This window comes from Aptenodytes patagonicus, chromosome 10 (assembly GCF_965638725.1).
Source record: "Aptenodytes patagonicus chromosome 10, bAptPat1.pri.cur, whole genome shotgun sequence".
Lineage (NCBI taxonomy): Eukaryota > Metazoa > Chordata > Aves > Sphenisciformes > Spheniscidae > Aptenodytes > Aptenodytes patagonicus.
This window is the reverse complement of record NC_134958.1, coordinates 6,638,123-6,706,893: the sequence shown is the minus strand read 5'-3', so window position 1 is coordinate 6,706,893 and position 68,771 is coordinate 6,638,123. Positions and strand designations below refer to the sequence as shown.

The 68,771-nt window shown below is 54.4% G+C and overlaps 3 protein-coding genes across 5 annotated transcripts in view; 2 read left to right on the top strand and 1 right to left on the bottom strand.

Moving 5' to 3' along the window:
• Positions 1–1,259, top strand: part of MRPS11 (mitochondrial ribosomal protein S11) — a 3,769-nt gene extending 2,510 nt beyond the window's left edge. Inside the window, exons 5-6 of the mRNA XM_076347945.1 lie at positions 536–601; positions 1,046–1,259. Of these exons, the coding sequence (XP_076204060.1) occupies positions 536–601; positions 1,046–1,153 (174 nt within the window). The 3' untranslated portion in view covers positions 1,154–1,259. The remainder of the gene's footprint in view (positions 1–535; positions 602–1,045) is intronic.
• Positions 1,260–10,532: 9,273 nt separating this feature from the next.
• On the bottom strand, positions 10,533–24,274 carry DET1 (DET1 partner of COP1 E3 ubiquitin ligase). Of its 3 annotated transcripts, none has more exons than XM_076347943.1 (5): positions 24,205–24,274; positions 22,298–23,439; positions 19,076–19,266; positions 17,222–17,413; positions 10,533–13,471 (listed from the first exon to the last, which is right to left on the bottom strand). In XM_076347943.1, exons 2-5 carry the CDS (start codon positions 23,378–23,380, stop codon positions 13,282–13,284), a joined length of 1,656 nt encoding a protein of 551 aa, XP_076204058.1. In that variant the 5' UTR covers positions 23,381–23,439; positions 24,205–24,274; the 3' UTR covers positions 10,533–13,281. The 3 variants fall into 3 exon arrangements, with proteins under 3 accessions (XP_076204058.1, XP_076204057.1, XP_076204059.1); XM_076347942.1 differs by having other exon boundaries at positions 22,298–23,406; XM_076347944.1 differs by having other exon boundaries at positions 10,533–10,953; positions 22,298–23,406.
• A 21,561-nt stretch (positions 24,275–45,835) lies between these two features.
• AEN (apoptosis enhancing nuclease) lies at positions 45,836–48,735 on the top strand. The gene is made up of 4 exons (XM_076348702.1): positions 45,836–45,874; positions 46,332–47,011; positions 47,302–47,502; positions 47,878–48,735. The coding sequence occupies exons 2-4, from the start codon at positions 46,337–46,339 to the stop codon at positions 48,079–48,081; spliced, it is 1,080 nt and encodes a 359-aa protein (XP_076204817.1). The 5' UTR covers positions 45,836–45,874; positions 46,332–46,336; the 3' UTR covers positions 48,082–48,735.
• The last annotated feature ends 20,036 nt before the right edge of the window (positions 48,736–68,771 follow it).

Here is a 68,771-nt window from a genome sequence, read left to right as displayed (position 1 = left end):
GCTATGCTTTACAGCAGGTGTTTTTCATTGTCAATTTGCAAGCCCCTAGAATTTTTGCACTGAAGGTGTGGACTCCTGCACAGCAAATATAAAGCTTGCCTGCTTTTCTCATTTACCCTCTAGAAGGAATCCACTGATCACAGGAGAGAAGTCGCTGCATTAGAGAAGGGAAAACAGCTTTGAGTTAGTCCTTGTTAGTCCCTTGCCAGTTCAGTCACGTATCCCTGGATATGTCATTTTCTGCCCTGGCTTTAGGTCACAGGTACTTTGATCTTAGAGCTTTCTCTGTACACAGAGCTGACAGCCTAGCACAGAAGTTCTCCTGAAACTGCCATGGCTGTATCCAGGCCTCCTTTTCTCCTAGTGTCTTTGTGCAATAATCCCCATATTTGTCTTTTGTACCCGTTACTGCCTACTCTTTATTTTTACTTAAAGAATACTATGATAGTGGGTCAAAAGGGAATGAAAGACTCCAGGGGAGCCAGAGCAGCAGTAGTTATAGCAAAGAGAACACTAACCAGTTTTCCTTTCGCAGAAAGCACGTGGGAAGGGCGTATTGCACGTACGAGTCATGGTGAAAGGACTGGGACCAGGACGCAAAGTAGGTGTCAGAGCTTCTTTTCATATTTTTCTTTCCAGGCATCATCCAGGTTTTTCAAGTTCAGGCTGGTCTCATGACTATACCTATTAACTTGGGTTTTCTGAAGGTGATGTAAAGAATTCATCACTCAAGTGCCTAGTAATGAAATTCTAGAATCATTAGAATTTTAGAGTAATATCACTTTGGAGGCAGAATAAAAGCTGTATTTGGGACTTCTTCCAACTAAAGTAGGAAAATTGATGGGAATGCTGGTGAAAGGACTGGAGCAGATGGGTTTTCTGGGTTTTCTGATACGAATTACTTATTAAGATAATTACAAAGTACAACCATTGGAACAAGTTGATTTTCGGATAGGGGACCAAACTATTTTCCCCTAAGCTTTTTCCCTTCTCTGCTGTTCAGTGTGTTGATAACAGCGTGTCATTTACTGTCTTGTTCTTCCAGGCTGCCATCAAGGGTTTGACTATGGGAGGTTTGGAGGTCATCTCCATCACCGACAACACCCCGGTTCCACACAACGGCTGCCGCCCACGGAAAGCCAGGCGAATGTGAGAGGGGAGTGGAAGAGACACGCAGCTTTCAACATCAGTTCATGCAACAGGGACTGGGTTGAATGTTGCTCCTGTGACAGATTCTGGAAAGCCACCCTCCCTGGAAATACTTGCTGAGGAAAGCTTGAAGAAGTGAGACCATCCTGGGCCTTAAAAGCCCAGGTTGTAGACGCTGGTGGTAAAAGCAGGAATACGTATACTCCCTTAGTGGGAAGCCTCTTGTGTACAAAGTTTGTTGATTAAAATGTTGGTCTTTTGACAGCCGTTCCTGCTGTGTTCCCAGAAGTATTTTGGATTATTATTACTGCCTCTCAGCTGCTCTCTTCCTCTTACCGCCGTACGTGGCTCTTGTCTAGCCCTCCGTGCTATTATTGCCCTTGTTACGTGGAAGGGGAGCTTGAGGTCTAGATCTCCTTCTCATCATCTGTAGTAAACAACTGCATGGGTTCACATCATCTTCCTTCCCTCTTTCTCTCACTGCACACATTTGGAAGCAAGGCATGGGGTAACTCTTCCCCTTCCCCCTGGCTTGCAGAGCTCAGTGGGCCGTGCGAGAGGCAACTCTCCCTGTTCACCCAGCATGGAGAGCACTGTAGTCTGGATCCATTATTGGTAAAGATCTGTCGCGGTCCTTTGTTTCGCCCAAGCTGTAGCTGGCCTGCCCGTGCTATTGGCAAATGGAAGATGCCAGCCCTTCTAAAGGGGCTGGGATCTTGCCAGTTTTGATGCTTGCGGTCTCTTTGGTCCTGCCTTGTGTGCCATGAACTGGATTTTCTGGGATCCTGGGGAAAGCAAGCAGGGGGTTAGCAGGCCTGAGGAACAATGAAATGCTGCCAGGGAGATTTAAAACACTTGAGTCTTGAACTGTACCTCTGTATATCCACAGGCAGCATGAGCTTGTCATGGGTCTGTGATGTATTATTGCTGCCCCAGCTCCATCCAGAGAAAATTTCTGCCAAGAAAATACGTCTGAGGCTCTCTGGAGCATTAACCAGGGAAGGTAACAGCAGTAACTGACTACAGGGTTGATTTCCTGGATGGCAGAGGCACGCCGCCTAGCAAAGGGCACCTCCTTGAAATCCACGCTGCCAGAGAAGCCCTGGCTGCATACAGCATGCACTGGGCAAATATTTCACCTGTAAACAGAGTGTATTTTGGTGCAGCCAGCAGTTCTGCCACAAACCCAGAATCTTCCTTTCTGTTATTTCTCTTTCTGTCGTTCCTCTTTAGTTTCTTAAATTGCATAATTAACTATTCCCTTCCTCTTTAGAGAAAGGGTACCATGGCAACAAGGCAGTGAACCTCCTTCATGGGGCTGAATGGCATACGGCAGGTTTTGAAAGAAAGCAGTCTGCTTAGAAGAGCCTCTTGAGTTGCATTTGACAGAAGAAAACAAGATTCAGATGAATCCCCTCCCTTACTCCCAACTGTCTGAATTTGACGAGAGGGTAGGTTTTCTTAAAGGGAAGTTCCCTGAGCTATCACAGATTCGACAGCGAGGAAGAGAGGTTCTTCCATAGATGTTTGACACACTAGAAGAGCTTCCCCCTCGCTCCAGAAATATGGCTGAGCTTCTAGTGACTTCATATTCCCCTTTTTAAGGAGAAGATACCAGATCAGCTCTCAACTGCAAAGATTCACTCTCCCAGTATCCGGGCAGCTAGCTGGGGAAGGCCTGCATGAACACTGATGTGCCTTACAGCAAGGCTGGACCGGTTTCTGCGCCGAGCACAGTGACCAGCCCTGAGAAAGGAGGAGCACCAGTCCGCGCTGGCAGGCTTGTCTAACACACTGAGAAAGCCAAACGCTACCGCTCTCTACCACAAGCTGCTCGTTGCACCAATGCAGAAGTGCCCACGTCAGATAAAGATGATAGAACAAATTGAAAAATAAGATTGGGAAGAGATCAGCAGTCCTTCCGAAATTCAGGGAAGAGTGGGTGGATGACTCGAGAGTCAGAAAGCAACGAGAATAAATCTTTGTCTTAGCCAGACTTAGAATCAAGGCTGTGCCCTTTGTAAAGGCCGCTCCTTAACACTCCTGGTTTCTGAGCATTTGTGAACATTTTATGAACTCTACGAATACACCACCACTGCTTAGAGACAGTTGGAAGTTTTATCTCGCTGTCCGCCCTGCCTAGTTCTGTGTACCTACCCTTATTTCTTCCTCCAGCTGACATTTATATAGAACTCTCCAACCTGGACAGAAGAGGCTGACGCTATTTTCCATGGTTCAGTGGCTGGATCTGTACAGTATCGTCCAATATTTGTTTGTCTTCCAAACCCCCAGCTCTGCATACCCTCCCTGAGCTCCCCGGCACAGTGCTTCAGTTGCGCAGAAGTCACACTTTCCACCCACCTTCCCTCCTGCCCTGATGGAGCACCCCCAAAGCCACGTCCTAACTAAATGCTCGGTCTGAGCTGTTCGTTCTGCAGCGCATCCCAGGCCTCTGGGGCAGCCGTCAGTGATGTGGGAGAGCACAGCTACATAAAGCAAGCTCTCCCACCTCGTGCAAGGGCTCAGTCGCTCCTTCCTGCACACGCTGTACGGTGAAAGAAGTCTTAAAACTCTATTGTTGTTCGTCTTGCAGGGAATTAATAGACACCAATAGCACTTAATGATTTCCTTACTCTTCAGATGAAACTATTAATTAAGAGCCTGGTTTTAGTCAGCCACTGGTGTTTATCAGTTCTAATTGCTTTTCTTGGCGCCTGGGTGGCATACTGTTTTCTACTGGCTCACATTCCTCCTGAGCAGTAATTACTTCACTTGTCAGTAGCACAGCCACAGCATTAGCGCCTTCATTAGGGTCACATCCACTCCCTTTGGGCTTCCCCATTGCTTTGGGACATTTTTCTCTCCGCTCCCTCCTAACTTTCGATTCCCTACGCTCAAAGAAGCCCTTTTCTGTGAAACAAGCTCAGAAGCTGCTACTGACCACAAAGCTTCATCCTGGTTAAACCCCGGTCGTTCTCGGGTTTTGCCCTCCATTTTAAAATACCACCTGGACCTTTCTCCATCGCATAGGGGGTGAAACACGAAACAGACTCGCAGATAAAATGCTACCTCAGGCCTGTTTACCCCTTAATGAGTGCCATACGACCTTGGGGAGTTAGTCTAACTCAGTTATCCTTCCCTTGGACAGGGATGGCACCTGGCGGCTTGGAAAAATGTCCCCAAGCCTTCTCCCTAATAGTATATTATTCTGCAAAGAGGAATTATTTCCCTAACCCCAGCAACAAGGACTTTCTACCTAGAGCTGCAGCTTTATCTGCTGAATTGGTGATTTACTATTTCTTATGTGAGCATCTCGGTGACAAGTCAGGCAGCCAATTTCGATCCCTTTGCAAGATTCAATTAAACCATTAATAAAGTGATGTCAGTGTCCTTTAACAGCTGACTGTACACACAAGCAAGCAAGGAGAGGGGGACAGACCCTGCAGTGCTAATAAACTGTAGCAGCAGGGGTGGTTTACCACAGCCCAGCTGCAGCTGTTAGGGACATCTGCGCAGGTTTTGCTGGCTTTCCCTCTGGTGCGGGAATACCTGGCCTTGGGACGTGCACAAAGCGGGCTGGTGAGTAGGTGTTTGTAACCCTAAAGCACCCCTCGGGAGCCTTTAAGAAGTAGCAGTTCAAGTCAGGTTATGCTTTTGCACTCAGATTCGGCAGATAATCACGGTGCTGCTTTCATGCCTGGCGTCCCTGCCCGGCCCCTTTTCTCCTCCCAGCTGCCCCTCCAACCTCAGCCCATGACCTCTCAGACCAAAAAGAGATCAAGGACCCTCAGATTGTTTTTGTGCTTTTCCAATGTTCTCCTCTCCCCTCAAGAGGCATTAATGGGTACTCAATGGCAGTGGAAACTGCTCAGAGGTTTTACTAATGAACTGCCTAATAGCATCCGAGTTCCCGTGCTGATGGTGAAGCGGGGCTGCGGGGTCCTCTTGGGGAGGTGCATAACAGAGCCAAGCCTCGATGCTATTCCCTTTTTTTGAAACCACTCACGCCTCCTCTGCTGTGCTCTCCAAGCTCCCCCTGCGCTAGTGCCACTCGGCAGGGTCCTTTCCCTTCTCTGGAGTTCGTAACTCCCTTCCTGCACCTACATCTACTGAGAGTCAGAGGCTGTGCACAGATCTGGGACCTGGACCCAAACCTCTCGGCAGCTACAGAGCCCTAGCAGCCGTTACTTGGGATAGCTGCTCCCAGGACCAGCTTCACAGCTTGTTTTTCTAGAGAAAGGAGGAGGAAGGGAGAAGGGATTGGGTGCGAGGGGCTGAATGCTCAGCGAAGATGTGGGCAATGAAAAGGTGGGTCGGGAAAGAGAGAGAACATGGAGGCAAAAATGCAGGAAAATACAACATTAAAAAATACATTAAAAAAACCCCTTTTCTAAGGCTAAAAATCTCCCAGCTGGTGGTCCAAGAGTCAGCACAGATTAGGAGAAGGATGCAGGGAAGGGCTCTCCTGCAGCAGGTATGCTTCAGGATTGGGCTAGATGCACTCCCCTTTGCTGTTCTCCCAGCCAGACCTCCATGTCAGAAGCACAGGGTGGCCTTGCTTGGGAGCCCTCCCTGCCAGCATGACCAGCTCTTTGGGGCTTTCACTTCACCATTTTAAAGAAGGTACGAAAAGCTGTATTTAGAAACTGCTCCAAAGCGTCTCCAAGCGGCAATGAAGTCCTCAAATCCTTCCTTCCCCTTCCAAGCTGGCTCCAAAATCCCTCCTCTGTGCTTCACCACTTAACGATTCATTTTGCAAAGCCAAACTCTAAGCCGGAGCGGCTGGGATTGACATGCACCGTACCTCCCGGCCACATCACTAAAGACTCCAGCTTTTGGCCCCTTCTCCCTCTGCCCACTCCTCCATGCAGGAGCAGGCCAGGCTTCCCACCGCACGCAAGACTCCAGGTAACAAATAAAACTTGGGGCCCTGGGCAGGAGAAAGACACGTATTTCATCCCCCAGCCACTCATCTCCAGCCCCTTCAGCAGGTCCTGAGATGAGGTGGTAAAATAGGACTCTCATCTCTTCACGCACCAGCCTGCAGGCAAACAACTTGCTCTCCTAATTGCCAGCCGTGGCTCTCATGCAGCCCCTTCCCAAGACCTGGATGCTGCCTTTCATTTTGCTCCTGCCGAATCCACAGAAGTAATTTATCAATTTCCTGAGCTGCCAGGGTCAAACCAACAAAGGAATGCAAACGACTGAGACGGGCCAGCCCTCTGGGCTTCTCTGTAACGCCAACAGCCTGCTCCAGCGCTGGGAGATGCTCTGAAACGATCTGCCCTTGGACATGGTTGTAAAAACAGCCCTGTTTACCGAAATACTTGCAAGAGAAGCAGTGCAACCGGCTGGGGAGATCCCCTTCCTAGCGATCCTGCAGCCAAGAGCAGTACCGCTGTCACCAAAGGGCCAGTGTAAAACTGGGACAATGCCCTGCTGGGTCTCAAGCACCCGTGCGGCAGAGCTGCTCTCCCCGGCCCTTATCTGAGCCAGCGGGTTGGCACCGACATCTCCTTCAAATCTGAGCCCTCTCTGGGGAAGAAGCAGGCGTGGGCAGAACCACTGTCTGGGGAGGATAAGGGGTAGGAGGCAGGACGAGGAGAGATTAACTAGGACTTTGCTGCCCGAAGCCAGACGGGCTGCACTGCACGGTCACACTGTCGACACATTTGTCTGCCCTATGTTACAGGAGACCTTGTTTGGCGGCCAGCTGCCCCTTCTCCCTTACAAAGGGGGATTTTACTAGCATTAAGGACTCACCGGTCAGGGCTGAACCAGTGACCTACCTACGCTGCCGCAGGTATCAGCACAGCTAATCTGGACCTTACCCTGACCTCGGGACGAGCCCCAAAAAAATAGGGCAGCAGCAATGAAAACCATCCTTCACGGCCAGAGACGTGAGAGCGCGCACTGGCTCTGCGACGGGGGCGATGCCGGTGTTTCAGGAGGGGTGTCCCACCATGGGGACGGTGCCGATGCTGCAAGATCCCGCAGGATGTGGGTTCAGCCCAGTGGAGTGGGCCAGGGCTCCCTGCTGGTTGCCGCAGGGGTGTCGGTGCCCCTCACCTCTCCAAACTCACCATTTAAACCATTTTCCCCCGAATCGGTTGCTGGGCGCAGCAAGGCCGTTTCCATGTGGATGGCTGTTTCTCCCCGTTGCCATGGCAACGGCGCTGGGCGCCAGCAGGCCGGAGGCGGGAGGGTGAGGACCGTATCTCCCCAGCGCTCGCCAAGGGCAGCAGGTACATCTAATCCAGCATCGCTCCATTTTACGCCTTTGAGGAGCACCGAGGAGCTATCAAATGACCAGCTTGGTGGCGGCGAGCAGGCGCTCGGAGGGATGCAGCGCTGCCCGCTGCTTTTATTAACGCCCTAAAATCATGTCAAACAGCAGCTGGCCAGCTCTGCAAGGGCTTCCCTGCCACCTGCCTGGCTCTCACCCCCCCAGGCCTACGCATCCCCTGGCTCCAGCACCCCCGGGGCTGGGCTGTCCTCTGGCAGGGCTCAGGCCCGGGGTTGGATGCCGACACCGCCAGCGCATCCTCACCAGCCCCATCCCATGCAACCAGAAGCGTCCGCCCAGTTCATCAGGCACCGGGATGGAGGCAGGGTGCTGGGGCACCCAACTCCCTCTTGTACCGCTCTGCCTCCCTACCTGAGGCGGTCACAACACACCTGGATGGAGGAAGGACACTGGCAGATGAGAGGAGGGACCTGTGCAAGAGCAGCTTTCAGAGGGGGATGGTGCACTGCCAAGAGCAGGGGCTCAGGGAGTCCTCCAGGCAAAGCCAGGGCTGCTCCGGCCCACGCTTGGCATGTTGCGAAGCTACTGGGGAGAAAGAGGAGAACAGCTACAGAGCATAAAAGTAGCATGTTCCTGGCTTTAAAAAGGCTGAATTCAAACTAGTTATGTCACCCACAGAAAATAAACTCCTCCAAAGGCTTCAGTTCATACCTGGACAAAGCAGAACGCAGAAAATGCTGGGGGATTTGTAGTGTTACCCACGACTTTCCGTTGCCTTGTTGTAGTTCCTATAGGATTTTCTTCCACAGTGGCCAAGTGCTGTGCTGCTCCTCCTCTAGCAAAGCTCCCCTGGAAGGCATCTCTCCCTGCAGTCCTCCTCCCTCTGGCCTGCCAAGGGCCCTGGGCACTCACCGAGCATCTCCCTGCCACGCTCCTCTAAAACCATCCTCAAATTTTCAGGTGCACTTGGCATCCTCGCAAAACCGACGACAGCAATCACCCCGCTAGCAAACTGCAGCAGCTAGAAGGTGCCCTAGGAAAGGATTTGACTTCTGGGAGGAAAGAAACAAGAGACAGTAAAAAATTACCTCTGCACAAATGCAGCAAAGCCTGTGGGCTCATACAATGTCCTCCACTCCTTGTTAACCAAGCGAGGGCCAACACGTTACCCAGATGCTGCGGCACAGGCCTAAGTGGCTGGGACTAGGGGCACTGTGCCCCTTCCTTGTTCTTCTCGCATGCAGGACCACGGTAGTCGCCCACGAATTACTGGTTTCCAGATTGCTAGTCTAAAACCGGTGCGGTATTTTTATGTCAAAACATCAGGAAAAGAATGTGCAATTCAGGGTTTTTCCCACGTCGGTATTTTTCTGAGAACTCATTTCCTTACGCAGTAAGTACAGCTCTTCTCCGAGAGAAACAAAGGCAAATCAGACCTCAGCCAGCAAACAGTTCTAGCAGGGGATGCTGCTGCCTGATGAGCAGTCAGCCTGGTGGGCAGGTAGTGCCAGGCTGTTACTGCTACAATGACTGACTTTGCACAGCTCAGCCCACATCCCCCGCAGCCCTGGCACAAGGAAAAAAGATAAAAAATAAAAGCCTCTTCACCATTCCCTCTTCCTGAGGAGTATTTGGCCAGAAAAGCTTTTACAACCATATAACAAGACAGGGAAGCATAAGGATTCAGGCACATCAGCAACCTGGGCTCTGAAACTCAGAAAGCAAGGCAAAAGCAAACCCACAAAATCCTGTCCCGTTGCTTGCCCACAGGACCATCTATTTGCTCTGCAGCGTGCACCTATCTGATAAAGGTTCACACCAGGAACGACGAAAGCTGTCAGAGGGCCACATGTCCCGTTGCCATCCAGCCTTTACCATCTCTCTGCCCGCAGCCCTGAGGGATCCTGCAGGAAAAGCTGGCAGAAAAGCAGCAAAACAGAGGGGACAAACAAGACAGACAAAGAGACTTCCTAAAGCATCAGAAATCTGATTCTTCTAGCTGGGTCAAAAGGACCAAGGGAAGCATAATAGACACCAGGACCTGAGCAAGAGGAAGGTCCTATAAGTACACCGAGAACATCAGGCTGCTAAATCAGAGCCAGCCACTCAGTGCTGGAAGGTTAATTGAAAGGAGTCTTTAGTAGGGACACACCGTTAATGTATACAGAGCTTTGATTCTAATGGGATTTCTGTGGCTCACTGTCTAATGCAGTTTATATAAGAAATATTGCAAGTGTCCTGCTTCTGCTACTTTTTTTTTTCTTTAAAAGCAAAGGCAGCACAAGAAGTAATAAACGATGGGATTCTGCTGCCAAACATGATTTCCAAGTCAAGCATCCCCTTGTCACTTAGTGCCTATCTGAAAAGCCACGGGCTCAAGAGCTTTCTGACACACTCGAGGTCTCCAAAGGAAAGCATCAGAGGTCTGCACACACAAAAATGGAGGAAGCGTTCAAAGGAAAGTGGCTTTCATGCCCGAGATGTGGATGCTTAGAGGAACTAACACAAACAGGGATGCTGCTAGATTGTTACAGAGCAGCAGCAGATTACAAGGGGATCCCAGACTTTGGGAAGGTCCCGTCCGCATGTTGTCAGCCACAACGTTCTGCAAAGCTGCATGGCGGCTGGGAGCAGCAGGCAGCCAAAAATCCGAGTGCCCTAGCCCAAGCTAAAAGCAGTGGGTAGGTGATGGCTCTTCTGCTAAGCAAGGTGTGTCATTTGACTTTCATCTCTCGATCATGGATCACCAGCAGAAAATGGCCACAAGGTTAGACAAAAGCTATAAATGGAATAAAGGAAGAGTCTCTGAGTACAAGTTGGGCTAGTAATAATATACAAATTATATTGTGTGTATATATATACGTAAACATATATAGAAAATGTAATTGAAGGCCAAGAATCCCTCCCCCAGCATTAGCTCACATAGACAAGAATTTGAGAAACCTGCAGTAATTACGGAAATGCCTCAGGTAGGAACATCCTTAAGCACACTGGTACTCCAAGTGCCAGGAAGAGGCAGCAAACTCACATGCGATGTGCCTGTGTAGTCCAAGGCATACCCCTGCCGTCTCTCCTGAGCAAAGGGATTCCCATCTGCACCATTAAGATTTTTGGAAGAAAAAGACAATAAATCAGGTTCTTAAAGCAAATTCCGTTTATTCCACTTTTGTCTTGTGTTGCTAACAAATCTTCATCCTAGCCTAGGAAAAATATCAGGTAAAAAATATCTCCCCTTTCCTCCCACCCTCCCCACCGCACACACACTTTTTGTCTCTTAAATAACAGAATCAAAATTTCAAGCATGAGAGACTTTTCTTTCAATACATTTCTGTAATAAAATTAACTCTGTTGTAGATATAAAATGCAGCAGCCAAGACCAGAGGATCTGCTATGCTACTCCAAGGCATTTAGTACCCAGAATGATCAATCAGTTTGTCTGCAAACATAATAAGAAAATACTTAGCACTTACCCAGCACTTTTTATCGATGAATCTCAAAGTGTTTTATAAAAGCTGAAAATATGTTTTTGGCCTCATTTACGGAGAAGAAAACACCAGCTGGAACAGGAAGAGATTTGCCCCCAGTCACAGAACAATTTAATAGCAGAGCTAGGAACAGATCTCTGCTCTCTCAGCCCCAAGTCCAACAATCCGTGCCACGCTCTCTGTTTCACACAGGACGGCCTGAATCTGGCAAAAGCCCTGACTGCAGAAATACTGAAATGGTTTATATTTTTGCCACCAGAAAAAAAAAAAAATCTAAATGGAGATCTGACAGCTATTTTAGTAAGCACTGACCTCCCAGGCTGTGACGCCAAGGAGTAAACCCAGTTTGGAAGGAGCTGCTGAGAGCTTTGGAAAAGGAAAAAAAAAAAAAGTCTCATACTGGAAGTGTGAACAAATGTGAGACTGGTGCAGAAGGAGGTAAATCCATAATCTACAATGTGCAAATGATTCTCCACTTGGAGCTATAATTGAATGTTTGAAGAACGGATCGCAGGATAAAAACCTAAAACCTTGACAAATAGTGTTATTAGATGGAGAGGAACCTGGAGCTAAAGCACACGTTGCCTGACACCTCCTCTATTAGCAGTCTTCTGACCTGAAGTCGCTCCTGACAGACCTGAGAAACCAACAGTGCAAACACCGGGAAAAGAGCGGTGAAATACAATGTCTTACCCTAGAAACATTTTTAGCAAGGCCAGGAAAGGAGAGAAGTACCATGAGACAGAGAGTAAAGGCTGATTCAAGGACCCCAGGGCACCCTCCATTATGAGGTCCACTATTCATGCTATAAGCAGGCACCGACAACCCACACAGTTATTTTCATACGCATTACCATGCAAAATAAGTGCATGACTTCAGTACTGCTCTTCACAGGCACGTGGCCACAAGACATCACCCACAGCTCGTTTTGGTCCAAACAAGACACCCACAGGGTCCTTTAAAGTAGAGGGTCTCCCGTGTATAATCACCCATTTTCTAATGCCCCCTCTGTACCTCCCATGGGAATGGGACAACAGCAGGCTCCAGCTTCCGACAGAGCACCTCATGACGCTGGGATGGTTCCACTGCCTGGCAGCACATGGTCATAAACCAGCCTGCGTGCAGAAAACCCCAAATGTTGGCCTACAACCAAAAACTCCATTTCTAAGAGGGAAAGGCAGGCCAGCATCCTCACCAGCCCGCAGTGGCAGGTAGTATTACACCCAGGAGCTTATTTTATCGGCAGCATAAACACCGCAGTGGTCCAGTCAGCATCGACGCACCAGCCAGCTGTGCTCTGAAGCCTGGGAACAGCAAATCGGGTTCTCACAGAGAACAGCGTATCAAACAGGGATAGGTAAGCAACCTGAGTCAACAAGCTTGTCTCCTAACTGCAAACCTGCAGCAATGCACATTAATTCAGGTCTCCTCCCTCCTTTCTGGGGAAACCCAAATGCTACTAATTCTCCACTGTCGTACTCCAACACACAGGAGGGTGCCAGCAGCTGGGTCTCCCTTCCCCTCAGCAGCAGAACCTGCAGATAGCCGTGAGGATTCACCCCCATGCTGCAGAAAAGTCCTTCCGATGTAAGCAAGGAGCTGCTGTTGCTCCCCACACCCTTCCCAGCCACCCATCTTCCTTCTGTGCCCACCTCCTCGTGCATTAGAGACACAGCCAGCTGCCCTGGCTTTCTGGTATTAACACACCACCTTTCACTTAGGAGCTTTTACAGATACTAAGGCACAAAGATTAAGTGACTTGCATAAGAGTCAGGAACACACCTTGTGTCTCTCAATTGCAGTGATTTCTCACACCTTTTTTCCCTGGCCTTTTGCATATTAAAATCACGTGAGTAGATTGCGTGGATGAGAACAGGATCCCATTTCCCTAGTAATACTGAAGATACAAACACCGGTAGCTGTATTTCTAAGCCCTCCCCGTGGCTTCCATCCATTCCCTCTACGACAGGCTATTTGTGTCGACAAGGTAGAAGAGCACCAGTGCAGAAGGGAACACTCCACAAATGTGTTGCCAAGCTCCATCTTTGCCATCCTAAGACCTACAACAGGAGAAAAAAAGGACATGCCTCTGAGAAACCAGGAAAGGAACCTCAGCTACACTTTGTCCATCAACAGGAATAGGGAACGACAGCAGCGCTTAATGCAGCGGGGACCTCCGTAGTACAAACAGGGTCAGAAGAAACATTCACAGGTCTAACTTGAACGGATCGGCTTTCCACAGCTGAGGGCCCTGCGAGATGCCGGCTGGTAGGAGCTCCCAGGTCAGGTTTCTTGACGAGTGACGGTTTGGTTTCCTAGAAGGCGCGAGTGTCTGGCTTTGGTGCATCTGTGGCAGAGGCCCAGACCCAAGGACAGCAGCCGTCCCGGCTACATGTCGTACTACGTGCAGCTGTGCCTCATGTGGAAGTTAACCACGTACTCTGCGTTAGTGCGCTGCACCGAGATGGCAAAGGGCTCAAAGGGGTGGAAGGTGAATGCAACCAGGCGTCGCACTGTGTGATTGATGGGTCGCCCCAGGAGTCCCGCCTGGATCTCAAACTTCAGGAGGCCAGAATCACGAGCGTAAAATCTGAAAGGAAGAGAAAGTCAATTATGGCTGTTCCCAACTATTGACTTTGCCATCTGGGCTCTTCACACGCAGAGACAAGTGCCTTGTTCAACCTCTGGTATTCCCTCAGGGGCAGGAGGTCCTCAGCTGGGTGTCTGGCGCTTGGCTACACAGGAAAGTCCCTCCTGGGACAGCTAGTTTTCCACTGTCTAGAAAAGTTTGCCTTCATTTTAGTATCATCATCCGTGAGAGAACTCTGCCTGTCACTTTGGTGGACATAGCTGACTTCACAAGAGGGAATAAGTTTGGTCCAGACCCCACCTGTGCTGGGGTCCTCTCTTAATGCAAGCTGCTCCCCTTGATCCCTAAGGCAGATATACCGTACAGAAATGAGCTCACTTCCCTTATTCCTTTATTCTGGGTGTAAGGCCACCCCTTTCCTCTCCTGCTGCTGCCTGGTAGGCTTTACGCTGCTGCTCTTGTGCCTCGCTACACCCCCATTCAGTCGGGGAAGGTGAACAGCTGGATCCAATTCTGCTCAAGGGTGCCGAGTTGTACTTTACAGTTCAAGCGAGGCTTTGCAGTTCCTTTTACATTTCCATCAAAAAAGCATTAACAGGATAGGCTGGGCAGGAAGTACCTGGTGGACAGCATTCAGCTATCACAGCAAGGGCAGAGGTCAAGGAAAACCTTGCCTGTGGGCCAAGCTCATTTGTATCTCCAAACAGGTGAGCTCTGGAACACAGCTTCAGCACAAAGCAAACGTTGCCGAGGGGATGAGGCAAACAGTGCTGAAGAGACAGGCAAGTCTAGGAAGCTCTTTGCTTCTTTAACCTTCTCTGCATACTCTGTGTAACCGACATAAGCCCAGGTTACACCACCGTCCTGTGCTGCTGTGCGAACAGGAGATTCCCTGCGATGACCCCACCCTCCCCAAGACTTTGGTGGAGGTTTCTTGGATGTGGTAGTGGAGGTTTCTGGATGTGGTATCTTCACAAAGCAACTGGGCTCTAACTCAAGTCCTCACCCTGAAGTTGTCTCAGTTTCTCAGACCATTTTCTCTGCTCTTTCACTTTCAGGCACAGAATTGCCATTTTGCCTCCCAGCTGTTTCCTTTTCCACCATCACTTAGTACATGTGGGTATTCTGCATTTTCCTCTGGCTTTAACTCAGAGAATGCTTTTAATATCAGAGCACATTCCCCCCCCCCCGCAGCAATACAATGCACTCAGCTCTCAGCCTGGAAGAACGGGTGATGACAGATACAGGCGATGCTGTTCCAGGAGCAGACATACTCCACATTTTAACAACACAGCCTATTGAGAACCTCATGTTCTTCCTGGAGGGCCACTCTCCTCTCTCTCTGAATCAAAGTGCCAGCCAGCCCTGCCTGAAAATTGCACACAAGAACCCAGCAAGAGAGTCACAATCTTGGTATTTGGCTTTTCAAAAAGCCCTTTCCCTCCTACACAAGGCTGGGTATGCAGAGGGTCATTCTTTAAATAAAGCACAGTCCCCCGTCTACTCCTCTCTCTCTCCCCAATTCACAATAATTTACTACTCAAGATGAAGCTCCCTGTAATCTCAAAGATGTGCTCAGTTTGGTATTTTTAAATCTATTTTTAAAAGTGCTCTGCAATCAGAGGCTGTTTCCATGGGCTCTCACTCTGAGGATAAATTAGGCACTGCAATATAAAATTGTATGTCAACAGAAACAGCCACACTAGCCTTTCAAACAGTATGAAAATGGAAGATTTATCTGCAGACCAATTTTTTGGTTAAACGGCTCCTTATTAGCCATCTAGATGGATTTTAGAGACCCCCTAGTATAGGTAAGGCTGCGTTAGAGCCTCTTCCTCACAAGTGCCATCATTTCACCAGCGAATATCGCTTCAAGAGTCCTGAAAAGATACTGGAAGATGGTGGTGATGGGGAACCTAAAGTCCTTCCCTCCTGAGAGCAAACAGCCACTGGTCTCTCAAGTAGCCAGAGACGAGAGTCGAACCTTCCAGGATGCAGAAAGGCACTAAGGGTTAAAAGCACACAGTGCACAGAGGCACGCTGAAACCGATGTGTAAAAGGTATGGAGGCCTTCCTACCTCACACATCGTGCCAGGAAACTGCACACAGATTATAACACCCTTAGCTGCTGAAGGGTTTTGCACTCCAGCCAATTATAGGACTTGCATTACAAATCCTGTGGCCCCTCATTTCCAAGCCCTCTAACCACAACAGGCAGCGGCACTATTTTATTAATCCCTTTGTTTTGCATGTGAGACACACAGCAGCCCTATTTCAGCTACTGAATGGTTAAGGTTAGCACCTTGCCTTCTGCTTACTTTCCAAAAACCAGGAGCCCCACTGCTCCCAGGCCCTATTCAAGTCCTTACTGACTCTGCATGGCTTTGAGCTTTAAAAGCTCTGGCTCTGAAATGCCGGTTTGCTCAGGGGAAGGAGGGAGGGAAGGTGGCACTTTGCTTTGTTTACTACAAAGACGTAACCACAGCAAATGACTGCGGTTTTGCTCCCTTTTGTCTGCAGGAGCCATACACAGGTTGGCGCTGGCAGACAACTGCCACCCTGCAAGCTTTCCCAACGTCAAGCATGACAAGGGGGAAAGGGCAGGCTTTTCTCTGCAGATAACATGGGAGCTGGAGATCAAACCGAATCGTACAGGCAGAAAAATAAATTAAATATACATAATTTGGGAATTGAGAGCACAGGAATAATCAGATGTTCCCCACCACCTGAGTCAGGGACAGGGGAGACATGAAACCACTTTTTGAGAATGCATTGATGAAAATAAAGTTGGGAAACCGGACAGAATGGTCTCCCTAGGCTGCCTGAGCCCCCAACATGTGTGCAGTCACTAAACAAAGCACTTAGGCATTGAAGCCTCCCTCTGTTTTCAGAGCATAGGTTTGCTTCTGCAGTACTATAAGTGGAAAGACTATTCTGCCTGGAGAACTCAGCCTCTTTGGGCCTTTCAGGCCAGAGATGTTGGATTTTTAACCACTAGTACTTGCAGCCATGTCTGCAGCCAACAAAAAGAAATAAATAGTCCTGGTGTTTCTGCAAGAAGCATTGCAAACCTCCCTATTCCCAAGCTCGGACTTATTGCTTCTGCCAGCATTGAAGACTCAGACAGAAGAGGCACAGAATGGCCCTTACACCTGTCTAAAACTCCTACTACAGAAACAGATTTCCTACAGATCACAGAAAGAAGGGGGGTATGAAGAGGAGTACAGCTCCCAGGGTGAGAACTGTAAACAAGGAAAGTCTGCTAAATCAATACCACAAGGATTCTGAATAACACCTAACCCAGCTGCTATTTTATTCACAGGACAAACCAGATCATCCTTGCCAGCTAAACCCATGTGCTCAAAAGGGATCCTTCCAGCACAGGAAAGCAGGCATCCAGAACCGTAACATTCTGCAGCCCAAACACAACAGCAGGACTGCAAGAAGAGGAGGAGGAACAAGAGCATCCATACGGAAAAGGCTCAGGCTTCACCGCCCAAACCTTCCCCAGGGCAGCTCCGTGAGAAGACCTGAAGAGCCCTCCCACACATACAAGATAAAAGAGTTATGGCAAGGAGAGAGGCCAAGCTTTGTGGGACTGCTGAAATAAACCCTCTGATGAAAGGATGGCGTAAGAGAAAGGCCTCGATCTACTCCCTTTTCTGCACGTTTGATGCCACACGGCAGAGGTGATTTAGAGTTACTCTCGCACTGCTCTCCTCACATACAGCTTCTTGGCCTGTTCCATACCTTATAGGGTGATCACCGCAGGTCTTGGGCCGCTCCATGACTGACACCCACTTGTCATCATAGCTGAAAAGGGAGAGGTCGAGGTACGGGCTGCCACTGTACGACTGGGCGCTGATCGGGAGCTGGCCCAGCAGCCTCCGCACGGCCTCCGTGTGCCCTCCATACTTGGCATTCACAATAGTGTCTTTGAACCTGCAGCAAACCAAGAAACGGGTTTTACTCACAAAGGCCACAGGTGAACAGCACAGCTTAAATAAACTAAGGAGGGACATGGATAGGGAAAGAAAAACAGCAGCAGTGTAAGAACTAAACCAGCTCATTTCCAAAGATGTATCGCAGTGATTCAAGCATCAACCAGTTCTGGTGACCTTTTAATCCTCCCTCATCATTACTGTTTCTGTTCTGAAAGTCCAAACTGACAGAAGGACAAGACTGTGCCTACCCACAAGGTCTGGCCCCAGCTGCTCTGCAGTACAGGAAATGAACAGGATCAGAAACAGGGAGAGATGGATTAGCAGCTTATCAGTCAATCCAAGTTCTACCATGAAGCCTGGAAACAGCATAAGCAAAAGCCAGAGGGTTTCACAGTAACAGTCGAGCCCTTAATGTCGACTTGAGAATCCCCCTCTCCCTAGCCGCTACGTTTTAAATGCGTAAAGGGAGAAACCTTAGATGAGGAAGAACCTTGACAAGAAGGCTAAAGCTCTTCAGAAACTACAGTGAGCTGAAAGTTCTTCCTGGTGGAGAGATTAACACAGGCTGCATTTCTCTTCCCAAATAAAATTTGAGCTTTCCATGTGCAAGAACAGTCAGATCAGTTGCACAGACATCATACATCAAGGAGGATAAAACATTTCCATTTGACCAGAAACACTCAGCCAAAAAGCCAGCTCGCTGTGGATTATGCTCTATTATACTTTGCTATGGAAGTTAAACACTCCTGTTACAGGCCCTTGTAGCCAAGGGGATGAAAAGATTCTCCTCTCTAACACAAGGCAGGAGTTGTTCTTCGGGTGTCTGTGGTGAGCTCTCTCTCATTCTCTCTCCCACTAAGCATTATGGATTTCCTGACAGGCAGCTCTAGAAAGTTACAGACACAGTCAACTTCCTCTTACTTATGTGACATCAACCTAAAAATCAACAGAAGCTTCATGCCCATAAGTGATTGCCAAGTACTTTGGATGATATGAAACAACTCACTGGAAGAACAAAACACCCTGAGTCACATAAAAATATATTCCAAGAGAAATAACACACTCTGCCTCATTAAAACCACATTTGACTGTTAAAGCACATTCTAGAAACTCAGGTTATTTTGATATTTTCCTCAGCTTTCACAAAAGGTCTAGGCAGATGAGTTTCCTTTCTCCTAGCACAGTTTGACGAGAACCACAAGCTTGTGACTGATGTTGGAGGAAATGCCACAGAACAGTTTGATACACACTGAATTCAGAGAACGCCACTTGGCAAAGTACGTCCAATTAGATGACGCTAGCACCTTGACAAATCGTATCTTCAGGGACCTAAGCTACTGGGCAGTAACACTTCAATAACCTCCAGAAGAGTTACTGCTCAAGGAGAGCTGGAAACATCTCTCCCCCAAAATTCCTCTTCCTTCTTCTAAGCGCTGGATTGCCACTGCTTTGTTCCTTCTGTAACAAGACAGATGCTGTGGAATATAAAATCGGATGCATGAGGCTGCAAGATGAACCGTGTACAAGCCAGACCCTTGCATCACCCAGCGACTAAAGGAACTGGTTTTCTCAGGGTTGCCGTTGTTATTTGATACTAGCCTTCAGCTGATGGGGGCGAGCGTGTGTCTATACGGTATAAAGCATGCTCCGAATGGCTCACCGGCGCTGGATCTGCCTGGCAAAGTTGTTGCTGGAAGCTGAGCAGGGGAACTGGACCGCCTCACTGTGCAGGGTGGCATTCCTGAAGAGGTCACAGAAGTTCTCAAACAGCTCCAGCAGCTCATCGGACGTATTCTCGAATACGGCGATAACCTCTGTGGTCACCATGTTGTACACGACGAAGAACGAAGGCTGGGGAGAGAGGCAGAGGCAGCGGTTACCCAGGAGAGCACAGGCGGGGAAGCTGTCCCTTCCTTTTCCCCGCATGACACCGCAGACCCTATCCAAATTTCTCTGCAGCGCAGGAGAATCCCACATCCTCACACTAATCCATTCTGCTATTCAAATGCCTCAACAGGTACCAAATTATCCACCTCTTAACTGTGATTATTTATGAAGAAAACTTAATGGGCTTCCAATTTTCCAACTCAAACTGGATGTCAATATTTCTGTTTCCCTTCCTCTCTGCCCTCCACCAAATCCAAAACACTTTCTAAAGTGCCAAATTTAATTTTCATTCCTGCTGACAAAATGATTTTAAAGCCAGTGCTAGCTGGCCACAAATTATTTTTCCCTTTGCGCAGAGACATTATTTTCTTCCCCTTCTTAATATTTCCATCACACAGAAATAAGCCTTTTCAGTGTACTATGCACTACACCACTGCCCACAAAAAGTTGCGCCCTCCAGGTACCCTGCCAGCACAGAAATGACAATCTGAAAGACATTAATGACTTCTTTTTAATGCCGACATGCTCGTGCAAGAAGCCCCAGGCACTGTGCTGTGGATTGGCTATGGCAGTGTTTCATGGCACGAATGAGCAAGAAATCGAGAAAAAGGTGACATTGTGTCAGTGCAGCTACATCAAAGGGAGACAATGTTCCTATCCCATCGGGAAAGGCCAGATTTAATCCTTGGTCATCAAAGGTAGTTTTCATTAGAGACAGGAGCGCTAACACCCCGGCACCCCAAAGTAAGAACCTGCCCCTACTTCAAAGGTAACTAACTCCCGTGGTATGTGCACGTATCTGCTTAAATCTTCTGTCAATAAAGGCAATTTCTAAATGCTTCACCTCCCGCTCCCAAACAATGCTCAGGGATGACGGCAGGCACTCTGCCCACCCCACCCACCTGCAAATATCACATGGTTTTTTTGTTTTACAGCCCCAAAATAAATTGTCATAATACAATCCAGCCCACACACGTCAAAATGAAGCACGCTAGATGAGGTTACTCACTAGACTACTGCCTAAGGAAAGGGAAGCCCTTCTGAAATACAGGGTTGGAGCAGAGAGAAAATAAGAGGAGACAGCAGAAGGAAAAACTATTTACATCATTGAAGATTGCAGGGAGTATCCTCCAACCTTAAATAAGAAAGTTCTTTTGCCAGGTTGACACAGAGACACATCTACAGGATGCCCCTGACCAGAGAAACTACCCTCACTGCTTTTTAGCAGCACCCGTAACACAGGCAAAACATCGTCACGGCATGGGTGGCAGAAGTCGAGTGTCGCAGAAATCACGCACGCAGCAAAGCTGTCAAGTCTACCAACACAAGCCTAGAACAACAACAACAAACCCCAAGCTACACATACACAGCACACAATTAAAAATCTTGAAGGATCCGGCGCAGACCCTGACAATATACAAGCAACCCACAAGCACGAACAGCGAATTCCTCATCCTTCTTGGCAGAGAAGCCAGAGAGAAGAGAGGAGCCTGAAACTGGATGAAACCTCATGTTCCTCTCTGACATACGAAAGAAAAATCAGAGCTTTAGGTATTTTGTGAGCCAAGTTTTCTTCAGGAAGCCCTAACCCAAAGCCTACATTCAGGCAGGTCTGCGGAGACTGCTCCACATCTGGAATTATCTCCTGAAAGAACCGAGAAATGAGGTGCTTTTCCTCCAGCAGGAAACACACCGCCTGAGGAACGCCGCAAACAAACCACGACCTGCATCTTAAAGTAACCCTCGGGTGAAGGGAGTCAAGAGCACGCTGCAGCAAACCAGGCACAAAAGCCTTGGTAACCACAGCAGAGCGCGGAGCAGAGCCTACCACAAACTTTTACATCAGGGTCAGGAGCACCGTTCCGGATACCAGCAACGAGCAGAACGCCGCAGGCCACTTCCACAAAGTTTTCATGTTTTTGAGACAGCCACTCAATTTTACACAAATGGGTAAAATTGATTAGATTAAGCCTCACCTGTTCCCTCCCAAAGTAATTCCCCCAAACAAACACCACATAAGAGAAAAATAAAACAAACCAGAGTCATCTTCCAGGAAGAATTAGACTAAGGCAACACACAAAGAACTACTGTTCATTTCTTCTAGGATCTAAGTCCTGGATCTGGCAGACAGGGAGGAAGAGAAGGGTATGAAAGAAAAACAAACACCAGGGAACAATCAGACCTACATGCAGCACTAGAGGTTTATTACAAATTCTTGCTAAATTCTTTCAACAGAATAAAAAACAAGCGGATTAAAGGAATAGAACAGGTTAAAAAAATATCCCTCTCAGTTTCACAGAGCTCAAAACCTGACCACCACTTTAACAGTAGTGAAAAGAGATGATCAACCTGCGGGATGGTGAAACGTCTGGAGGGACCCAGCACTGACTGAGCTACATTTGCTCTAATTCAACTTCTTTAGTACTAAACTGAAAGGAGAAGCAACTGGCACATTAGCTAGATCTAAGAGCTGCTACTCTAATTTGGAGAGATCACAAATACTATCTCTCACTGAAGCTTGAAAGAGTAAGTATGTAGACAGAACAGAAACGGTAATTCTACTGGGGAAAAAAGAAGACTATTATATTTGAAAAACATGCTTGAAGGTACACGAGAAAAGGGGGAGACTACCTCTACAATATAGGTGTACTATATGAAATTTCAGCTAAAAAAAAAATCAGCTGGGGATCTGGGAGGGGAAGAGGGTTGTGCGGCACCTGTGAGCACGGGGAACAATCTCTGACAAAAGGAGACACGATAACCACGTCAGATCTTTTCTCTCTCATTTTTAGTTGAGAAGGAAGCGATGAAATTATGAGAGCAAAAGATATGAAAGTTGTTCAATATCAGAGGCGTCAAATGTTCACACAAGAATGAAGTACCGGGGATCCTAAACAACATTCACAGGCTCAGCTAAGAAACGCAGCTCACAGCATTGTACCTGCTTGAGCACTTGCCCCAAAGCAACGAGCAGCCCGAGGAGGCAAGGCAGTACCTGGGAAGGATCCGTCACCCGCAGCGTGACCACGTCTTCACTAGTGTATTTGATAAATAGATGGTTCTCATCCAAAAGCTGCATCTTCCACATGCGGAGCTGCCTCAGCTGATCAAAGTACTGGAAGAACCTTCTTTTTGCTATAGCGCTTCCGTCCTGCTCGGCCCTTCGCCACAGGTACACCAGCAGCCTGTGCTTCAAAGAGTTTATGAAGGGCTCTTTGTAGGGGTTGGCCATCCCCGTCTGAGTGTCCCGCTGCACCTCGGGATACACCGCAGACAGAGTCAAGAGATCGTCCTCGTAGCAGAAGCGGCCGATAGTCCGTACGTCGATGAACGTACCCTCAGGTGTTACCTGAAAGACGTGAATAGTCTGTTGCTGCACAGAGAGAATGGCCAAGATGTTCTTATAGAGGTACAGCCCCTGGTTGTGAGACAGGATGACTTTGTCACATTTGAAAGTCCGTGTGTCACAAAGTCTGCCCGTGTGGAGGTCTATGATATGCAAGGAATAATCCTCCAGGGGGGACCGGGGATTAGGGGTCACCGACTCGCTGTTGCGGTAAACCTCGAAGAAGGGAGGGTGAGGCTCCTCGGGCAGGTACGCGGCAGAGCCGACGATCACATACCGACAGTCGTCGGTGAACAAGCTGCACTCGCGGTTCAAGTGCTCCCCGTTGGAGGCCACGTTGGTGATATGGAGCAGGACAAAGAAGCGTTCAAAGAGCCGCCCCCGGATGTTGACAGATCTTTGGTCATTGCCGTTGGCCAGGATCTCTCCCTCGTAGCCTTGCAGGAGGTCTTCCGCCGCCTGGCAGCCTTGATACTCGTAGATCTCCAGAGAGGTCTGGTCAGAGGAGAAGGCGATGAAGTAGCGGCCGTCAGGGGAGAACTTGCGCAAGAAGCAGGGTGGCTTCTCCACGTTGACCACTGTGAAGTTGGGGAAGACGTTCTGGTGGAAAACGCGGACTTGGTGCCAGTGGGTGCCGGCTTTGCCCGAGCTGATCCGGCGGCGCTCCAGGCGGTGGATGACATTCTGGTTCTGGATGCGGCGGGGCCTGATTGTGGGGGCGTCATGGTCCATGGTCAGAGCTCTACCTCATCTTCGCCCTGCCGGGGAGAGAGCACACACGTGCCCTGCGACTACACAGAGACGGGGGGAGAATTCAGGGTACTGAGGGACCTGCTCGCAGAACTGGGGCTGGGGAAAGCCCCATAGCACCCAGGGAGTGGCGGGGGGGTGTCAGCTGAGAGGTGCAGACATGCCTTTGGAAGGGGGGAGACAACACAGGAGGACACCAGGGAGTGGTGGAGAGACTGGGAGAGAGACCTCAGTGGGAAATACCAGGGGGGAGCCGAGAGGGAACCCCAACGTGCTGAGGGCCGATAGGATCTGCAGGCCTGTCTGCTGAAGAGAGAAACACGGGGAAGGGACCGGGAGGGGGTGGAGGGAGCCGGGGAGGGGGTCAGGCACAGGTGGGCACCAAGGGAACGGAGGGAGCCCCCAGACACGGAGGAGGGAGTCCGAGGAGCCGGGGATAATCCGTAGACCTGCTCGCTGACCGGCTGGCGCAGGGGGGCAGCTCGGAAAGAACGGAGGGAGCTGGGGGCGGGGGAGCACAGGAGGGGCCACCGGGAGGAGAGGGGCGGCCTACGGGCCTGCCTGCCGAGGGGGGCCGCAGGGAGCCCCGGGTACCCGGGGGTTGCGGAGGGACTCTGGGCTCCAGGGGAAGCCTAGGGGAAGCTGCGGGCCCGCCTGCCGATGCGACCGGGGCCCCCAGCTGCTCTCCCGCTGGCCCGGAGGGTGAAGGGACACGGGGGAACCGGTGCCCGCGGTGGCCTCCTAGCCGGGCAAGGACCCGGGGGGGGGGCGGGTGCGGGGCGGGAGGAGGCCGCGGCTGCGCTCACCGCTCGGGCCCGGCGCCGGGGCCCGCCGCCGCCGCCGCTCACTCTATGGCCGCCGCCATCTTTCCGCCACCGCACGACGACGCGCCGTGACGGCGGCGGCGAGAGGGTCTCACCCCCCCCGACTTCCGCTTCCGGCCGCCGAGCCAGCGAGGCGGGCCGAGCAGGGCCAGACTGTCAGCAGACCTGGGGGGCCCGCGCCCCCTGGCGGGGGGAGGGAGCGCTGCGGGGCGCTCCCGGGCACCCCCTGCACCCACCCTGCACCCATCCGGCACCCCCTGCACCCATCCGGCACCCCCTGCAACCCTGCACCCATCCGGCACCCCCTGCACCCACCCTGCACCCATCCGGCACCCCCTGCACCCACCCTGCACCCATCCGGCACCCTCTGCAACCCTGCACCCATCCGGCACCCCCTGCACCCACCCTGCACCCATCCGGCACCCCCTGCAACCCTGCACCCGCCGGGCACCCCCTGCACCCACCCTGCACCCCCTGCAACCCTGCACCCATCCAGCACCCACCCTGCACCCATCCGGCACCCCCTGCAACCCTGCACCCGCCGTGCACCCCCTGCACCCATCCGGCACCCCCTGCAACTCTGCACCCATCCGGCACCCCCTGCAACCCTGCACCCACCCTGCACCCATCCGGCACCCCCTGCAACCCTGCACTCCGTGCACCCCCTGCACCCACCCTGCACCCATCCGGCACCCCCTGCAACCCTGCACCCATCCGGCACCCCCTGCAACCCTGCACTCCGTGCACCCCCTGCACCCATCCGGCACCCCCTGCAACCCTGCACCCATCCGGCACCCCCTGCAACCCTGCACTCCGTGCACCTATCCGGCAACCCTGAAACTCTGCACCCATCCTGCACTCACCCTGCGCCTTCAGCACCCATCCTGCACCCCGGGCACCCCCGGCACCCTATCCCAGCACCCCCTGCACCCATCCTTCCCCCCTCTCCCTGCACCCCAGGCACCCCCTCAACCCTTTCACTCCCTTCACTCATCCTGCACCCCATCCCAGCACTCCCTGCACCCATCCTGCACCCCGGCCCCCCGATCCCAGCACCCCCATCCAACCACCCCCAAGGCCCCTGCACCATCCTGCATCCCCGCACCCCAAACACTCCCTGAGCTCCCCACACCTTGAGCATCCCAGACCCCTCCATCCCCAGGCACCCCCTGCACCCCGAGACCCCACACGGGGACACCCCAGGGGACATCACACCTGCTGCCAGCCGGCGTATCGGGGTGCACCCCGACACCTCAACCCCGGCACCGGCGACAGAGATTGGGGTCACCCCCGGACACCCCTTTGGGCTTTCCAAGGGTTTTGAAAGCTTTTTGCCCGCCCGGGCTTTTAGCAGCATCCCCCCTCCCGCCCCATTCATTAGCGGCCGAGGCAGCGAGGGCAGCTCCGAGGGGCACTTGTCCTTCAAAGGGAAGGAAGGAGGAATGTCAGGGGGGCCCTTGAGATCCATTTGCCGGCCTCTCGCCGAGGCCGCGCCGCCGCGCCGGCACTTGGAGCCGTTCCACCGGCGGGCGCGGGAGCCGTGAGTGGGGGGCGCAGGGCAGGATGCTCAAACCGGGGTGCTGGAGAGCCCACCGAGGCACACCCCGTTCCCGTGGGGTGGGTGGCCCCGCGGGGATGCGGCAGCGGTACCCAGCCGGCATCACACCGGGATGGAGGGGGGACGCTCCTGCTGCGCCAAAGCTCTCGCCGTGGAAATTCCCAGGGATCCCCTGTGTGTTTTGGGGGATGCTTTAGGGTCCCATGGGCAGCGGGGTGGAGCAGGACCCCGCTGCCCCAGGGGACGGGACCCGAGTGGCTCCAGCTGCCTTGGGAAGGCAGCCTGCCTGGCACTCCTGTGCAGCAGGCAGGGGACCCTGGGGGGACCGGGGGACCCTCAGGGGGACCCCGCTGGCACCCCACCTGCCCGCCCTGTCCCCATCTCCCAGCGGTTTCACGCCCAGCAGCCGCATCCCGTGTCCCTTCCAGCTCTCCCCACTGCCTCCCGGTTGCAGAAGGCGCGATGACAAGACTAAAATGAATGGCCCCGGCATCGCTCTTTGTCTCTCTGCCTCCTGGCTAATTAATTGAGATCCACCTTAATAGGATCAAACTAAATACCAAAGAGCATCCAACCACCCAGCAGCTGGCAGAAAAACAACCGCCCGGCACACATACACCAAAAGACAGCTCGCCGGACAAAAGAGCCATTAATACAGCAGCAATTAGTGCTTCTGGAGCTAATAACTTCATCACCGCGATCTTCCCGTGGCCCCGGCCCCCCTGGTGCTGGGGAGGGGGTCGGGGGACCCTCGCTAGAGCGGTTTCATCCATCGGCAGGGATTTGCATCACGTGCAGTAAATCTCATCACGGGCACAAGGCTGGGGGCAAAGTTAGTCCCCACTTATTTTGGCCCCAGGGGAGGTGGGAGGTGGGGGGGGTTGCAGGGCCGGAACCGCCCCCCCCCCAGCCCCCCGGGTGGATGCTGAAGTCTCAGGGCTTCTGGGATGTTTCACCAGCTGCGATTTCCCACCTCCCACAGCGTGCCATGCCACCCCTCAGAGGTCCAGCACTGGGGGACACGTGGCCGACACCATCCTCGTCTGCTGGGGGACAGCGGGGAGGCGGGGTGCCCATCTGCACGTCCCCAGGCCAGGGGGAGATGGCAGGCCCCAGCCCAGAGCCCAGAGCCCTGGTACGGGGGGTTACTGGGGGCTGGTATGGGGGTTGCCGGGGGCCGGTATGAGGGTTGCTGGGTACTCGTAGGGAGGTTACTGGGGACTGGTCCAGGGGGTTGCTGGGCTCCTCCAGCCTCGCAGAGCAGCTGCGGGTCCATGGCTTTGGGTCTCATTGGGCTGGTTTTGGTGGAAGAAGCGGTGTTTAAAGAGGAGCCCTGCTCTCCCCAGGTCAGAGCCCGCAGCCGGGCAGCTGGGGTGGTCAGGGGTGTCCCTCGCCCAATTCATCCCTTGTCCAGCCTCCCCTGTCCCACCCCAAACGGCCTCGAGCGTGTCCCTTCCTCCAGAAATGAGTGATTCCCCCCCGGAGGGCACAGTCCCTTATCTAGGCTTTAGCAGCGTGCCGAGGAGGAGCGGGATGCTCTGTGCCTTCGCGGCAAGCCCCAGTGCCGGAGCAGCATCACCAAACCCCACCACCACCCTGCTAGTGCTGCATCCGTCTCCAGCCTGTTTCTCAAGAGCCAGCAGGTGGGTTAAAAAAAAAAAAAAAGAAAAAATTGTAGCCCGTTTGGGCTGGTTTGGATGATTTCTCCCGTTCCTGAAGCAAGCACCCTTCTGCTGTTCTTCCTTTGGCTCTTTACCAAGAGGCCCCTGGCTCTGGATCCCGCAGCTGCTTTCCTGGGATTAGAAAGGGTGTGTAAGGAGGACAGCGCTGGGGAGATCGCAGGGGTGGGCTGCTCCCGATCCTGCCTGCCCCACCAGCCAGATACAACCCGCAGCACAAAATCGCTGCGGGAAAAAGCTGGACCGTCTCTTCAGAGGGACGCTCGTGGAGGAATAAAACCCTCCAGGTCCTGAGCATGGCCATCCACCTCCCACAGCCACCGAGCTCAGTCACTGTTGACTTCCCTGTTGTGCCGAGGGCGGGGGAAAAAAATAAACCAATGTATTTTTTTATATTAAAAAAAAGGAGGGTGAAGTTTGCACAAGAGCCCGGTGTGGGGAGGAACACTCCAGCCCTGAGCGGTGCCTCGGTCCTCCCCGAGCCCTGGCGTGTGTGGGGCTGAGTGCGGCCACTCTGCAGGAACCAGCTGCCTTCGTGGGTTTTTTTTGGGGGGTGAAGCATCCTAGTGATGGTAGTGACAAACTTCGGTCAGGGAAACCCTTGCTGGCGTGAGAAAAGAGCAAAGGGAGCAGAGGGAGACCTCGGATATCTCTAATTTTTCCAAACAAAAAAAGGATGTAATTCAGTATTTAGTTCTTCCCCAAGCCTGGGGGGTGACTTCGTTCATGTTTGCAGAGTTTTGGGCTCCCCTTGCACGGGCATCCACGTACACATTCACACACCATTTTATAAAGGGGATGGAAAGGTCCTGCCCGCCGTGGCCAGGACTCGTGGCTCCCCAGCCCCACCAAAACCCCACGGGAGCTGTGGCCCCTCTCCCCATGCTGGGCAGGTCTCACGGGGATCAGGCTCTGTCAAAGCCAAGTTTGCAGGTTGCAACACCCGTGGACCTTTGCAGCACCAAGGAAACCTTTCTTTGCTATCAAAGCATCCCTTGCTCTGGTTTTAACTGGTGCCAGAGGGCCTGTTTGAAGTGGAACTGGGCGAGTTTTGGAGGCTGTTAATGGGATCACCACCACCACTGGGATGTGGTCTGTGGGTCTGAGGTCTGTGGGTGCAGGACTGGGCCCCCCTTTTCTTGCTCCCAGGGTTGTCTTGTCTCTGCCTGAAGGCAAGATCTGCTTTAAACACCTTCCGAAACTCTCCTGGCCTTTGCAAAATGCCCCGTTGCAGGGGCAGAGCCCAGGCAGGACCCCAGGGGCAGGAGCTGGGGGCTTAGTGGGGTGCCCGGTCCTCCCGGGGTGCCCATGGGGATGGCTGGGGCTGGGCGCCACTGCTGGCTAACAGGCATCCCCTAAGCGCAGGGGACAGGCAGGGACCAGCACCCTCCTGGGTAGGGGGACAGCAGCACCCACCCCTGCAGCAGGGTGTCCAGGCTGGGGGGGGACCCGGCTGCTCCACAACCCGTGGTGAGAGCTGGACCTGCCCACCTGCTTAGCCCACAGCCAGGTCCCTGCGTGGGGTGACAGCCCTGTCCCCTCCCATGCACCCACCACAGGATGACAGCCCTGTCCTCCTCTGTGCCACCCCATGGGGGTGACAGCCCTGTCCCCTCCCATGCACCCACCACAGGATGACAGCCCTGTCCCCGTCCCCCCCCCGTGCCACCCGTGTGGGTGCCAGCCCTGTCCGCCCCTGTGCCACCCACGGGGTGACAGCCCTGTTACCCCCGTGTCACCCACGGGGGTGATAGCCCTGTGTGTCCCCCATGCCACCCCTGATATGACAGCCCTGTCCCCCCCATGCCACCCATGGCGTGACAGTCCTGTCCCCCCCGTGTCACCCGTGGGGGGGGCAGCCCGGCAGCCTCCTCCCGGCTGATGCGCAGTGACATTTGCAATCTGTTGCCATGGGCGCTCGGGGACTTTTGCTGTGGAGGGGGATCGCGTTTCTCCCCCCTCCTCCTCCTCCTCCCCTTCCCTCCCTCCTGATGACGTCATGGATGACCACGGTGGTGACAGGGCCACCTGTGGGCTGGTGAGGGGTTTAAAGAGACAGTCTGCAGCTGCAACAGGAGCCCTGGCTATTGTCTCCGCACCTGAGAGCGGGGGGACCGCAGCCCCCAGACCACCCACCCATCCATCCCACCCACCCCATCCCACCCATCTCACCCATCCATCCCACCCAATCCCATCCCATCCACCCCATCCCCGCATCCCCTGCCTCCGCCGCCGCAGCTCTCCCGGGGTGCCCCAAGCCGGGTCCAGCATCCCTTCCCCATAGAGGCTCCTCCAAGGTAAGGCTGTGCTCCGTGTCCCCCTGTCCCAACGGGGACCCCGGCGGGCTGCAGCCCCGAACGCTGCCGCCAGCGGCGTTCGGGGCTGCAGCCCGCCGGGGTCCCCTGGGAATCCAAACACCGGACAGGGCACCCCCAGCTGGGACCGGTCACTTCTGTCCTCCACTGGGACCCTGCCACCTTCCCCACACCTCCAGGCAGGACACAGGGATTATTCCAGAAGACAGGACAACCCCTAGGACAACAAAACCCCTGGGGTGGCAGGTCTCTGCTCACATAAAGGGGCTGGGATGCTCCCACCCGGGGTAGCACCGAAGCGTGGGGGTCTACAGGGTCTTCATTCCCTGCCAGCTGGCTTTCCCAGACCACCTCAGAAGATGCCCACCCCTTCCGACCCCTCGGCTGGGCACCTGCCTTGCCTTGGGTAGATGCCTTGGGCATCTCCTTGTCCCTGCTGTGGTCCTCATCAAGGGGACCCTCAGAGCTGGTACCATGCCGGGCACCTGAAACCCACCATGGCCAAGCCCTGAGGGGCTGTGGGTGATGCCAGGAGCCGTGGGCGATGCCAAGGAGCTGTGGTGCAAGTTGTAGGAGCAGGCAGGGGCAGGGGGAGAGGAGCTGCCCTCCTCACCCAGGAAGGAGAAGGACCATCGCTACCCCGTCCCCAGGGCTTTGTGCCACTGTCCTTCCAGCTCTGATGGGGCGAGCGGCAGGTAAGTGCCTCCGTTCGGTGTCACTCGGATATGTGGGCAGGGAGCGGGGTAGAAAAAGGGTCTGGAACCTGGGAGAGGCTCAGAGAAGAGCAGGGTGGAGATGTACATGTAGGGATTGGCGTGTGCGTTCCTGGCTATGTCCCTATACCCCAGCGGTGACCGTGCAAGTCACCAAACTCCTCGGCAGCTCCCACCAGGCAGCCCTTGCGGGTCTTCCCGAGCCCACAGCTGCCTGTAGATCCAGACTCATTGGAGCCTACATGGACTCCCAGCAGCTACAGAGCTGCTGGTCACGCAGGGGTGGCCATGATGGGAGCAAGGCAACTGGGGCAAACCCCATGGCTAGTAGCCTGGGCTGCCTCTGCAGCCTTCCAAGGGGCAGGTGGCATGGGGACATGGGGCAGGTGGAGAAGGGGACCATGCTACAGCAGCTCCATCCTTGAGGACCTGAGAATGCAGCTGCCCCTGGCATCCTGGGAGAGAGGAGCCTGCCAGAGCCAGGCTCTCCGCGTCCCGCTCCTGCAGTGCTGGGAGCTGAAGGAGTAAGCAGTGGCACGTTTCTGCCACCCATCCCTCAAAAGATGCAGAGGGCTTGGGCTGGGCCTGGTTTTTGGGTTGAAGAGGAAAAACGCAAATTGTCTGATGGGTGGAAATCTCTGTCTGGGTGGCCTTGGCATTTACCCACCTGGCAGCAGCTGAAACACAGGGGCACAGCCTGTGCTTCCCGGCTCACGGCCTGGGAGATTTGGGGGGAGCGCCCACGGTCCCCCATGATGCTCTGCCACCTTTGCCCCCCTCACCGCCGCAAGTGCACCCCACGGGCACAGCCTGTCAGCTGGGGAGCTCTGGCTGCGCTCTGTGCCCCAGCATGGCACGGAGCAGCCCTGGCTGGACCCACCTTGCTTTGGGGACTTTGGGGAGGCTGAGGCTGCTGCTTCCTGGGCAGCTACCGGGGGGATGCTTGGACCGGGGTGCAGGGTCCATGGCGGAGAGCTGCCGGGGGGGGTGACTCCCAGGCGCGCAGTCGGGCTCATCCCCTCCCTGCACTGTGCGTGGGGCAGGGGCTGCTTGAGCAGCAGCCACGGAAGGCAGGTGTTAATTTAATACTAGATGGGCACGAGTGAGGACTGCCTGTTGTTTCAGTGGTGCTAAAAGGTGCAAGTCCAGCTGAACAGACCCGGGGCGTGGGGTCTGGCTCTGGTCCATACAGACGGACACACGGGAGCAGGCAGGGGATGTGCAACACGCGGGAGGAGTTGTGGAGTAGTGGCTGGCCATGCCCGATGGTCCAGGGATGTGCTATCTAGCTGATCTTCTTTTACTGCTTCAAAATCGTGCAAGAGCATGTAACCAGAAGAGAATTCATGCCTGTGCGTGAAGGCACCCAAATATACATACATACACACACACGTGTCGTACCCAAATACGTCGCAGCGCTCGGGAACGCCAGCACGCGAGCTGGTTACACTCCCAGCTCCCCCCGGCAGGCGCTTCCACCTCCCCCATTCCCACGGGGGAAACTCTTCCAAGGCTGGTGACGGATAACGCCGCCGGAGCACGGGCTCCTCTCTTGACCCTCCTTCTGGCAGCATCTGAATTCCCGTTGCCGGCTTTGTAGGCTTCAATTCGAGACAGCGCCTGAGCTCGAGGCTAAGCGCCTGCTTGCCACTGTCTTAAGCAGGGATGGAGTCTCCAACGGGGATTTCTCTGGGTGGTGAATGAGGTCAGGACCTTGCTCCGGTGGCGAGGAGCTCAACCCTTTGCCCGTGAGAGGCAGAGTTAAGGTGAAGTGACCAATTCCACCTTCAAGGTTCCTCCCTGGTCTGTATTTTCTCGTCGGGGTCCGAGCCCACCCAAGGCTCAGGCTGTCGCCGTGTGCCGGAGTGACGGCTCCCTCTGGTCAAACACCGAGAGGGGATGAAGGTGCCGGCTTTCACGCTGCCCTTGGCATGCTTTGGGCTGGATTGTGTCTAAGCCACAGGGGGGAAGGCGAGGAACCGATGCCACCGGGCAGTAGCCAGCATCCCTTGTCTCCCAGCCCGGCGCAGCGTGTGCACGCAGCAGGCGCCGGCTCCTCGGCAGCAACGCACAGCCTTTTCAAGCAGAGCCTCTTAACCCCTCTAATTCCCTTGTTTTCTCTTGCCAGGCCCCCCGCGTCCCTCCCAGGGGGTGGCCCGGAGCCTGCTAATTGCACTAGCAAGCTGCAATGTGTCTCTCCATTGCCGGGAGTGTTATTCTCTGGGGTCGTTTTGGGAACTGCTGGCCCTTGGCCGGCAGTGCGGGACAGGGCGGTGAGCGGCAGCACCCCTTGCCCCTTTCCCTTCGGCATCTCCAGCCAAATTATCTTGGTTCTGGATTGACTCCCCTGCTCCCCACTCGCACTGAGATGGGGTCTCACCAAGGACTGGGGCAACCTTCAGCACAGCGCAGCACTTCTCCCATCCCTTCTTCCCTGTCTGGAAGGCACCAAAGGCACGGTGCAAAGAAGGGCTGCCTGAGCTCACCTAACCCACGCCCAGCCCAAAAGTCCACATCTCTAAGGCTGATTTGGAAGTGCCAGAGCTCATCCCCACACCGGTCCCCTGCTCTCCTCCCCTCCTCATCCAGGGGAGGCTCAGGGTGCCAGGAGGACCCCGGAGCATACCTCACCTCCCACCTCCCCATCCCCACCTTCCGTCCCCAGGCCATCTGGCCACACTCATCCATGTTAAACAAACGCCGGAGTCTATTATCAGGCCCTGCTTCCCCCTTCCCCCCCCCCCGGACAGATGGAGGCTGAGCGGCACCCGGAGCCCCGGCCCGCAGCATTCATGTGTGTGAATGAGAAAATTGAATTATTTATGGCCATGTGAATAAGGCTGGTGGCTGCGGAGGCCGAGCGGAAAGGACTCCATTACGTGGAAAGTACCTGTTGCTATGGAGCCAGGACTTCTTCCCCGCGGCCCCCCGGCCCCCCGTGCATGGCTGCATCCCTGCCTGCCGCTCATCCTGCCCTCGTCCTCGCAGGTCTGGGATCGAACGCAGAGCTGAGCGCTGGGCTGGCCGTGGTGTGCCCGACCGTGGGTGTTTTGCTCACTGCACTGTGCCCGCTGCTCCCCCGGACCGGTTTGGGGGTCACCCCGAATCTCCCTGCATTTCTGAGCAGGCCCCCCGGTGCAATGCGGGGATGGGGTGATGCTAGCGGCTGGCGGCTCCCCAGCCACCATGGTCTGCAGCACATGTTGAAACCGCTGGGAAACGTTGGGGCGGGCAGCAGCAGCATCTCATGGCTGGGGCTGGGCAAAGCAGGTCCGATCCCGGCACAGCATGGGGCGAGGGGTGACTCTCAGCTCGCACCCCTTCACTCCCCTTAAACCTCCCCTCCCTGGAGGCAGCAGGACCTGTGACTCGAGGTCTCCCACTCTCCCCCATGCCCAGGCAGAAAAGCAGCTCTGCAAGAGCAGGGACCCCTTCCAAAGCCGCCTGCATTGCAGCCGCTCCCCGGAGATGCCGAATCCTGCAGCGATGCTGAGAGGGGTGCCGGAGCATCCCTCCCTCCTGCTGTCTCCCCAGCCCCTCCTTGGCAAAAAAATGGGACTTTGTCCCCATCAGGGCGTAGTCCCTCCTGCCTCGGTGCCTCCCTGGGGTTGGGCCAGGCTCCTGGGGACCAGGAGGGGATGGGACCTGGCAGCCCCCAGCCCTGTGCAGCGGCAGCACAGGGACTCCCGCTCCCTTCCCTGCAGGACTAAGAATAGACTCCAGCTCCGCTCCTGGCGCTGAGTAGGCTCTGCTGGGCTCGCAGGAATAAAAAGCAGGGAAATGCTTATTTTAGTCGCTGCAGTCGGCAGCTGTGACTCTGATGTACCCAAGGAGTGGCGTCGCACCGTGTTTACCCGCCCGCGGCTGGGAGCAGAGGCACCATTGCAGATTGCTTGTCCAGGCTACGGATGCTCCCAACGCGCTCCCAGCCCCAGCGCCGAAATCCCAGCTGGCTCCCAACCCTTCTCCGGCACACCCGGCTGCTTTCCCCCTTCCTTCCCCCACGCTTCTGGCTGGGGGATGCAGATGCTCCCACCCTTCCCCGTGCCTGGGGGTTGCTCCCCCCCCCCCCAGCTCCCCACACCAGTCGCTGCAGGAGGCCAGCGGAGCCCTGCTGAGATGCTTAGGGCTTGCGTAGGATGCCAGGGCACATCCCACTATAAAGGACATGGAGGCCATGTCCCTGCCACCCAAGATAAAGGGGGATTGCAGACATCCCTATGTCCGAGTGAGGCGTCTGCCCAGGATGCTGCAGCAGCAAGCTGGCTCGTGCCAGCCGCAGCTCCGGGTGTGAGACTAGGGGGAACACCCGCTCTGGGAGAGCAGCTCTGGGTCCCTCTCCCTAGCATCACCCCCGAGGTAAAATCAAGAGAAAGCTAATTGTTACCATAGTTACGTGAAGTGGCCTTTCTCAGAGAGCCGCGTCATCACTGCTGTCACAAGGTTAAGGAGGTGGGGAGTGGTGGTGGTGGGGAAGGGGGGGAGAGATGTGTTTTCTTTGGAAAAACCATGGCAACAGCTATTTCTAAGGGAACAGCTGTGCACAGGCGAGGCCATGGGGAAGGGGAAGGGGCTGGGGCGTCTCAATGCCAGCCGTGCTTTGAAGGCAGCAATGCCAGGTCCAGCAGCTCTCCATGGCAGCCTATATCCCCAAAGTCCCCATCCCACCGGTGCCAGGGCTCACCAGGTGTCTCCCACAGTGCCGGCGTGGTGCCGTGGGCTCCAGCATGCCCAGCAAAGAAACATGAGGCCACTCTGGTTTGCTTGCCATGTGCAACCCCTCCTGGCATGCTCCCATCAGCCAGGGCAGGAAGGCGTGCCAGATGTGTGGGATGGCCGGGACCACCCGCCACGGGGAGCGGGGATGCGACTGCTTGCCCAGAGCAAATACACCAGGGAAAAGCCTCAACAGAGAGCCCAAGGGCAATCAATGAGTGCCATGAAGTTTGAAAAACTGTAATGCAAATACTGGTGGGGTTCATAGGCATGGAGTCAACACCACCGAAGCCAGTACAGCCCAGGCTGGTAAAATGGCCTCCTGCAACTAATGCAACCACTTCTGATGGGAGCTGCTGCTGGTGGGGCCCAATGTGTGGACAAAAATGGGAAGGTGCTCTTGGGGCTGAGGAACACTAACGGAGGCACAAGTGCCATGGGGATGTCCTGCAGGTCTAGACAGGGCTGGCTAAGCCCTGGAGGTGCAGAGGTCTGAGGAACCTGCACCGCAGATCTGCTTTGCAATGGCCAATGGACCCAGTGAGGAGAAGACGCCGATCTCAGCCACAGCCTCCACCCTGGCTCCTGTTTCAACACGTAGCTGGAAATTATCTCTCTTTGCAAGACAGACTCTTAATTAAGACCATTTCCCTGAAGGAAGCCAAGATGGAGAGCTTCACTTCTCGGTATTCCAGTGCTTTCTGGCATTCGTTTCCACACCAATTAGAGTGCAAATTAGTCATCCGGAGTGCAATTCAGTGGCTGTGCTCAAGGGAGGCTCTTCAGCACACGTGCCATCTTCTTCCAGGAAGGCGGGTGGCAAGCGCAGGCAGGGTGGCCGCAGCGGGGACACGGAAGGGGCAAGCAGGGTCCTTGCAGCACCAAGGTCTGTGACTGGTGGTAACAGCCTGGGGTTGGGCTGGGGCCCCGGGACCAGGCACGGAGCAGAGTCAGCAAGAGGGTTTAGGGTGTCTCCATGAGCCGTGCGTGCTTCTCCTTGGCCACCGGACCTTGCAACGACTCGGTGGACAGCTGGATGCTGAGACTAAGCATTGGGACTAAACGCTGGAGAATCTGCAAATGGCAGCAAAATTGCAACAGAAAGGGTGGGAGGAAGAGCAAGGAGCTGGCTGCTCCGCTTCTGCAGGATCCTCACCACCTGCCTTTGCTCTCTGGCAGGAAGGCTGAGAGAGGACAGGGGCTTCCTCTAGCCTGGAGGGTGGCTGTGCCCGGCTGTCCTGAGCCCACGTGCCGAGGAGGAAAGGCAGGAGCTCCCTGATGGCACTGACAGGGGAGGAAGAGGGATCTGAGGATGAGATGATCCACTCTGTGCCCTGCTGCGACAGCATCCGACCTGAGCGTGCATCGGAGGGCCTGGCACAGAAATGTGGTTTAAGGGTGGTTGACATCTCAGTTGCTGGTTCTGGACAGTCTCTTGCTCAGGTCTTAAGATGGACATGTGGCAGCACCTCTGCTGCGGTCGTGGCTGTGCATCCATCCGTCTGCAGGCGAACCTGTCCTGGTTTGCTTTAGCCAAAAGGCTTTTGTAGAAGATGCAGCTGAAACATGGGATAGGGTTCAGGAGGAGGAGGGTCTGAAGGGGAAAAAGTAAAACCCCTCTGGGCAGTGGCACAGCCACCCAGGCTGCTCTCCCAGTGGAGTGGCGCGGCATGCTGTGGTTGTAGGAATTCACTGAACATGACTTACGGCACCTGCGGGGAGCACCGGTGCAGCCGTCCAGCAGGCAGGGGAGAGTCTGGACGGCTGATCGATGGGAGAGCCAGTGCGTGGCGGAGCAGGCAGCTGGATTGCTGACAGGAGAGGCGGCTGGGAGGAGGCATCTGAAGGCCATGGCTGGCTGCTCGCATCTCCCTGGGTGACCCAGGGAGTGGGGTCTTGCTGCAGCACCAGGCATCCTCCCTGCTTTCCTTCCTCGCCCTCTTCAGAGGGGTGGGAGACAGCTGTAGCCCTGCAGAAACGCTGTACAAAGCTCCGTGCCAACCGTAAGAGAGTTGGGATGGGAAGGCTTCAGCTAAAATACCAGTTTCTCGGTGATCTCAGTTGCAAGGCTCAGTTCCCTCGTTGCTTTTGAACCCATTTTGCTGAGCCCCGCGGGGCTGGTGCCTCCTGCTCCGTCGGAGGGCTCGTGTCTCTGCCTCTGTGGGACAACCTCACGGTCACGCGCCTGGCATGGCTTTCCCTAAATATTCCTAATTACCATCAAACTTTCTCATTTCCCATGGGCACGGCCGCCATGCAGGGACCAGGAGTCTCCCTCGCCTTCTGGCCAGCCTGCCGCCTGCCTGCTGCCCACTGCCTGCTCCAGCTCCTTCAAAACAGCACCAGGAGCCCTGCGAGGAGCCGCCTGCCCCTGGGGCATGCCCTCCGAGCCCCCATTAGCTAGTGATTGTCTTAAGCACTGCAACATTTGTAGCCTTATTCTTCATAATCCCACCTGATGTAACCGTGGCTGTCCTCATTAGCCACATAATTGTCTAGCAAACACAAAACAGGCCCTGACACAGTCGAAGGAAATTGGTTTAAAAATATGAAGCCGCATTCTCAGATGTTGTCGAAGGGGGCTCTTTTGTTTATTTGTAGTCACACGGTGCCCCGTGGAACAATGAGAGAGCGACTCTGCTGCAAAAATACCTGTTTTTCTTAAAGATCATCTTATGAGAAGGTGGGTTTGAAATGCCAGATGGGGAAATATAGCCCGGCCCCTGCCCTGGTGGAGGACGACTGAGTCTCTACTCGGTCTCATCTCCTGCACCAAGGGGCTTCCAAGCAGAGAAGGTGGCATCTCCCACCCATGCCCACACTGGTGTGGTTGCCCAGGGAGAGGTTTAGCCATTCACATCTCCGAGTGATAATGCCTGTGAATTTCAAAGGGGCTCCATCCACTTCTGACAGCAGAGGACAGGGCTAAGTTAATGGAGGCAGCAGTAAGAAATCTAATTAACCTGCAGTATGTTGTTTAATTTGTGCAAAGTTGTTGTGGTTACTCAGCTATAAACTCCATCCCCAGCTCTAATGACAGGGACTTGCATGGCAGTAGTGGAGAGCATCCTGGAGGTGGGCAGCCACCTCGTGCTCACCCTTGAAGGTGCCCTCAATTACGCGCGGAGCGTTCCAGTGGTTGCCTCCATCTGGTTCTTCCATGCCATTTGAGACACTTTTCTAGCTCCAACCTTTGGAACAGGCACCTGTGCTGCTTCTCCGCCTGCTCTGGCATTCAACCCCGGTGCGTGGCTTCCAAAAACCAGCCCTCAGGACCCAGCAGTGTCAATCTGTTGATTGCACTAAAGTCCAGGAGATGGGTTCAGGTCGCCGAGTTCCCACTGCAGCTCTTAGGCTGTAATTATGTTCAAGGCTCTTTGCTTCAGTTATTTCTTCTTGCTAATGCTTGGAGCCACTGTACTGATCTTTTCTTCAAGGCTGACCTCCATGTAGTTTCCCAAGCCTGTTATTTAAACCAATTCACAAACCAGCTCCTGAAGGCCAGTTGTCCATTATACGATATTTTGAACAGCAGGAATCAGCAGGGCTGATGGCAGCCAAGCTCTTTGTCTCAGTTCGGGGAGAAGCATAGGAAAAGGGATGGATGTCATGCGTTAGCATCTCTTCCCAGGTTAACCTTTCCTCAAGATCCTGGACCACCTAATAGCTTCCCTGCAGCGCTGCGCAGAGGGGCTCTGGAGCCTGCGGTGCCCCCAGAAGGGTGATGCTGAGCCTCAGCACCTCCTTCATCTCACACCAAAGCTCCGTGGTCCCCCCATGATCACTACAAGAGACTCAGACACACTCATAGCCTGCAGGGACATCCTTCCCATGGAGGGAAAAGCTTTTAACCAGGTCCCAGAAGACTCCCGGTTGCCCGGTGAGGTGAGGTTTGTCAAGAAGGGAATCGAGAAGGAAGATGATCCACCTCTGGGGTCCATCAAAGCCAAGCGGGCTGGGGCCCTGCTGCCACGGGTTTGCTAGAGCAGAGACCTCCAGCACCGAGCACGCTGAGGTCCCACTCGACGCTGGTGCTCCAAGCGTGTTGGGGATGTAAAATACAAGAGCGCTCTTGGCAGCAATGTACGGTTACGCGCCGAACCCTGCTAGATCCGCAGCCTCCTCCCTGCAGTCCACGGCAGCTTCCGCTTGCATTTCGAGGGGACTTCAGCCCCTCCGTCTGGTGGGAAGCCTGGAAACCTTGGCTCGCTCCTCCCTGATCACAGGCTGTTCCTCCAAGCCAGTCGTGCCGTGCCGGGAGCCCAGGCAGTGCTAAGTGGTGTTGCCCGGGGGCTGCCCGCCGGCCAAGACAGGATTCCTGGCAAACGGGACTCCCAGCCAGCCAACCCACATCCGCAGACGGGGTCCCCAGTGGAGTCCCGTGTGCAGGGACACAGAAGCACCCTCTGAGCAGGGGCAGCTCAGCCACCACCACTTTGGAGGAGGGACCAAGAGCGTGTCCCCATGCAAAGCTCTTGGCATCCCATCCCCACGGCGCCGAGCTCCACGTCCCTTCCCCTTCAACCTGGGGACAAAACCAGGTCCCTGGGCAGCCGAGGGGAGAGGCAGCGGCCACCCAGAGGAAGAGGAGCTCAATTTGGGTTTTTCCTTTTTTTTTTTTTTTTTTTTTTAAAAGAATTAAAAAGTGGCAGCGCTAGCGAAGGGTAATTATCCCTCTGTTCCAGCTGAAATACAATTAAGGCAGCTCTCAACAAGCCCCCGGGATATTGTGGTTTACTAATTAACAAGCGGATATGCTGTGGCCCCTGTCATGGCAATTACAGCATGAGACAGGCTTCAGGAGCTCTAATTACACGTCAGCCTGCGACACACGCTGCAATACAAATTAACGAGGGCCCGGGCTGGCGACGGAGGGAGTCTACCCAGCGAGCGGCTGAGCCGGGCGGCAGGGATGGGGGGGACAGGGATGGTGGGACCTGATGTGGCTCCAAGCCTGGGAAGAGCGGTGCACGCTCCAGGGTTGGGAGGATGCAGGGAGCAAATTGGGGGTAAAATACCCCACGGTTGCCAAAAAAAGGTGCACGGGAGGAAGGAGAGGGGCTTTTGCTTTGCGGAGCCGTGGTCTGATGAGATGAGTGGCATTTGGAATGACTGCAATGAATAGCAAGTATCGCATCTTCCGACGTTAATTCCCAAACCAATAAAGCCGCTGTTAAGAAAAGAAGTCAGATGGGAAATACCCAACAGGGTTTTGACTGCTGACAAATAACTAACAGGGCTCCCAGAGCCAAGAGGAATTTTTCTGACAAATTTTTTATTGGGAAAGTTATGCAGTTTCAGGTTGAGTTCAACTAATATCTTTGGCCAGGTATGGAAAAAAATAAAAAGCATCAGGATTTTTGTAAACGCAGTTTTGACATGTTGCATTTAAAAAAGCTGTTTCCTTTCAAAACGTATTAAAAAGATATAATTAAATCAAAATACAGACCACACACCTAATGAGGACATTTTGTTTCTGACAAAATGAAACTATATTTATCAGCTTTGCTGATATTTATCAGATTTTTGCTGGTCCCAGCCCAGCAGCGACACAGGTTTTCTGTGACATTAGTGTGCATTTTCAATTTATTGCTCCTGCCGTTGCCGCTTCAGCACCCGCCTGCTGCAGGCACCCGAGGAGGGATGGTGGGGAGGGGACACGGTGGATGCCCCGGGCTTTGGCCACCGCCATCGCCTGCAAATGCCGCTGCAGACGGGGTGGTTCTCGGGCAGCCAGGAGGATTTGGGGAGGCTGAAGCGAAGCCCCCGGGTTTTGGGGCTCCCTCCAGCATCACGCAGGGGTGGGATCAGCGGAGCTCAGGGGCAGCCCTTGCAGGGGAGGAGGTCTCACGCTGTGGGGGTGCGCAGCAGGTCCCTCGTTTGCTCCCGTCTGTGACAAAGGGCTGAGACGAGGCAGGCGAGGGGTTTTTGGACTTATCCCACTCCAGGCATGGAGGAGACCCTGCCCAGGTGCTGCCAGCACCCAGAGCAAGAAGCCACTGGAGGCCACCTCTGCTGCAGAGCGGTGGCAGGGGGAGGGCGCGCACCTCCTCGCACATCGCTCCCAAAATAGATCTCATTAACCATCGCAATTAGCACGAGCTGGGCCCTTTCTCCTCCTCGCCACCCCAGCCAGAGCCATACATAAAAATAACTGTTCATTACACAGCGGGCAGAGCCCGGCTTATCGCTGCAGACAGGAAATTGCTGCGCAGAAACTGCACGTTTCACTTTTAATAAGTTTGGCAATAAAATGTCTCATCAAATGAGGCCACGACAGGGCGATAATGAAGCTTCCGCGTGGCCCGTAATTGCTTAGTGCTCTCCTAGGGGTGAGCCAGAAATTGGGGAGCAAGGGGGGAGCCGTATGGCAGCAGCATCTGCCCTCACCTCCTGCTTTGGGAGCGTCCCTCCTTATCCCCGGCAGCATCCCCGCGGCACCGGCACCCATCGGGACATGGTTGAGGAGGAGGTCTGTTCATGTTGGAGGGATACAGGCAGTTTCCACGGAGCAGCGGAGGAGGTGTCAGAGCAAGAGGGAGGCTGTTGGTGCTCCAAGGGAAAGGAAAAGGTTTTCTGCCTTCCAAGCAGGACTTTTCAGCACTGAGTAGTCTTCAAGGCCGGGCGGATGCTGTCACACCCAGTCCGTCTGTGTCCTTAGCCAGGAGGGGTACGGTCTCCTGGAGGTTTTGCACGAGTTGGCTCAGGATGGGGAACTCAAAGAGCAGCTACGGCTGAAGCATCGAGGGCATAAAGCAGGAATGAGGAAAACACTCATTGACCAAGATCCTACGGACACTCCTCACTGCTTCTCAAAGGTCCTTGATGATGGGAGCTGCAGAAACCCTTGGCTTCTGCGGCCAGTGTTAACACCTACACACTTCTTGCCTTCCTGCCCTTCAGGTTTAAGGTGGTTGAGCATGAGCCTGAAACACGTGTCCAGTCCCAGCCCAGCTCTGCTGAGCAGAGAAGCCAAGGACTGGCGAAGCATTGGAGGACAAACCACTTTGCCCTCTTCAGAGGGGACCGAGGCATGGCAAAGGAGAGGTCCTGCAGGGACCCCTGTGCTGGACCTCTACTACAGAGCGAGAGGGCTGCAGCACTCCGAGACGCATCGTGGCAAAGGCCAGGGAACACTGCTGTGCCTATCTGTTCTGATGTCCTCACGCTGGTGACCTCAGACCAGCAGCCCGTGACATCTGCAGCCAGGAAGCATCAGCCGTCCAAGCCGGTCCCTTGCACCAAAGGATGGTGGCGGTGTTTCCAGGTGCTCCCTTCATGATGAGACTTTCTTTCTCTAAAGGAAACCAAGTCCAGCAAGGGACTGGTCACTGCCCTGACCTGCTTCTGTAGCTCCCCAGCTTCTGCTTGATCTTCTAGATGCTGAGGGACACAAAGCAACCCTGCCGCAAGCCTATTTGGAGTGATGGGAGCAGCTCGAGAGAGCTCTCGTGGGATGCCCCAACCCACGGGTGGGTGACGGGGAGGCACCATGCAGCCAGCAAAGCCCAGGACAGTGAAGCGGTCCCTCATCACCCTTGGAGGCAAAGCTGGGTCCTTGCTGCCTTCTCCAAGTTACCTTACCCCTGAGCTCCTCATTCCCACCAGCTGTCCCCCATGGCAGAGAGGGGGCAGAGAGGTCCAGGGGGACACGGGTGCAACCAGCCCTGCAAAGACGGGCACGAGCTCCGGCGTCACGGTAATGGGAGACAAAATGAGCTGTGTCCAGGCTGGGACCAGGAAATGAGGCGGTTTAGAGTCACAGCAGGAACGTGCTGGCGCTGTCGGGGACCGCTGGCCGCCAGCGGGCTCCCGGGCGGGCGGGAGGCTTTGTTCGCCTGCAGCACTGCTCTCGGGGAGTTTACCTGGAATTACTGATCCGCATTCATAAACATGATCACGTTAATTGGCTGCCGTGGCTGCAGCCGCCGTCTCCTCCCAGCGCTGGGACTTCATCTCCCTTCCCATCCCAAATGTCAAGATGTCTCTGTTCCTCCATCCGCTCGGCACCGCAGCCGAGGACGGAGAAGCGGTTGGAGAAGGGAAAGAGGCAGAGGACAAGTGAGTCCACGAGCCTGGAGCCGGTGACAGACACCCACTGCCACCACCTCCGCTCTGCAAAGCAGCGCCTTGAAAATAAACTGCAGGCACCTTCTCCAGGGGACCAGGAGCTCTGCAGGAAGCCCTGTAGCTCTGGGCAACGATGACCTGGGGACAGGCACCTCGGCTGGAGACCAGCTTTTATTGCAGGAGCAATGAGCAGGTGGCAGGAGAGGGACCAGCTCCCAGCCGAGGACAGAGCCACCCAGGCTGCTCAGCCTGAGATCAGGCTCGCGCTTGTCTCGCTTGGAGCGGGGCCAATCACTTCTAGTAAATTATTCATCCGACAAATTTAGCCTGTTATTCTAGTCATGCTCTACCCAGAGTTTTACAGATTTCGTTATTATTTCAAATTGTGCAAACACCGCAGAAACCTCTCCCGGGCTCTGGCGTGCTCTGCCTTCATCTCAGCTCTCGGCTCATCTGCCACATCTGAAACGGGATTTCTATCATCTGGTGCCAAGCCCTCCATCCCTGCCAGGCCACAGGACCTTGTGGAGACAGGTGGCATCCCTGTTCGGCACAAGACTTCTACCGAAGGGAGAACCATCTACCATGTGAGAACTATCTACTGATGACCCAGAGGTCAGTGGGATTAGAGGAGGCCATGGTACACCGATGGACCCATTCAAAGCTATTTTGACATTTTTCTACCTCCATCCTTGCATCTGGGGTAGGGGAGAAAAGACACCACTGTTCCCTTGCAGCCTGGGCTATCGTGGCCTTGGGAAACCGGAAAAAGCTTTTCCGTTCTTCCCCATGTGCCCATTATTTCTCCTGTCGAGGTTTCTTTGTAACCACGAGGGTACAGCTAAAACTTCGCACTGCCAAAGAGAATAGAGTGCCTCTTGCAAAACATACAGCCTGGGAAGGAAGGAGTCACTGAGCAAACATGAGGGGAGACGGATGGGTTTGTTGTGGACAAGCCAAGAGTGATCAGCCCCACGAGTGCAACAGCAATGTGCCTGGGGAGAACCTATCAACCAAGAAGCACCGAACGGTCGAGGTGCTCGAATCTCCCGTCCCACCGCAGGGCATGAGGGAGAAGAGCAGCCAGTGATGCCACCTCCTCGCCCGCCCGGAGCTGGCAGAGAAATGCCACCAGCAATGCAAGCCCATTTCCCTCACACCGGGGCTCGAGTTTGCTCCCACTTGTGCGATGACAGTCAGTTCACACCTCACTTAGGGGGAGAAAAACGGGGCAAAGAGACCCAGGAACCCCAAATGAACCATCCCCAAGAGCTGTAATGCACAGTTTCACCAAAAACACCAGAAAAGAGTATAAATTTCTACACAGAAACCTGCCAGGGCTCCCTAGCAAGTCATTGTGGGACGCTTGAACTACTTTGATTAGGGGGAATTAATTAGCCGAACAGCAGGGACAGAAGCAATAGATGCAAAACAGAGCATCAGATTTAAGGAAGAGGTTTACTAGCCAGAAGAAAAGCATAAAAGAAATAAATAGGAAAAAATAAATCATAGGGTCATCTAAATCTTTTCTTTCTGACCAGGCAAAAAGGGGGAATGATGGAGTGTGAAAACACTTGTACCATGTCCCTGCGAGCCCCCTCGGTGGCAGGGAGAAGGGATGCTCGATGCGGGGCCCCGTGGGATGAGGACGGATGCGGTGCCTGGCTCCCTCTGGAAGACTAGTGATTTTGTTGTTGTATGGCTCATCCCACCACAACAAGTCACAGTCTGCCCTAGGGTGCACGGCCTCCCCGGCGATGCTGAAGGTGCGGGGACAAGCCAGTGGCTGTGGCCTTTCTCTGCTTCTGACCACCTCGGCCGTTGCTTTTGTGAGCCTTGAAAGCGAAGCAACGAGGGGCCGGTCTGAAACCCCATCTGCACCTCTGCCCCATCCAGAGCTGCCCCCCACGACCCCGGGGAGCACCACGGGAGAGCTTGGAGGATGCAAACCTCATGCTGCGGTGCCTCAGCCCACCCCGCAGGAGCGGTGCTGCCCAGCCAGCAGCCTGGGGGACCCCAGCAGGAGAAGGGATGCCCACAGGGTCAGCACCGCACCCCAGCAAACGCAGAGCAAAACCACAGCACGTCGGTGCTGGGCTGAGCTCCAGGGCGTGGGGCTGGGTACCCTGGCGTGCACCCCCACCCCAAACCCACCACCCAGAAAGGTCCCCTCCCATCAGGGCCAGAGGTGGGACGGCCTGGAAGCCCTGAGCAGCACCCAGGTCCGGGACGCGAGCACCAGATGTGCTGCTCCGGCGGCCCCGCGGCAGCACCAGCACCAGCACCAGCACCAGCACCAGCACCAGCACCAGCACCAGCACCAGCACCAGCACCAGCACCAGCACCCCTCGCTAGCTGAGCCTGCCCCCCCCCCCCCCCCCCCCCCCGCGCTATAGCCGAGGCGCCTTATAGCGAGGCGGTGGCAGCCCCGCCCTGCCCTGCTGCGCCTGCGGGCACCGCCCCCCCGCATGCAAATCGCCCCTCCCGCGCAGCCAATGGGGAGACGGGGGGCGTGGCCACGGCGGGACTTGTCCGGGCATGTGAGCGCGGCAGCTTCCGGGCGAGACACGTGGGAGCCGCGCCGGGTCCGGCCGGGCAGCGGTGGGTCCGGGGACAAGCGGGGGGGCCGGGGGCGGGTAGGGGCTTGGGGGCGGGCAGTGGGGCGGGCAGGGGACCGGGGCCGGCAGCGAGGCAGAGAGGGACCGGGTAATGGGCGCACGGGGCCCTAGGGGTGTGCAAAGGGGCAGGCGGGGGGGGTTAGTGGGGGTGGGCAGGGGTCTGCGGATCGGTAAGGGGGTGGGCAGAGCTCTGGGACCGGGAGTGGGGCGGGCGGGGGCCGGGCAACGAGGGGGCGAGGGCGTGGGGACAGGGTGTGACGATGTGCCCGTGTCCCCCCTTCCCCTGCCCCACAGCTTCTGCCTGGACTGCCTGTGCCTGCCCACGCCACGGGAGGGGGGGTATGTCGCCGAAGGGGGGTTTGCTGTGGGGTATGTGGGTCCCTTTTGACAGGGGGGTGTGGGGTCTGCGTGGCTCTCATGCTCTCCTGTGCCCACTGCAGTAGGGATGCCTCCTGGCAAAGGGCAGATGACCCCGCTGCTGCCCGCCCCGAAGATCTCCATGCCCACCCCACAGGGCACCCATGGTCCCGCTGCAGGGGGCTGCGCTCAGCCCGCGGAGGGTCCCAGCGTGCCGCAGGGTCGCGGCAAGAAGAAGAGCCGCAAGCACCAGCGGTTCATGGAGCGCCGGGTGCTGCTGGAGCAGAAGGGACTGCTGAGTCCCCAAAGGCGCCTGGGCAGCCAGACCCCCATGGTGGGGCCGGAGGCATGCAGCACGCTCACCAAGACGGGTGGCACCGCGGCACCGCGCTGCGGGAAGGTCCCCAAGCCCAAACAGGTGGTCTCCCCATCCCTGTCACCATCCGCCTCTCTGGGCAGCATAGCCGGGCACCACTCCGTGCTGCTGTCCCAGGGGAATGGCAGCTCCAAGGGGGTGCAGATGTCCTCCCCGCTCTTGCGCCCGGGCAAATACGTAGCCATCGACTGCGAGATGGTGGGCACCGGTCCTCAGGGCAGGCTGAGTGAGCTGGCACGGTGCTCTGTGGTGAACTATGAGGGGGACGTCATCTACGACAAGTACGTCCAGCCCGAGCTCCCCATCGTGGACTACCGGACGCGCTGGAGTGGCATCACCAAGCAGCACATGAAGAGTGCAATTCCCTTCAAGGCTGCCCAGGCAGAGGTGAGGAAAAAGAGAAATTTTTTTTTTAAAAAAAGGCCGTGTGTTATCTGCCGGCCACAAATTGGGATATTTGGTGGCCTGTGTTGAGCTGCTCTGAGGCAGACACACAAGCACAGGACAGGGAGTCTCCAAAGCCATGCAGTGGGTTGGTTTGCTTGTTACTGCTCTGTTCTGGGAACCTAAAAAACTAGAACTGAAGGAACTGAATTTAACACAAAATTATTTATTTTATGCTTAATTGGTGTTTCTTTTGCTGCACTGCCTTGTCTAACCCTTTCTGACGTTTCCAGATCCTGAAGATCTTGAAAGACAAGATTGTGGTAGGACACGCCATCCACAATGACTTCCAAGCCCTGAAGTACTTCCACCCGAAAGACAGGACCCGAGACACCAGCCGGATCCCCGTGCTGAACCAGAGGGCAGGGCTGCCTGTCAGGGCCAGCGTCTCCCTCAAGAGCTTGGCCAGGCACCTGCTCCAGAAAAAGATCCAGGTAGGCACCAGGAACCTTGAGGTGGGGAGCAGTTCCTGGGTTTGCTACGAGCCTGTGTGGTCCGCCTGGTCCCCCCATCTCCATGGGTGCTGTCTGTGAGGTGGAGATGAACGTTGTTCATCCTGTGCTCCCGGCTACGATCAAGCTGGGGGAGGCCAGAACCTCCCAAGCTGACCATTAAGTATCTCAGTAAAGCAGAGACAGGACCTGTGCCCTCCAGAAAGTGCCTGAGATGCATGCATCTCCTGGGCTGCATCGAACCTTTGCCGTCTCCAAAACCCCCAGCACTTGTGTCCTTCCGAGCAAGCAGACAAGGTGACCTGTTGGATTTTTGCCAAACCCTTTTTCTAACGAGGCTTTTCCCCCTTTGCTCAGGTCGGCTCCAAAGGGCACTCGTCGGTGGAGGATGCTCAGACAGCCATGGAGCTGTACAGACTGGTGGAGGTGCAGTGGGAGACGGAGCTGGCCCGTAGCCTGCCCCCCCGGCCCCCCAGCCCCGTCACAGACCCCACCACAGACAGCAACCAGTACATGGACGACCGGTACTGGCCCACGGACCTGATGGCAAGCAGCCTGTGATGGGGGACAGCGTCTCCTCCATGTGTTTCAGGCCATCCTGATGCCTTCAGCTATTAAAGGTGCAGGCAGCTGCTGACCTCCTTCCCCGGAGCTTGTGCCCCACGTGCTCTGCCTGGCACCTGGCCCCGCTGCGGACAGCAGCGCAGAGGAGTCGGACGCCCCCAGCCCTGCTCAGGGACAGAGAAATGGTGGCACTTGGACACCGGCGATCTCCCGAAAATGCTGTCTGCAGCCTCTTGCTGTCGCACGGAAATAAGCGCTGTGGCTGCGCCGTGTTCATCTGTCACTTGGTGCTCGGGGACGAGCAGGGTCCCGGTGCCAGCCTGGAGGAGCCCCTGTGGGCGTGCGATAGCTGCAGCAGTGGGCTGGGGCCGCCAGGGCACCTCCCATGTCCTCTGGGAGGGGATACCCCCATAGTGGGCGAGTGTCAAGTCTTCCCGTGGGAGGACCGAGGTGTCTTGCTGATGCCCAAAAGCTGCAAACCATCCGGGGCCAGTTAAACAACCAGTTTCCTCCTCACTTTCTTTGCACAGTGAGGCCTGAAAAGAAAATCTGGGTCTAGTCGGTGTCCAGCTTGGACAAGAGCATAGGATGCACTTCATTTTAAATAGACTACTCACATATTTGTCCAATTCTGAATTAAAAACTCTTCTCGCAAAACCCTTGTGTGCGTGTTGCGTGATCTGATCTGGCAGCTCTCCAGGAGGGAGAGGGCAGGGATGGGGTCGGCAAGGGGTGGGCATGTGCTGCCTGCGTCCTGTGCTGTGTCCCAGTGCTTAAAACCCACCTGCAACCAGAAAAGGTGCTTTGAGTGACCTGATGATGGCTGGAGTGAGCAGTTCCTTGGGGTATGGGCTGGTCCCCTCTGTTCTGGGGATATCCCTGTGAAGGGAGGAGGAGCAGAGGATGGGCTCAGCAAGAACCCTGTGGTCCAGCGCTGCTGGCTGCTTAGAAAAAGCCCATTGCAAGAGAAAGTGTCCTACTGTGTCACGCTCCAGCAGCTGGGCTGTCACAGCTCCGGGAGCTCCCTGCGTAAAGGAGAGGCACTGCTGGGATTTGCCCACCCTGTGAGACAGCGTCCCTGTGCGCAGGGTCTGGGAGCGAGAGCCGTGCCTGCCCTGCGGGGTGGGAATGATGCTGAGCTGCGGCGTGGGCTGCTGTGACGGTGTGGGGACGGGGTGATGCTCACCTGCAGTGGCTCTGCCCGCAGGCTGCTGCTTCGTGGGTGATGTATGTAGGTACCTGTGGCTGCACAGATGTACCCCAGCTGGGTGTGTGAGCACCGGAGTGGGGTTTGGGGCTGGACGTGGGGAGTCGCACACTTGCCCGGGGAGCTGAACAGCCACGGTTATAGAAAATCAGTATTTTTTTGCCAGGTGCCTCAAGGCTGAGGCCACCCCTTTAGCACGGGGGTTTCCCCAGTCCCACTGCCCGGGCTGTGAGACAGGAGGTGGCGGGAGGGGGCTGGAGGGCTGCCAGCACCCCCGGGGGCTTTCGGGAGCCCGGCCACAGCACGGTGCGGGTACAGCAGCCAGCACTGAAATGGAGTCCATGTCCCCCATGGCCAGGCTAGACGGGTCTCAAGCTTTTGCCAGCGGCCAGGGGGAGGGAAGGAGAGCTCAGCCCCAGCCTTGGGAAGCGGCCAAGGAGCCGGGTGACGCAGGCACACCTGACGCACACATCAGTGCCATTACAAGATGCTCTTGCACTTCCCATCTTAACTCCTCCCTGCCCAGCAGAGGAAGCCGGGGACAGCTCAGAAATGCTTCGAAACACATCAGACGTGTCCAAAAAGCTCTGCCCTCCCGGTGGCCCGAGCACAGCCTTCCTTCAACAGAAATAATAATAACCTGGGCTGCGCCCTGAGCTCATGGTCTCGGCACTCTCCACCAGACCTGGTAGGAAACATGGCCCCCCGGTAGGTCTTTAAATCCTGTTCATGTCAGTTTGTCCCAGGCATGTTCCTGATGGAGCAAGCTGTAAAACCCGGCTGGCACCACTCTCTGTGCAAGCCTCGGGGTGCAGCTCAGCTGAGCCCCAGCGCGATGCCATGCAATGTCAGCAGGACCCGGTGGGGTACGGGAGGGACCTGAACCCCATGGGGGCACCCACGGGGGTGCAGGAGGAGCACGGCTGGCACAGGTTTTTCTCCATTTCCTCCTCTCCGCCATTTCCACCTCTCCCGAGGCGGCAGGAGGGAAGCAAAGCTGTGGGAAAGGTGAGAGGAGCTCAGTGGGTCAGCAGACAGCACCATCAGAAGATGGTGGCATCCCAAAGCCGATGCAGCAGCGCTGCCTTCCGCTCCCGGGAATGCAGACCTGGAGGAAGGGCACAGCGGAGGGTTGCTTTGCTCATGGCCATATAACCTGGCCCATATAACTGCATCCCCTTGGGGGGGTATGCGGGTTCATGGGGAGCTTACATGGGGCACCCCACGGCTCCCGGCTCAGGTTGTCCACCTGAGCCCCCCCCCCCCCGGTTGTCCCCCCAGCCCACCCTGTCTCGCCACCCCATAGCACTGACTTGCCCTAAGCCACATGACGGCTCGATGTGAGACACGGGTGTGTTGGGGTGAGGCTGGAGAAAGCTGCAGAAGGAGGTGGAAGGCCACGAGGCTTTATCAGCCATGACTCAGCCTGCCTTGCCGTCAGCCAGCGGCAAGGGGAAGGCATAATTAAGGGGGAAAAAAAAAACCCAAAACCCACAACATTTCTGAAGTCTTGACCATCCAAACACTTTAGTGAGGCCCACTTCCAAAAGTAAGCCTGGGCTGGGCTCCAGGCAAGGGACAGATTTCTCTAAGCAGTCACCCACTGCGATCCAGGGCAGCTTTTTCCCTGCCTGCCCACAGCGGAGCTCCCCAGCCTGCGTGCCCTCCTGGCAGCACAGCCCCGGGCTTGCAGGGTGGCATGAGGTGCTGAGAAAGTCCCAGGCTGCCTCTGAGAGCTTGTCCCCATCGCCACTACACTGATTTAACCCCCCTGCTGAAATGCCCCCCCTGCAAGTTTGAAGGCAGCAACGCAGGCAAAGGCCAGCTGCCCTTCGGCGCTCACGTGTCCTACAAGCTTCACTTCTGTGCCGTGATCTTCAGCTCTTGGGGAAGCTGAGAAACAAATTTGGGGGTGTCAATTGCCATTTACATCAGATTTGAAGGGCTGGAAAAACCCCAACATTCTGCTCTGCGAGCCTCCAAGCCCCCTGAGGCAGAGTTGCCGAGGAGCAAACCCCACCACGGATGATGAGGGGTGGCGGCAACCCGCTCCCTGCCCATGAAGCGATGTTTGCTCTGAATAATCTGAATGGCAACTTTCGTCCCATTTGCACCCGGTGAACCCTTCAAGAGCTAATCAGGATTTTCACAGGTGTTTGTGAATATTCACCTACATGCCAGGGAGTTGCTATGGCTGAAAGCAGCCAACCTTCGCTCTGGTTCATCATCCAAGCAGCCCGCCGGTGCTCGTGCTGGGATGCTGAGCATCGTTAGGCAGGCTGAGTATCTTTAGGCGGGCGAAGGAGAGCTGGGCTGGCTCACCATTTCCGCTACATTTCATGATAATTGAAGAATCTGCAGAAAACTCGGCCGTTGTCTCAACGGCCCTGAATAATGATTAACTCAAACCCACTAATCCAGCAATGGGCTTTTTTATCAGAGGGAAAACATTGTCAAATGAGTTTTTTCCAGCCATCTGCGGGAGCAGGTAACTGATAAGCCTGTCATTGGAGTGGGGCTGAGCCAATGGGAGCCGATGGCGACGGCTTTTACTTCTGTCTAGCAACAGCTTCTACTTGAGCAGCAGACAGTGATTCAATGCTTTCCCTTGCTTTTATTGAGCTCTCCCCTTCCTGCCCTCCTGCTACGCAGGGGTTTTCATGGGGGCCACTCAGAAACTGAGTTTCACATGGATTGTCCCCAGTTTTCTGCAAGTTTTTGGTGTCTATTCCTATCCGGCATGGCAAGAGCTTTGCAACTGTAAAAGAGGATGCATGCCCCCCGTCCTGCCTTTCCCTGGCTCTGCTCTCACCCTGCCTTGCCCATGCACCCGGGGCTCTGCTTCTGCTGGGTGGGTGTCAGACACCCATAGGGTGCTTGAAAGAGCACCGTAGCAGAACAGCAGCTGTAGCAGGAGACCCCACGCCAGGGATGTGTCTGACTCTCCCGCCCTGCATCGCCAGCGCCTGGCCGTGGTCCAGCACCTCTCCTGGCTGCCGGGGGCTGTTTGCATGGGGACCACGGCTGGGAGCAGCACCCCTGGATTGGGGCACGCCGCAGCATGCAGGGAGGGTTTGCTTTGATGCAGGAGCTGGTTATCACAGCATGGGTGGATGAAGTGCCACGTAATCCCCAAATGTCTCGGGGTGGAGCAATGCCGGTACCTAATAACAGCCCAGAGCAAGCCCCTAACCCGGGGCAGTCTGTCCCCTCGCTGTGGGGACACAGAGGGATGATTCGCTCCGTTTGCAGGCAGAGAGCAGAGGCTTCACTTGGGCGACTCGCCAGAGACCAAACCGGTCGCAGTGGAGGGAGGAATCGGCCTCCCTGTGCTCCCTACCACATCGGTACCCTCACCCACCATCACCCCTCTCCACTCTGCCCCGAGTGTAAATTAGAAGGCAGAAAACTCGCAGCCTGCTATAAATTAAAATCTCAGGAGCCTTAATAACCTGCTTGGCCGGAAGAAGCGAATAGGTGTGATGTGGAAATGAATAGGCACATCTGGCAGCCGCTTAGCACTTCGGCTGCAGGAGGGCTGTGCGTGTGCATGTGTGCGTGTGCATGTGTGTGCGTGTGCGAACTGCCAGCGCAGCCTCCCGGATTGGCTGCAAAACCCCTTCCCGACCAATGCCGGGGACCAGGGTGGCCTAGCAACAGCCTTTCCCTAATGAAAAACAAGCCACTTAAGCATCGTGACTGTCTGCGGATGAGAGGAAGAGGCACAATTCCCGGCACGCCCCATCCGCCCCAGGGAGCCAGCCCCAAAAGGGGCTGCAAAGGCTGCACTGGATGGGCTGGGGTACACCAAGTACCCCCGTACTCCTCAGTCCCTGCTCCACGGATGTGTTGGGTGCATGGGAAGGGTTTGCTGTAGGCACGATACAAGGAAGCCCCTGGGGGAGAAACACCCTGCCATTCAGCCGTGGCTCCATCCCCCTGAGCAGGCAGCCTGGGTGCCGGGCTCACCCCCAGCATGGCAAGGGGACCCTCACCGCAGGCACCCCACAGCCCTGCACCCATGCGGCAAGCTGGGGGCTGGATGCCAAGTGACCACGGGGGCCGTGAGCTGCCGAAGATGCTACCTTTGGGGCAGGAGGGGTTTGTGGGGTGCAGTGACGGGGGCATGTGGGGCGCTCCCCACCACCGCCAGGTAAAGGAGGAGCCAAGGGGTTGGTCACCGCTGTGGTCTTGCTTGGAGATGTCACCTTCCCATGTCCCTGCCCTGGGATTCTCTCCTCCAACAGCTGCCCAGGGAAAGAGCTCTGAGGACAGCAGGGTCAGATGCGTGAGCGTAAGCCCATGCCATAGCAATAGCCTCCCTGCAAGCCAGCTCGCAAAATAACCGCTGAGCTTATGGCCGGGGGGACCAGGGGCTGGCCCTGGGGTCAGTGGGCATGGGGACACGTTGCAGGAGGCAGGCTGGGAGCTGGGGACGATGGCAGAGGACATCGAAGCACAGCGTTGCTTTTGGGCTGCAGAAATGCCTCTTCCTTGGGGAACAGTGAGATGCAGGTCAGCTCTCTCCCAGCAATGTGTGCAGTTCCCAGGAAGGCAATGGGGGGAAAGGACCCAGCTCATTCCACCCAGCCCCGGGAGCAGCAGCGTGGCGTGGCATTTCCTCCATCCCCAGTTGCTGCATCGTCTCGGGGAGCTTTAAGCTCTGCACCAAACCCGTGGTCTTTCAGCCTGCTTTTCCCCGTATGAGCTCACCCTGGGGATGACGGGGAGATGTTAGAGAACCTACGGTGGTTTTTACATTTTCTAATTCAAAAGGGAGGTTTCAGCTCAGCTGAAAGCACGGCCCCTGCCTCCAGCTCAGACCTGTCCCACAACAGAGCTGCCTGTACCACTCCGCTCCCGCATGCTCAGGGCCCCTCGCAAAGCATTAGAAACGACTCTTTATTATTTTTATTTTTTTTCCCAAACAAGAAAACAAAATATCGTCATCTTTCCGATGCCACCTGACCGGGGAAGAGCAGCAAGTGTGGTATGCCCCAGGCCAACATCTCTGCCGCGATGGATGAAGCATGGTGAAGGCTCTTCTCCAGGGGTTCCTGATGGAGAAAATTAAAAAATAACTGGAGTGGGGGGAAAGCACAAAACATGACTCTCCAGTCCTCTGGGTTGACCCCCTGGGGACAACCCCCCTCTCGGTTTTCACTCCATTTCTGCCCATTCCAGGTTTGTGCAGTCCCGGCTGTTCACTAGATGGTGCCCTCGGGCTGCTGGTTTCTGAGCTAATCCCCTCGCAGGCTGGGGATGGGACAGGGCCCCGCTCTGCTCGGGGTTCCCAGGGTGTATTTTGGTCAGGTCACAAGCACAAAAGGAGTGTGAAAGCCACTTGCAATTAAATCTCTGTGTGTTTTGGGGGCTTCGAGGTCTGGGTCCGGGGACGCGCTGCAAGCACTGGCCTTTCTCCCATATCCTGGGTCTATCCGAATCCCTCAGTATTTTATATTTCTGCCACTGTGAAGGTGGTTTACATCCCCAAAACGGGGAGAGAAGATGGCATGGGCAAAGAGGCAATTCCATGGTGAATGCACCTGAGTAAAATAGCTACAACTAACAGTCCACAGCCGTCACCAAAAAACCGTGTACAGCCGCAGTTCTGCAGCGCTGGTGCAGGAGGGAAAGAGGAGGAAGACAAGTTAAGGCACATTAGTGTTACTAGGAGGATATTTATTCATTTAGAAATGTAAATCAATGGGCATAAAGCAGCATTAGCTGTCTCCGTTAGGGAGGAGCTCTGCCACAGAGCAGGACGATGCGATGGGACAGGGATGCAGGGCATCCTTGGGGCCGTCCATGGATGCAGGGCAGGAATAGCTGAGGCGGCTGCAGGTCAGCGCTGGGGTCTGTTTGCCATCCTGGGAGGTCACTGTTTGCCTTTGGCCTTCACCTGGCCAGGATGGAGACTCTTTCCCCTTTATTAGAAACCATTCCTGCCTTTATAAAATGGGGATCCCAGCCGTGAGTGGCAACTTCCAGGGGCCAAGTCACACAAGGCCACTCTGTGGTGGCACTGTAGGACGTGCCAGCATCCCCCTTAATCTGCTGGTCTCTTAAAATAGCAAAATGATGGAAAAGATCAAAGCCAGAGCTACACAGAGCAGCGTTTGTTGTCATTTTAAGATGGCGTTAGTATGCAGTTCTGGGTGAAAAAGTTGCTCCAAAAACGGTTTCTTGTTGCTGCTCATCTCTGCCCTGCCCCAGGCAAACCCCGAGTCCTGCCTGTGTGCGGGGACTCACACTGCTCTGGGTCCTGCAGAGCCATCCAGACATTGGGGTCTGAGCCACAAAGGCTGGGGACTGCTCCTAATTTTTGTTATTATTTTTACATTTTAATTTTTTAAAATTTTTATTTTTATTTTTTTGGATGCTGGGCAGATCAAGCTGGAAATAATGTGGGAGAAATTATGTTTGCCTTCAGCATCAGCAGCCCAAATGTCCTGGAGGGAGACATCTCGCCGATGAGCCTTGAGGAGCTACGTCAGCAGGAGGCAGGAACGGGCCTCTTGGCCTCTGGCATCATTGGCTCCAATAAAAAGAGGTAAAAGAGGGCAAAACAGCACTCAGAGGCCTCCCCAGTGTCTCTTATTTTGGGGACGAATGTGAAGAATGAGCACACGAACACAACAACTGCCTACAGAACCTGCTTTTGATCTTCCAGTTCTCTCTTGTTGGAGGAAAGCTTGGCCAAGCCAACCCATTAAATTGGGAATTCAATCCCTGGTACCTCTGTGGGGGATGCTCTTCAACGATCGAACGATGCGCCTGCCTTGGACAGACACAGGTTCATCCCACCTCTAGGAATGGCACCTTCCTCCCCGTTGACTCCCACCCTCAGAAACCTTCACCTCTGAGCAGAAAGCAGACCTGCCTCTTTGTGCTCGGAGACCTGACAATCCGCTGCCTTCACCCGGACAAATAAAACCCCGTGTTTAGCACCTAAGTCCAGTGTTAGGAGGAACATTGCAGTAAAGATACACACCCTTGTTAGCTCTGTAATTTACCTTTGTGTAAAATACATCCCCTTATGAAGGAGTCGTTTTTGTAGCCCATGCTACATTGAACATGAATGCGTTTTCCATGTTTACTTGCAGCTCAGGAGAGAAAACTTGCGGCAGGGAACCAAGTGTCTACCTGCCTGCTCAAACAGGTGAATTTTTCATTAAGAGACCACAAAAATTGTTAAATGTGTCCGGTTTTGAACCATTTCAGCAGATTTCCCAAGTGCGCAAAGGATTTAACAGAGAATAAATCCATTAATTCATACTCTGATGCAGGAATATGGGCACAAAGATAAGAGGGGAGCATCCAGAAAGCTGTCCCCTCCTCCATCCCCGAGTTTCCCCTGCTTCAGGCTGTCCTGCACGGATGCTAGCCAGGATGAAGTGGGCTAAACCTGAGCCCCGGTTTGCATCCCTGGGGCATGGTCCCTTCTGCGGCTCTCCTAGCTGTGCTGCAGCACCGATGCCCTCACCGAGAGGCTGGCCGGGGACCGCAGCCTGGTCCAGCCGGGGCCCACCACTGCCGCTTGTCCCAGGCGGTGGGAAACGCTCAGCACAGGTGGGCTCTGTCTCCTCCCAAAGCTCCTCTGTTGGCACCAGGCAAGCTCTGAGCCCCCCCGGGAGGGGACAGGGGCAGTAGGGAGAGAGAAAGATGAAGCAGCTGAAGGGGATCGGGTTTAAAGGGAGGGAGTTTTCCCTTGGACTTGCCTCTAAATGTGTCCACCATCTCAGGCCACCGCTGCCTCCCCCAAGGGACCCATTTCACCTCCCGACAGCTCCGTGCATGGGAATTGCTGCAGCGGCAACCCACAGGGCTTTGCCAGGCTCCACCAAGGGGTTCTGGGCACACGTTCACCCCCTTGCCAGGAGCGGGCACCAGTTATGAAGGCAGGGGCACAGACGGCCATCCCCCAGCCCCTCAACAGCCTTCACAGGCAGGATCAGGATCAATCCTGGCTGCCTGCATCCCCCGAGGGGGGAAAATGCCCGTGCCAGGGCTGAGACACTATGCGTGTGTGCACCTATTTGGCCTGTCTCTCCATCCCCGGGAGCGGGGCTGACCCGCTCGGCGGATCCCGATAACGGGCCATTTTGAGCAAGAGCCTTATGAAACCGCCTTTCACGGGCAGCACAGAGGACGGTTGTTCCCGGGGCCAAAACCTCCCTCTCCCCTGCTCCTGCCGCAGGATGCTCGGCTGCTCAAAACCCACGGAGCCCGTGGCGAAGGAGGAGACGTGGGAAGGGGGATTTACAGCTTGCTGCGAGGCAAGCTGGGCGGCGGGAGGAGCCGTGCCGAGGCAGGGGTTTGGGGGAGAGGGCGGCATCAAGGCAGGGCTGTAGCCGGCTGACGCCAGCCCCGCTCTGCGGCCTGAGACCCTTCCAAGGCGCCGGCCGAGGTACAGATGTTCCCATTGTGCATCTTGGGAGCCTTCTCGGAAAACTCCAGCAGCTTCATTCCTCAAGCTGCCTTTTTAGCTCCAGCTTTTGGGTTGTTCTTTTTTTTTTTTTTTTAAATCATATATATAAGTTTGGAAGACAGCCTTCTCGCTGCTGCATTTCTTTGCCTCATGCCAACCCCCACAGTGTTTTAAGAGCTCCCTCCCCACTTCATGTCCCCCCCACCTGAACAACTGTCACCATCCCAGGGGCTGGCACTATAAGGCTCCGGTGCAAAGCAACCGCTGCCAACCACAGCCTGTTTTGTATGGTGGGGGCTGGTTAGTGGGGTAAAGTGGATGGGTGGAAAGGCAGGCTGTGCACCGGGGATCCTGCAAACCAGTTCTGCTCCGGTGCTGCCAGGCATTTGATGCTAGAAGTGCACATGACCCCATCGCTGCTCTCTGACTCAATTTTCCCACCGCCAGAACAAGCAGCATCACAGTGGGGAGAAAAGAAATTTGCAAACCGCTTTGACATCCTCAGTTACAGGGGTTTTATTTCCCCCCCTGCTTCCTATGGGCAAAAGCAGCTAAGCAGAGACAAGTGAGACGTGCGAGAGGGATGTTAGATCAGCCCTCAGACACAGCAGGAGAGGAGCTTTGAAAAACCAAGCTGAGAATGGAGCTAAAAAAAATGATTGAGGGATTTTGGGAAGAATCAGCCTCTTAGAGTAGGATCAGGGCCAGGAACCAGAGCTGCAAGGTGCCTGCCCCTGCCTCTAGCTCCATCGTTGGCCAACTTCGTCCCTGCAGGGAGAGGCACTGACTGACCAAAGCCTTGGGTTGAACCTAGGTATGGGCAGAGAGGATGACAGAACCCTGTTTTGGGACCTGCTCTGCTCCTGCATCTCACCCTGCCCTTGCTTAGAAATCATTTCAGCCGAGCCACAGAGCACTGCGGGTTCCCCATGGCTGAGGTTCCCAATTAGCCTCCAGGTCTAAATGCAACGGGAGGGCAAGGAGAAAGCCCTGCAGCGCTCACAAACCTCATCCTGGCATCAATCCTCTCAAGTACAGCATCTTTAAGGTTAGCAGTAGATCCAGGTGTAATTTAGTTAGGAAGGATAGCTTAGGAGAGGGGAAATTACCCCATGTCTCCTGGCCAGCACTAGCAGTTTATGGAGGAGAGGGCAATAAATGAGAATCAGCTTCCAAAGAGAAACAAAAAAGCAATACTGCTTAGAGACAGAAAGCAACTGAAATGGCACATTTGTAACAGGAAAGATGTTTACAGCCCACTAGCAGCAAGAAAAGCCATGGCTTTTAAAGGGAGCAGGGGCAGAGGACATCTGTCTTTCAAAACAATCAGGGAAAGGAATCTGAAAAGCAAACACAGCTCTCTGAGACATTAAAGAAAAGGCAGCAGCCGGTGGAAGTCACCCTTGGATCACGAGGGCATCCAGATCTGGATCAGGAGGCACACCAGCAGCAGGGTGACAGGCAGGGCTAGCAGCAGGAGGGAAGACAGGGCTCCCGCAAGCCCTTTGCTGGCGACAGACTGCCTTCGGAGACTCCAGGCCAGGGGGTTTTAATCTGCTCCTGCAGATAGGCTCTTCCTTATCAGCTTTCTCCTCCAGGCACAAGGCCCTCAGGGCTAGTGAGCCAGCGCATCCCCCCGCTCTGTTGGTGGCAAGAGGAAGAGGGCAGCTCGGGGCTGGCATCAACGTGGTGCTGATTTCACACTGCTTTGCTTCCTACGTTCCCTAAAAAGCATGGAGCAAAACTGTGGGTAGCTCCCAGCCAGCCCCCTGCAGCCAAGCCCCCCATCCCCGAGCGTACTGGGGCACCAAGCCGTAAGCATGACCCAGACCAGTGTCCACTGCTCTCCAATGTAGGAACTTGGGTCTTACAGAGGCTCTTTCATAGCCTGAAAGTTGCATTCAAATTACCAAAAGCATAACCTCCACCCTACCACATCCACCTTCGAGGTCCCTGTGCCCACCAGGAGCTGTGGCCCATCCACCTTCCCCTTCTGATGTGCACCCCAGAGACTGAGCGTGGGCACGGCGAGGTGCCGAGGAAAGGGGTTTCAAAGGCTGCCTCGCTAAATAGGGAGTCACTTAAGCAAGACAGGAAGGCCGGGAGAGCCCCACGCGACAGCTTTGAGATGTCAGATCTGAGAAACTGAGAAGCACCTGTAGGATTAAGGAGCCAAGCAGAAGCTTTGAGAGCACCCTCAGCCTCTAAATGATGAATAGGAGCCATCTCCCATCCTCTGACACCTACATCCCTTTTGAAGTCTTGGCTCATAGCCTAAAAAGCTAACAGTTCTAAAGAGAAACAGAGAGAGAAAGAAGCATCTGCCAGCAAAGTGTAGGTGATCATGCACATCCTATTGGTGTTCATTAAAAGTAGCTAATAATCTCATTTTTTTTCCAGCTCAGATAAAGCGCTGTGTATAAGTAGATAAGAGGCTTACATACCCAGGAGGCTCAATTAATGTTCTTAGTTCACACGGCCTCAGGTAGAAGGCATTGCTGACCCTAGGCTGCAGCTACCAACTGTTTAAGGAATAGCTTTCTTTTAAGTCCTTGTAATCCAATGACTTTTATTTTTAGGTATTCCTAGTACTCCTCATCTCCGCACCACTTCAGCACAATTTTCCCTGACTCTCCAGGTACTGCTAGCTGTACACCAACAGCCTAACAAAAATTGTTTCTCTTCCCTCCCCCGTCACCTAAATCCTTACACAAAAGGAAGATACCCCTCATGAACCCAGTCTTATACAGCCTTGCTGCTGAGCTGGGCAGGCTCAGCTGTGCTGGCATGGAGGGCTGTGCTGGCCCACCTGTAGCCTCTGTCCTATATAAAGCAGGAGCTGCCTCTGGTGCTGTTTTAAGTGAGCATGTGGGAGCTCAGGGTGCCTGGAGGAGGGATGGGTTGTTTTTCCTTGTCTGAGCTTGCTCGTCAGGCTTGTTCACTCTGAGTGAGTTTTAGCTATTTACTTTTCTGTAGTCTTATCAGAGAAGGAGCACTTGGGGATCTATTTTTCTTCTGGAAAAGTGGCGAGTATTTGAGCTGGAAATGTGTTTTCTAAGGGATGTGCTGGGGTGTAACTCTCAAGGAGTTTCTCTGTCTTTCAGATGTGGCTCTTAGGCTGCGTCCTGTGCAAACACCCTGTGCTGGGGTGTCAGCAGGTCCTGCAGCTACTTACTGCTTTTTTTCATCACTTAATAACTGCAGCAGCAGGCTTTAGGTCTGTCTCTTTTCCAGGGCTGATCAAAGGAGCAAGGTGTCCTTCACTGCTGAAGCCAGAAGGACAGCTGTAGCAAAAAAAAACCCCCAGAGATGCTCTTGAGCTGCTGCAGTATGGTCATGGGAGAGAGCTGTGCTATAGAAGCACTGGTGGTGATATGGGTACAACACTAGTACTGAGAGCTATAGATGCTCAGAGGCACATCTGTGGCACAGCTGCTACAAGCAGGATAACCATGGATCAAGGGAACAGTGAGGATCAGCAGAGCTAGGCAGGGCTGTGGTCGTGGCTGAGGTTTGCTGTGTGCCAGCCTGGGCCCCCAGGGTCTTCCTCCTACTCTTATGTCTCTGCATCCATGGGTGCTAGAGCATCCTAAATATTTACAGGGTGAGGCAAGTGGGCTAAGTGGAGGATGCCGTGCAGATGTGGTCAGGAAGCACAGCAGTGGTGAGCAGGGGGTTCTGCTGCCTCTGTGGGATAGGGGCACAGCTGAAGATCTGCCAGCAGCTGTAGCCCACCCCTCATCCATACTGGCATTGCCCAGAGCACTGCCTGTGCCCTGGCTGTGTAACACAAGTGTCTGCCTGTTTCTTCCCTCCGCTTGGGTTGGGGCTATACCCTGACCCAGTCTTCCAGGCTTTAGTCCCTTCTGGCATCATTGGTGACCACATGTGAAGGTGACTTTCAGATACAAATACTTTCAATTCCCAGCCTTGTGCTGCCCCACTAACCCACCCCACCTTGTAGCTGATCTTACTCATAGGTGGGTGAAGCTGGTACAGAAGTAAGCAAGTGCTGAGATAATCTCTGTGTTCCATCCCAAGGTGAGGTGCACACTGTCCCTATGCTCCTGGACACACCATGCTCCCAGATTCATCTTGTGTGTCTAAGCTGATCGCTATTTCTCAAGCCAGCACGTACCCTTCCCCTCCTGCCCTGCTCCTCTCTGCCAGCTCAGCCCTCCTCTGGCACTGCACGGTGTCTGCAAAAGACAATGTGGGCCAAGCTCTGCTGGCTATCATGGCAGGAAGGCTTCAACAGCATCTGCACTAAATGGGCTAGAGAAGATTAAGTGCTCTCTCTGCTCCTGAAAGGCCCATTTAATTCACTTTCACCCTCTCTTCCCCCTCCCCCAGGCCTCCCTGGCATCCAGGACACAGGGACTTTTATTACAGCACTGAATACCTTGAAGGGGACTGATTTTCTTTTTTTTTCTTTTTTTTTTTTTTTTGCCTGTTCCACCCTTAGAGAAATGTCTCCTCTGACAGGCCACCAAGCTTACGTGCCTGCTGTCATGCACAGGCAGCTCCGGCCCCAGGACAGCCTGCCAGTGGTTTTGCTTGGCCAGCATCTGCTTTGGGCTCAGATGTCCCCGAGAGCAAGATTTAAAGCTTGGCAGAGGGGAGGGCTCTGAGGAAGGATGCGTTATCAGCCAGGGACAAAGATTGTCTTTTGCTACTTGGTCTCCTTCGGTGTTTTGGAGGGACCTGGCAGAAGCCCTGAGGTGCTGGCAGGGTGGCAATAAGATGGGCAGGAGGCTGCAGCCGGCACTGGGATGGGGCCAACCCGGCCTTGGCCTTTCCTCCTCTGTTTCTTTCTGTGCTGGGCTATCAGCTCGCTTCTCACCAGCCCTTGGCACCAAGCGCCTGTGGCAGGGCACAGCTGCTCGACAAAATAGTTGAAATTCCAGAAATGTCTGAAATCAATTCAGCTTCCTCCGTTTGTGCTGGGGGTGCTGCAACCCACTTCACTCTGGGTTTGTCCTACCAGAAATGAGTTTTCCTCTGCGTCGCACAGGGGCCAGCCATGCAGCTGGGCTGGCTTTTTTTCTTAAGGGGGAGAAAAGCAGGCTGTGGAGAATGCGAGGTATCACGGGCTGTGCATGCATGTGCCTTCCTCTGGCCCGGCTCGGGAGCAAGTTTGCTGTCTACATGGGGCCAAGCTTTCCCTGGTGTAAGAGCCCTAGAGGCAGCAGGAACACAGGTAGGACTACTTTGGCTTGCAAAGCAGCAGTCACAGCTCAGCACCAGGTGACTTGCCGGCTGCAGGTGTCTGAGTTTAACTGGAAAGGGGCTAGATTCCCCACTGGAGCAGACAGCTGCAAAATTTACTGGCTGTTAGATACTTAATTGAAACCTCTCTGTACCTGTCTCATGAAAACAAACTGGGAATCAAAAGCTTTCTCTTAAGAGATGCGCAAGCAGGGAAAGGTGTATCTGCCTGTTTGCTGAGCTCCTCATCCCAGAAAGGCTTCCCTCTGTTTGCTGCCCTTTACCAGGAGGGTTTTGGATTAATCCTGCACCCTGTGCCTGACTTTTAGATATTGCTTTGCATCCAGTATCCCTCCAGCCCTCGCGTGAGAGATACAAATGCACCGATATAACTGTGGCAGCAACTCTGCACTGCTAGAATTGCAGCTTCTGCAGCATAGGAGGGCATCCGTAGGTACATGCTGCTGCCACTGCCTTCCAGCCCTGTTCTCAGCCCTTTGGGTTAAGCAAAGATTGTGTCCTTGCAGAAGTCCATGGCAAAACTCCAGCTGAGCTGAAAGGTCTCAAGTTTCTTATTAGGAAATCTTGCTGAAGGTACAGCAATAAAAACCAGTATTTCTGAAAGAAAATCAAATGCCAAGCAAGAACAGTATTTTCTCCTAAAGATGCGCCGATAATGAGAAAATCCTCAGTCAAAAAACCAGCAAGAGAAATGCTAAGCTGCTAGAAATCAGGTGGGGCTGTCTCCAATTAGCCTGTTACCATGTGAATGCAGCACATCTGGATTTTCTTTTGTTGCTCTGACATGTCTTTTCCAACAGACATAGATGTCCAACGTCTTTTCTCTGAGACAGTCCCGCCTTTCCCAGCACTCAGTCCTCTGGCAGTTGTGCTTCCCTACTGCAAGTGGGTGAGGTGCCAGCCTGTGCCGCCAGACTCTGGAGAGGCAGTCGTTTACCCCAGGGAAGGTCTGGCGGGTGAATTTGAGCTGCATAAGAAGAGCAATAGGCTTTGAAAATCTGAACCTGAAAGGAACGTATGCATGTGCTGCTGCAAACCACCACCTTGCCAAAATATAGCCACCCCCTCTCTTGCCAGCTGGAGTGTGCTGCTTTGGGTCGAGAGCAGCCCGGTGCTGCTGGTGCTGTGGCACAGCGACGTCAGTGCGTCACATTGCTCACACGGCACGCTGGCGCTGTGGCACAGCGACGTCAACGCGTCACATTGCTCACACGGCACACTGGTGCTGTGGCACAGCGACGTCAACGCGTCACATTGCTCACACGGCACACTGGTGCTGTGGCACAGTGATGTCAACGCGTCACATTGCTCACACGGCACACTGGTGCTGTGGCACAGCGACGTCAACGCGTCACATTGCTCACACGGCACACTGGTGCTGTGGCACAGCGACGTCAACGCGTCACATTGCTCACACGGCACACTGGTGCTGTGGCACAGCGACGTCAACGCGTCACCCTAAAGCAAGTCTTGCAGCTCTCTGGTGATGGGGGCATATGGCACATGTTCTGACCTCCATGGTATGGGGAAAGCAAAGATGTGAATAAGGCAGAGTGAAAGGAGGCTTTCTGTTTCAAGACAGCTGCAGGCTTTGAAGATCAGGAACTCTTCCGTAAGGCCCGTGCCATGCACCCACCCAAAGGCTCCTGTAGACCTCTGGCTCTGCCATGGAGGTTGCAAAGGGGGAGCTTTCCATCCACCACTCAACAAGCTCTTGGGGGAAGATTCAGGCTATGAATAAGGGCAGAACTGCAGAACAGCGTGGCACACCCACCATTTGGATAAGGTGTGTTGGCAAATATCTTCCCTTCACTCGATAGAAATGGGGAGAAATCCGTCAGCCAGTGGGTTACTAAAGACTTTTGCCTTTTTCCCTTGTCCACTGCTTGAAAAGAAAACGCAGCTTTCTGCAAAGCGTGTGTTTATTTGAAATGAGTTCTTGAACTCCTTCCCTCCCTAGGTGTCGGACTGTCGGACGCCTATGGTTTCAAAGCTGCATTGCTTGCTCTGATGGGACACAGATCAAATTTCTTTCTCAATCTCTCACTCCAAACACCCTCTCCAATAGTTGCTTAAAAAAAGCACTCTTTCCGTGTCCATTCTGCCAGTAATTTCTCTTACTGGAATCTCTTGTAGTTTAAGTGCTGTCAAAAGAAGAAAAATTGCCCAAATAATTTTATTCCCTAGTGTTATCACATACTGGCTGCTCCATCCAGGATGTGCCCACAGTAAGGCAGAGCTAGAGTCACCAGTAATAATTACTATTATGGTGCTGCTAAAAGCCTTAAAAGGCATGGTGGTTATGGGCAGGAAAACCTGCAGCTAGCAACCACGTCCAGTTTATGCAAACACAACCTGACTCACAAAAGCCGTAGTCAGATGAAGAGTTGAGAGCTCCTTCTGTCATCCCAGGACTCTTTCTGGCTTTTGCTGGGCTGGTCAAGCTCTGGGATGAGCTGTAGCCCAGGCTGTATGCTGTACCAAAGCACACTGTGTGCGTCCCAGCAATGCGAGCCCCTCTGTTTCCTTCCCTGAGGCCAGCCTGAGCTTGTGTGCACACCACAGACTCCTCTCACCACTTAACCAGCTGCAGGACAAGTGGGGCTGAAACCTGAGCGGTGCTGACCACCATTAGGAGAGCAGGAGAAGGAGAGCCCTGAAGGATTGCTCTTCAAGTAGCATGCACATTTTTCAAGCCTCAGTACACATGGAGAGGATGCTTCTGTTTCCAGATCTGTCCCATCATGTCAGGGTTGGGGAAAGCAGGGGTATCTATGACTTTCCCTGGGCAAAGTACCTCAAACTCACACCTCACCATTTCACGCTGTCTGTAGCAACAACAGCCCTCCCAGTGCTCTGGCCGTTCAGAAACAAGCTGTGTCTGACCATGCTTTATAAAGAGATAAAACCCAGAGATTGCTGGAGAAGAGAAACCTGCGCTTCCTCTACCAGCGTAGTACATGCTGATGTTCTCCTGAGCAGCACCCCTGCCTAGAGACACTGGACAACGTATCCAGCAGTCATTATGTGATGGAGAGTTAATGCAGGATACGTTTGTGTCCTGGCCAGGCTGTTCTTCCTGCCCAAGATCAAGTACAATCTCCTTCTGGCCCTGTCGTTTTGGGGAAGCAGGTCTCCAAGACCAAGACTTCAGAAGAGTGTGTTCAGTTCACGTGGCAGAGATGTGACTGCCTGGTGCCTGCAGCCTGTGTCTGCAGAAGGGACGATCTTGCTGGGCTCCCTTCCTCCAGAGATCCTTGGTGCCTTGCGTATTATCCTTGCAGCAAGGCACATTATCCTGGCAGTACCTTGTTCCTACCTCTTCTGCACATCTCTTTACCTTCCCCTCGTCCAGGGGCAGAGCTCTTGGCTGGGAGATCAGGGAAGGCAGCTGCCAGCAGTGGCAGCAAGACTTCTGCACCACCATGTGCAGAAAGCTGGAGGTCTGGGGGTGGGATATTTAGGCAAGTATTTGGTAGATAAATGTTTCAGAGCCATTAACTGAGCAGGAGAGGAGCTGAGTTTTGGTATCCTAAAGCACATATCTCTGCTTTTTGTCCTGCTGCTTCGCTGCCCATCTGTCCCACCCCAGGCAGCCAGGAGAGGCATGCAGTGCCGACCTCTGTGTGTGCGTGCAGCCATCAGAAGCTGTCGGCTGGTCATAGAGGTGTGTGTTTTTGCTGAACTCCATGAGCAGGGGTAAAAGGTGATGCTGAAGGCAGCGTTGCACCCAGGGCAGAGCCTCGCACATACCAGCCTCCCATGCCCCGGGGGCCGGCGATCTTGGCAGGGTCTGTGGTGTTTCCCCACGTGCTGCGTCATGCCAGAGGCTTCCAGTTCACGTACGCGAGGGGACAGCTACCGGGACTCTAAAACTTACGGCTGCCATCTTTCTCCCCAGACATCCTGGCTCCATCCTCCGCAGGTTACCATGGGAGCCACGAAGCTCTGCCAAAATTCGCACCTTATAAGAACTTCAGAGTGGAAACTCCGAATCTGTGCAATTTCCACACTTTCAGTGGCAACCTCTTCATCCTTCCCCCCCTTTTCCCAGTACTTCGTTATCCTACGGATCCACGGATTGGACAGGCCCCCCCATTTCAACGTCCGTGCCCTGCAGCTCTGCGCTGCGCCTGCCCCGGCACTCAATGGAGCCATTGATAGCAGTCACTGGTTTGCTTTGGCCTCCGGTTCAGCTCCTCAGAAACCCTGAAAAAGAGACACTGGCATTTCCCCGATGTATATCTAGGAATAAAGCATTTCAGGAGGGCTACACAGCCCCGGCCCTGCCTGAGAGGTGCAGGATTTGACTCCATCTCCTCCCTGCTCCTCCTTAGCTCTCCCCAGAGATGTAGATAAATGACTTTCCTGAAGCAGACATCGCTTTCTCCATGCTGTGGGTACAGAGACCTCACAGCTACTTATCTCCGGCCCAGGCCCTCTACCACTTGTTGGCCAGCTCAAGGGCTGGTCTAATTTAGGGACTTTCTGCATGTGTCGTGGGACACCCCCATGTCCCCTCCTTCTTGCCCCTGGCATGCCCTGGCATAAAGGCACGTCCAGCTGGTTCACAGTCTGATGCTTTTGGCTTTATGTTAATGGAAAGTTTTCCTCCACAGGGCAATTTTTTTCCTCTGGCCAGTTGCAACTAAAATCCACTCCTCAACTTAGCAAGGACAGAGCAAAGGTCTCTGTATATGACTTGCGGGTTCTGGCTGGCAAATCTTAACATCACATATGGTTGTTGACTTTTCAGGTTTACAAATGTACAAGTCACACATTTTGTAGACCAGCTGGTGGGAGGTATTTTCTTTAAGCTCTTTGAAAGCCCCAGTGAAGAACAGTGAACATTTCTTATCCCCAGGCTACATACTTATTTTATCCTTAAATGTTCTTAGTAACTATTCACAGATTAAGTCTCTAATTTTCTTTAGGAGTAAAGGCCAAGATAGATTATAGATAGCAAGGGCTATCAGCAGAGAGAGGAGAGCACAGCTGAGATCCTTTTTTGATCACTACAGCGTGATGCAGAGAATTTAACAAGCCGCATGTTGCAAGGTGAAAATTATACAGACAAACATTTTGATGAATTATGTAAAGATTTATATATACATATTATACATGTATAAAAATGCATATACAAACACACACCCCTGGAGAAAATGAGCTTAGCTAATGGTTGTACCTGGCACTTACATTGCCTTCGTCATATAAGGAGCTCAGCATGGTTTATCAAGCTATATGAGAGCACTTTTCCCTTGCCATTGAAAAATGGGGGTAGTTGTTTTAATGTTTCATAGCAACAACTTGACAGAGAAAGCACGGTGTCCCAGTGAAGCTGCTGGCTAATTTGGGAAGGCAGGTTTACTGAAGGCTGGCTAGCACAGCGGAGTTAATGCACTTCTGTTGTCCCGAATGCGGGCTCATTGCCTGGTGCGCAATGCCAATTCACACACCGAGACGAGGTATTTCCATTTCTTTATTCTAGTTTGCGCAAAGTAGGGAGCTGGGTGGTAGCCCACAAAAGACTAGCTCCCCGATTATCAAAACCTTTCACTATTTATAGTCTCTGTCAAATGGTCTTCTCGCCTCTTATGCTACCGCCATACATTCTTTGAGGTTTCGCTTGACAGAGACTTCACTTAGCAAAACAGATTATTGTGTCACAGTTTTCTTAGATCCTACATTAAACATTCACTTGAATATTTAATAAAAGCATTGGGCAAAATAATTGCATATTAATCAATGACAGCCTCCTGCAAACTTACATCATTTCCTCCCTTTGAGGCTACGAGACTCGTTTTTCTGACGAGACTCGTA

Bases quoted from the DNA above. Each gene is read 5' to 3' on its own strand.
- DET1 (XM_076347943.1), bottom strand. From the start codon at position 23,380: ATGGACCATGACGCCCCCACAATCAGGCCCCGCCGCATCCAGAACCAG. The intron at 17,414-19,075 runs GTGAGCCATTCG...GGTTTGCTGCAG, and splicing joins GCCAGGCAGATCCAGCGCCG to GTTCAAAGACACTATTGTGA. The intron at 13,472-17,221 runs GTATGGAACAGG...TCTTCCTTTCAG, and splicing joins TGCGGTGATCACCCTATAAG to ATTTTACGCTCGTGATTCTG.
- AEN (XM_076348702.1), top strand. From the start codon at position 46,337: ATGCCTCCTGGCAAAGGGCAGATGACCCCGCTGCTGCCCGCCCCGAAG. The intron at 47,012-47,301 runs GTGAGGAAAAAG...TGACGTTTCCAG, and splicing joins TCAAGGCTGCCCAGGCAGAG to ATCCTGAAGATCTTGAAAGA. The intron at 47,503-47,877 runs GTAGGCACCAGG...CCCTTTGCTCAG, and splicing joins TGCTCCAGAAAAAGATCCAG to GTCGGCTCCAAAGGGCACTC.